General features: G+C 47.1%; 1 protein-coding gene, 2 long non-coding RNA genes and 1 other non-coding gene across 4 annotated transcripts; 3 read left to right on the forward strand and 1 right to left on the reverse strand.

Moving 5' to 3' along the window:
- Positions 1–20,103: 20,103 nt before the first annotated feature.
- On the forward strand, positions 20,104–25,066 carry LOC119849963 (potassium voltage-gated channel subfamily A member 6-like). The gene has a single exon (XM_038387428.2). It carries the CDS (start codon positions 20,218–20,220, stop codon positions 21,760–21,762), a length of 1,545 nt encoding a protein of 514 aa, XP_038243356.1. The 5' UTR covers positions 20,104–20,217; the 3' UTR covers positions 21,763–25,066.
- An 18-nt stretch (positions 25,067–25,084) lies between these two features.
- LOC122460250 lies at positions 25,085–58,855 on the forward strand. The gene is made up of 3 exons (XR_006281445.1): positions 25,085–26,011; positions 55,895–56,054; positions 57,164–58,855. It is a non-coding gene; the product is annotated as an uncharacterized LOC122460250 (long non-coding RNA).
- On the reverse strand, positions 25,157–28,535 carry LOC122460253. The gene is made up of 2 exons (XR_006281451.1): positions 27,351–28,535; positions 25,157–26,116 (listed from the first exon to the last, which is right to left on the reverse strand). It is a non-coding gene; the product is annotated as an uncharacterized LOC122460253 (long non-coding RNA).
- A 1,314-nt stretch (positions 58,856–60,169) lies between the features above and the next one.
- Positions 60,170–60,244, forward strand: TRNAI-AAU. Its single transcript has one exon. It is a non-coding gene; the product is annotated as a tRNA-Ile (tRNA).
- Positions 60,245–71,828: the final 11,584 nt, after the last annotated feature.

Genomic DNA, 71,828 nt, shown 5'->3' on the forward strand with positions numbered 1-71,828 from the left:
AATGATGAGAGGCCAGGATAGACTGCAGTTTGCCCCAGTGAAGGGGGGCTAGGTGATGACTGGCAGTAGCCACTGAGGCAAGGTGAGCGTAGAGGTTTGGGGATGCCCTTGGGAGGGGAGACCCAGAGTGTGCTGGGGTACTGCTGGGGCAGAACCCTGAGGTAAAGGGGCACTGGGGTCTGGGAGGGACATCAGCCACCAGGAGGTGCTCTGGAGCTGGAGTTGAGCTAATTCCCAAGATGACCAACAGGAGGCGCCACACCAGTGAGTCTTGGCACTGCTACACAAGGGCACCGAATTAAGGTTGTCTCTGCAAACTTTCATTCCCATCCTCTCCCTGACCCTCTTGTATGTATACATTCTGATTCAGTCTTTAAGTACATGGTCACATACTATCTTTCTATATGACCCCTGCCTCATTCAGTGCACAGGTTAGACAATGCTCTGGGAATTAATCAGGGGTGAAGAAGGCTGTTGTCTGCGACATATGGTAGAGCAGCTACTACACCCTCCATAGTTAACATTGCAGCTGACTTTCTGTGTAAAGTGTACTGTGACGATGGACTGCATCGTAAAGCACACTGTTGTGGAGAAACTATTCTCTGCATATTCTAACTATTTTGAAATTAAAATCGGAGTCTTGATGTTGCAGTAACAGTTTTTGCATATAAGCATTTTTGCTTAAAAAAAACAAAACAAAAAACAGCTCCCCTTTGTTTTTGTAATCGTTTTATATACCAACAGACCAGCGAACAGAAGGCTATAGCTGTGGCACACCAATTCAACATTTCCAGCAAACTTGCAAGGTAGACCAGTCTTCCATTACTTCTACAAACATGTAACAACATTTCAGGGGGGGAAGAAAGAAATATCCTACTGCTAGTAAACCATACTGCATTTGATCTGTTAACTTAAGGCTGTAGGACTTAAAATATCTGTCTAGTAATTGCTACAATATCTCATCAAATGGAGGGAACAACATGATTCCCTTCCATTTCTCGCAATATAGATTCATTCAAATTCACATCTTGAAAGATTTCAAGAGATCAAAATATCGGTTTAAGGCTAAGTGTTATGAACATTCTTTGCTCTGTGAAGCTCATAGCTGTGCTTGAACCCTGATGTTTGGAGGATGGTCAGAGGATTGAGGGGTGCTGAAAGACCTATGCGTTATGAAAGGACCTAATTTTCAGAGGTGGCTGCGCAGCAATTCCTGAAATTCAGGACCATTTAAGGTGTTTCTATTCTATATAGGTTCTCATACCATGCTCCTCCTCATAGTAGTAGTGCATTAAGCATGACTTCATATCTGCCATGTTTGTTCTCTCATCCTTCCCCACTACCTCCCAAGGAAGAAGCATGCAGAGTGTCTTGTTTTGGTAGGAATTTTGTTAAACAGACCTTTTGCTATCTTCTTATACTAGAGAAAGCAAGATCAAAGAAATGCATCTTGCATTTGTATCAGAAAGTGGTGAGATTTATAATGGTCCGCAGCTCCTGGGGGAGTTTATTCCACAGTCTGCAGACCACCCCTGCAGAAAGTTCTGTCTCCCATGCAGATAAGCTTTGCTCTTATTGTTGGGAGTTCCATTGTGCCAGAGGAGAGCACCTGTCAACCGTAGGTTTTATCTCAGAGCTTTAAGCAATTTTTCAGATATCTTGAGCCCAGCTCATGGAGCGCTTTGAAGATAAGGACCCACACCGTGAACTAGATTCAAAATTCCATGGGAAGCCAGTTAGAAAGCAGAGGACAGGTGTGCTGTGTTCATGGTAGCCTGTGCTGCTGACAAAATGTGTTCCAATGTTTTGTACTGGTTGGTATTTCCTAAGTGCTGAACGCTTTGTGTTCAGATGTATGGCATTGCTGCAGTCCAGCTAAGAGGTGATGAAATCATGAATAACTGAGGCCAGATCTTTGTTTGCCAGAATGGAATGGAGTTTCCTCACCAACTGGAGATGGTAGAAAGTATTATTTGTGGCTGGTGCTATGTGGGAGCTCAACATCAGTGAGGAATCCAAGAGTATTCCTAGACTACAGACTGAATTAACCAATTGCAGATGTGAACTTTGCAGTCACGGTGCAGTCATCTTTGATTGAAAACTCCTCAGAAATACTTTTCTTTGCCCACCACCATCACCTCTATCTTGCTCAAGTTTAGCTTTAGCCAGCCGTTTTGCATCCATGACCTCATCCCATCACAGCGCTGGGCCATCTTAATTGTAGTGGCATGGTCATATGTGGTGGTGGATAGGTAGAGCTGTATATCATCTGCATACTGCTGGCACTTCAGTCCATGTCTTCTGGCCAGTTCACCTAGTGATTGGATGTAGATATTGAAAAGGCCCAGAGAGAGAATTGATCCTTATGGAAACCCACAAATGAGGGGTCGAGCGGTGGAGGTGCAGTTTCCAATTGCTACTATTTGGGTGCATCTGTCCAGGAAGGACTCAAACCATTAAACATAAGAACGGCCATACTGAGTCAGACCAATGGTCCATCTAGCCCAGTATCCTGTCTTCTGACAGTGGCCAATGCTTCAGAGGAAATGAACAGTACAAGGCAATTATCAAGTGATCCATCCCTTGTCATCCATTCCTAGCTTTTGGCAGTCAGAGGCTTAGGGACACCCAGAGAGTGGGTTTGCATACCTGATCATCTTGGCTAAAAGCCAATTGAGGGATCTATCCTCCATGAACTTATGTAATGCTTTTTTGAACCTAGTATTAGTTTTGGACTTCACAACATCCCCTGGCAATGAGTTCCACAGGTTGACTATGCGTTGCGTGAAGAAATACTTTCTTTTGTTTGTTTTTAAACCTGCTGCCTATTAATTTCATTGGATGACCCCTGGTTCTTGTGTTATTTGAAGGAGTATGTAACACTTCCCTATTCACTTTCTCCTCACCATTCATGACTTTATAGACCTCTATCATCCCTCCTCCCCCAATCATCTCTTCTAAACTGAACAGTCCCAGTCTTAATCTTTCCTCATACAGAAGCTGTTCCATACCCTTAATCATTTTTGTTGCCCTTCTTTATACCTTTTCCAATTCTAATTAATCTTTTTTTGGAATGGAGTGATCAGAAATATTGGCAGAATTCATGGTGTGGGCATACCATGGATTTATAGAATGGCAGTATGACATTCATTTTTATCTCTTTCCTAATGATTCGTAACATTCGGCTAGACTTTTGGACTGAGTGGATGTTTTCAGAGAACTATCTACGATTCCAAGATCTTTCTTGAGTGGTAACAGGTAATTTTGACCCCATCATTTTATGTCTATTTGGGATTCTGTTTTCCAATGTGCATTACTTTGAATTTCATCTGTCATTTTCTTGTCCAGTCACCCAGTTTTGTGAGATCCCTTTGTAACTTTTTGCAGTTAGCTTTGGACTTAACTGTCCTGAGTAATTTATTATCGTCTGCAAATTTTGCCACCACACTGTTTACAACGTTTTTCCACATTACTTATGAATATGTTAAATAGCACTGGTCCCACTACTGATCCTTGGGGGACCCCACTATTTGCCTCTCTCCACTGTGAAAACTGACCATTTATTCCTACCCTTTGTTTCCTGTCTTTTAACTAGGTACTGATCCATGAGAGGACCTTCTCTCTTATCCCATAGCTGCTTGCTGAAGAGCCTTTGGTGAGGGATCTTGTCAAAGCTTTCTGAAAGTCTAAGTACATTATATCCACTGGATCACCCTTGTCCACGTTTGTTGACCCCCCTCAGAGAATTCTAATAGATTGAGACATGATTTCCCTTTACAAAAACTATGACTCTTCCCCAACAAATCGCGTTCATCTCTGTGTCTGATAATTCTGTTCTTTACTATAGCTCCAACCAATTTGCCTGGAACTGAGGTTAGGCTAACTGACCTGTAATTGCCAGGATCACCTCTGGAACCTTTTTTATAAAAATTGGTGTCACATTAGCTATCCTAGTCGTCAGGTGTATAGAAGCTTATTTAGATGTTAGGTTACATACCACAATTAGTAGTTCTGCAATTTCACATGAAAGACTCGTGAAAAGAATTCATTTAGCTTCTCTGCAATGGTCTTGTCTTCCTTGAGTGCTCTTTTAACACCTCAATTGTCCAGTGGCCCCGCTGATTGTTCAGCAGGCTTCCTGCTTCTGATGTACTTCAAAAATTTGTTTGCTGTTAGGTTTTGTGGGGTTTTTTTTTTAGTTGCTCTTCAAATTGTTTTTTGGCCTGCCTAACTTATACTTTGACTTTCCAGGGTTTATAGTTCCTTCTATTTTCCTCAGTAGGATTCGATTTCCATTTATTAAAGGAAGCCTGTTTACCTCTAACTGCCTATTTTATTCTGTTTAGCCATGGTGGCATTGTTTTGGTCCTCTTACTATTTTTTTTTTTAAATTGGGATATAAATGTAACCCTTCTGCCCATCAGCACTGGCAGCAACAAGGGCCAGGTTCAGTATCTAGGGATTCCATTCCAATAACACAATGCAAAACCGCTCAAGCCCCCACGCAGTGACCTGGGACAAATATATACCACCCCTGCTGGGCGCCTCCACGAGGCAATACTTCCCCTCTCGCAAGCACATAGTCTGAGTGTAGCAAAAAGCCTTTTAATAACAGAGAGAAACAATGTGTCATTATGTTGGGGAAACACCACCAACAGGATTCATAACACAACCCATGAGCAAAAACCCACCCCAAGCAAATTGGGGAGTGTCGTTTCCCTTTTGGTTCTAGAGTCCAGCAACCCATAATCACCCAAAGTCCCAAAAATCCAACAACCCAAAAGTCTCTGTCCCTGGTCAGGGCAGCCCCAGAGTTTGAAAGTTTATCTGCAGAGTTTTACCTCCCAACCTCGGTGGAGATGGGCAGGAGGGGTTAAGGGGCACCTTACGTGGTCCAAAGCTGATTGCTCCACTCTGCCAGCTGCCCCCATGAGCTGCTCCAGGCATCCAACAAACTGCTCCGCTCCACCAGCCGCTCTGCTTTGCTCACCGTCCCGCAAACTGCTCCGCCATATATCTTCAGGCTCCCCCACTACTCATCACTCTCACTCTTTTCAGCTCTTAGTAAGTTTAGCTCCTTTGTGATTACAGCTTTAGTAAGGGAGCTGCAGTGCTGGTGCACCATTAGCCCGAAGTGAATTCAGCTCAGCAGCCTGTAACTAGACTCCTAATGGAATCAAAATTAGCTCCGATATTCCACAGTGGAGAGAGGAGGATTTGCAATTAGCATGTAAGGCCCTCACCAGGGGGCCCATGCCACCAAGTATTAATACCTGTCCCTAGCCTCTCTCCATTCACTGGGTTTTGGAACCCATGACCCTTGCCTAGCAAGTGCTGCTTAGTTGATGGTGAGTCCCTCCATCATAACAAAAGACAAACTGGACTTTGTATTAATGATCCCTTATGCCAAATATCACATTATATTAGGCTACTCCCAACCTCAGAGGGTCAGTCACTTAGCCCAGGTCAATGGATACTCTTGATCTCACACCAAAGACAATGCTGGCAGCCAGTTTCTCTAGTAAATTAACTAAAGGTTTATTAGCTAAGGGAAAAAATGATTTATTGAGAGGTTAAAGCAGGTAAAATACATTAACAAGTGAGATAAAGATCGTAAGTCCAAAATAATAGCAGAGGTGTAGTGATTTGCTAGTTTTCCATAAGTCTTTTCAGGGTTACACAAAATAACTTCGGGGATCTCTGTCCACTTGTTCAGTATTCCAGCGTTTTAGAATTCAAAACAGTTCAGTGAGACGGGATTGAACCCTGGATTCATTCTTATAGCTGTCTTCCCTAGAAAACAATCTGGCAAGTGTCTCTATTACAGCATGGGTTTTTCCTCTCTTGACTAAACGCAGACTGGGTCTGTGGATTTCCCATTGTCGAACACAATGACCCCATGCTTTGAGGTTACTGTGCTTCTTCATTTACAGTTCCAAGGCTCCAATCCCATTTGGTGGGCAATCCAATTACAGAGATATACACAATACATTTAGTTACAGCAATCCAAACAATCTTTCGTTAGTTTTCATGCAGTTTACACATCAAGTAATTTCTCATTAACATACACTTTTTGATCTAGGATTAATTAAGTATAGGGATATACATAATGTAAGGCAATAGCAACCAACAGATAAATTTAGTGTAAATGTAATTACTGAAGCATATGCCATGTAAATGTAATGTGATAACATCCTCCTTTGTTCTTTTCTAACAAGTGAATTGTCCTATACCCACTGGACCACTTAACATTTCTTTGCCATTCAAACACAAGAGTATTGGCCTATGGCTTTAATTTGAGCTGGTCAATCAGCATCACACTGAGCTGGCCAGTCTGAGTTGCAATAGTTTTTAAGGAATTCATTATATTTCATCCAGTCAGAATCAGCCTTTGTTCTCTGCCATCAGTGCTCAAATTTAGGATGACCAGACATCCCATTTTTAAAGGGACGGTCCTGTATTTGACCTGCAGGTGTCCTGACTTTTTCATAAAAACAGGCAAATTGTCCCGTATTTTCTGTCTCCACACCCATCAGTACTGGCGGGTCCTGCTGCTGGCTGCCCACCAGCAGTGATTTGGGGGAGGGGGTCCAGTGGGAGACAATGGGGGTGGATGTGCAAAGCTGGTGGCGGGACAAAGATGCAGAGCCCAGAGCCAGCTGCTCCCCCTGCTGGTCCATCAGCACAGCCCCCACTGTGTGCTGGCTCTCAGTCAGCAGGGCCCTGCCCCGTTTCTGGCTGGCACTGGCTGTGCATTGCAAGCTGCGGAGGCCAGTGTGTACGAGCAGACACCAGGCAGCGGCCGGTTACATGTCACCTCTCCTGCCCACCCATCGGCCCTTTACGTGCTCCCCCTCTTGCTGTCCTCTCCCTGCTTTGCCCCTTTGCCCCCACCCCGAGCCCCACTGCTCCTCCATATCCCCTCCAGCAAGGCACGTCCCGCTCCCAGCACTGTGCGGAGAACCAGCCCCTAGTCGGAGCGCTCAGCTCACCAACAGCTGTCTGGCAGGCTTCTTCCCTTCCCCACTGCCTCTGACTGGGCCCGCACCCCAGGAAAGTCCAAGACCCCCTGGCCTGGGGCCCTGGTCAGGAGTAGCCAAGCCCTGCATGTGCCAAAGCCCCGCACAGTGCTGGCATGAGGAAGCCTATCCGCCTCTCAGTTAAGCTCTGGAGTGGCGGGGAAGGAAAGTGATTTTCAGCCTGTTTGCACCCCAAACCTGTAGGCTCCACAGCAGTTATTCACTCATCCCCACCCATCCTCCTCACCCCCCAGCCTAGGTCCTTTGCCCAGGAAACATGGGGCTGCTCTGTCCCCTAGGCACCCACCCCTGCTGCACCACCTCTCTGACATTGTTCACTGAAGCCTCTTGTCAGGGTTCCCTCCCCACTCTGAACTCTAGGGTACAGATGTGGGGACCTGCATGAAAGAACCCCTAAGCTTATTTTTACCAGCTTAGGTTAAAAACTTCCCCAAGGCACAAATCCTTCCTTGTCCTTGGATAGGTACTGCTGCCACCATCAAGTGAGTTAAACAAAAATTCAGGAAAAGGACCACTTGGAGTTCCTGTTTCCCTAAAATATGCCTCCAAGCCCTTCACCCCCTTTCCTGGGGAGGCTTGAGAATAATCTATCAACCAGATAGGTAAACAAGGTGAGCACAAACCAGCCCCTTGGTTTTTTAGGACCCTAAAAAACAATCAGGTTCTTAACAACAGAATTTTATTATAAAATTCAAAAAGAAGCACCTCTGTAAAATCAGGATGGAAGGTAATTTTACAGGGTAATCAGATTCAAAACACAGGGTATTCCCCTCTAGAGCAAAACTTTAAAGTTACAAAAAACAGGGATAAACCTCCTTCTTAGCTCAGGGAAAATTCACAAGCCAAAGCAAAAGATACTCTAATGCATTTCCTTGCTATTACTTACTATTTCTGTAAGTTTAGATGTATCATTCAGTAGGAGCTAGATTACTTGCTTGTCCCCCAAGAGAACACACACACAAAGCCAAAGCAAAACCCTTCCCTCCCCCCCAGATTTGAAATTATCTTCTCCCCTTATTGGTCCTTTTGGTCAGGTGCCAACCAGGTTATCTGAGCTTCTTAACCCTTTAGAGGTAAAGGAGGTATTTTATGCTACCCTTAGCTGTATGTTTGACACCCCTGGAGTCAGATTCCCAGGGCCCTGGTGCACAATGCATCCTTAGGGCTTAACCCCTTCCTGCCCACGCTGTAGGGGACAGGAGGCAGCTAGGTTATGTCGGTGACCAGCAGCAGCCTGGAGGTACTAGCTGCTTTTCAACACTGTGTAGGCAGGAATGGGCAAGCTGCCTGCACGGTGAAAGGGGGCAAAGAGATGAGCTCTGCAAAAACAGGGGCCAGGTCACCCCTTCCCCCCTCCTTCTCCCCTGTGGCTGGAAGCAGCTCCTGTCCTTTTCTTCCCACACAGTGCCGAAAGGCTGCTGCTGTCCACATTCTGATGTGAACCCTGGCAGAAATCTGGAATCTGAGGGATGGGAGCATGTGACCCTCTGTGCCCCTCATATGTTGCCTCAGGAAGACACAGTGCCAGATACCAAATGAGGCGGGTCTGTCCCAGGGGCCCAGTCAGGCATGCTGTGCAGAGAGCACCGGGCAGGGCGAGTCAGGTTGGTTGGTCAACCCCCTGTGTGAGACAGGAGTACAGGTGTGTGCGTGACCTCTTCCTGGATCTGGAGGGTGGGTAGGGTGTATGTGTGTGTGTGCGTTACCCCTCCCTGTGTGAACCCTAAAGCCTTAAAGATAAGAAGGTAAATTAAAAGAATCCAACTATGCACTATTTCTTTTTGAGAGGGGTCAGTCGACTTGACGTTAATTTGAACGTCTGTACTGCATAGTTCTGACTGATTGCTGTTGAACTTTCTTGAATACGAGTAATTTTACCAAGTGTCCCATATTCAGCATAGGGAAATTTGGTCACCCTACTCAAATTTCCATCCCGTTTCTCTTCATCCAGCATCAAAAATCTGAGAAGATCTGTGTGGGCAAGGGGAAGGAAGGGGCTGTTTGGGGACCAGCATGTCAATGGTCCAGGCCATTATAGGGCCTCAACTCCTTATCCTGTGAGTGGGGTGCTGTTGTCCTTTAGCAGGCTTTGGAGTTTATTAATATCCATGAGCCTTCATGGTCAAATCAGGATAATTGATCTTGCTGCCTGAGGTCTTACACTGCTTTAATGAGGTAATAGTCTGTCCAAGACAGTGGCTGGTTGTAATTCCTCTGTCTTGATACTAGGCAGAAGAAATGGTTCAGGGTATGACCAGCTATGTAGGTTGGACCAGACGTTTCAAGTTGGGCATCCAAAGTCACTAGTCACATTTGAAACTCTTGGCTTTGGGAGCCATTGTTGGGGACTGAACTGGAGCCATAGTGTTTGGTTCACAGTGACAATGTTGAAACTCTGGTACATGAAAGCTTCACAATTTTCTGAGGACAACTTGGATTAGATGGAGCCATGGACTCTGTCAGCATCTCAAAGGGGAATCTGGACAGAGATTTTCAGTTTAATGACCACTCAGGGCATATCTGTATTAGGAAAATTTTGACCTGTAATTTTTCTCTGATACAGCTCCATCAGTGGTAGCAATGGTGGAAGATATAATGTGGACAAGGTGCAAGCATCTTTATATAGGGTCATCAAATATCTGTGGTCTATTTTTACCTTACACCATCCACTGTTTCTAGCACTGGTGGAGCTGCACTGATTGAGAATTTTATATATGATTTACACACACACACACACACATACACACCAGTTCAGAGAGCTCCAGACAGAACCAGAATTGGAACCAAGGGCTAATTCTTCACTGTCTACATTGTGTATGGTTATTTAGATGTATGGAAAAGGCAGGTCAGAATTGTTGTATATTATACCCACTTTGCCCAGAAGTAAAAAGAAAATGGGAAATGTGGCCGCTAGTTTTTAGTGCCACTTCAGGCTGGTGCTCTGGTGACTGGAGGCTGTTTACTAGTGTCCGGGCTGGATCCTGTAGCTGTTTTGGGGGGGAAAAACTGGTGTTATGGCTGAAAGCATGAGCTAATTTTTACTTCTCATCTCAGTTTAGCACTCCCATCTGTGGATTTATGATTGCTGGGAAGTGGGGCAGGGTTAAGTTGGCTGTAACTGAGTTCTGTGTGTAAATTGAAGTGACTGACCCTTTTCTAACCTGGCCATTTTCCCAGCTAGCAAACTTTTCGGTGGCTATTACTGCTTTTAGGCCATCTGGATTCATTTTACATGTGAAATATTTTGGCTCCTTGTGGGTGTATTTCACCTTGGTGCAGAATAAAAGCTAAAGCCTATATGCACTTAAGCCCTGCATTAAGACTTGAAGCAGGGCTTATAGTTAGTGCACAATGTATTAAAGATATGGCAGACATGAGTGCTGGTAAGATTCTTCTTTTCATTACCTGGCTCCAGTCACCTGATGCAGGACAGGATTACAAAAGATCATAGGGCAAGGAGCTGTATCCACTGACTACTGTTAGTTGTGGGTGCTTTGCCTTAGGGTGAAATTCACCCCATGTGTGCATGCATAGTTGCCAGCAGCCCCGGTTTGGCGGGGGGCACTTCTGAGAGCTTGTAGTCCTGCCTCTTGGTCTGTGTAACCTTTTAAAAAACTAAACAGCTGTTTTCCTGGCTGCTCAGTAGCTCCCTCTTCTGTCCCCTGCCAACTTCTTCTCTCAGCTTTAAGCTCCAGCCCTTGCTAAGATGAGCCCAGCTCCAGAAGCAGTTGCAGAGGTATGGGGGACTTGCTATATGGGGAGACAGCTATCTGCAGTTTAGCCCTGGTCTACACTAGGCGTTGAGGTCAAATTTAGCAGCGTTGAATCGATTTAACCCTGCACCCGTCCACATGACGAAGCCCTTTTTTTCTACTTAAAGGGCTCTTAAAATTGATTTCCTTACTCCACTCCTGACAAGGGGTTAGCGCTGAAATCGGTTTTGCTGGGTTGAATTTGGGGTACTGTGGACGCAATTAGACGGTATTGGCCTCCGGGAGCTATACCAGAGTGCTCCATTGTGACCGCTCTGGACAGCACTCTCAACTCAGATGCACTGACCAGGTAGACAGAAAAAGGCCTGCGAACTTTTGAATTTCAATTTCCTGTTTGGCCAGTGTGGCAAGCTGCAGGTGACCATGCAGAGCTCATCAGCAGAGGTGACCATGATGGAGTCCCAGAATCGCAAAAGAGCTCCAGCATGGACCGAACGGGAGGTACAGGATCTGATCGCTGTATGGGGAGAGGAATCCGTGCTATCAGAACTACGTTCCAAAATGCCAAAACATTTGTGAAAATTTCCCAGGGCATGAAGGACAGAGGCCATAACAGGGACCTGAAGCAGTGCCACGTGAAACTTAAGGAGCTGAGGCAAGCCTACCAGAAAACCAGAAAGGCGAATGGCCACTCCGGGTCAGAGCCCCAAACATACCGCTTCTATGATGAGCTGCATGCCATATTAGGGGGTTCAGCCACCACTACCCCAACCGTGTTGTTCGACTCCTTCAGTGGAGATGAAGGCAACACAGAAGCAGGTTTTGGGGATGAGGAAGACGATGATGATGAGGTTGTAGATAGCTCACAGCAAACAAGCAGAGAAATCGGTTTTCCCGACAGCCAGGAACTGTTTCTCACCCTGGACCTGGGCCAGTACCCCCCGAACCCACTCAAGGCTGCCTCCCGGACCCGCCAGGCGGAGAAGGGACCTCTGGTGAGTGTACCTTTTAAAATACTATATAAGGTTTAAAAGCCAGCATGTTTAATGATTAATTTGCCCTTGCATTCGTGGCTTTCCTGGATATACTCCCAAAGCCTTTGTAAAAGGTTTCTGGGGAGGGCAGCCTTATTCCATCCACCATGGTAGGACACTTTATCACTCCAGGCCAGTAGCACATACTCGGGAATCATTGTAGAACAAAGCATTGCAGTGTATGTTTGCTGGCGTTCAAACAACATCCGTTCTTTATCTCTCTGTGTTATCCTCAGGAGAGTGATATCATTCATGGTCACCTGGTTGAAATAGGGTGCTTTTCTTAAGGGGACATTCAGAGGTGGCCGTTCCTGCTGGGCTGTTTGCCTATGGCTGAACAGAAATGTTCCCCACTGTTAGCCACGCGGTGGGGGGAGGCAAAATGCGACCTTGTAACGAAAGCACATGTGCTATGTATGTAATGTTAACAGCAAGGTTTACCGTGAAAGAGTGTACCCATTGTTCTATAAAATGTGTCTTTTCAAATACCACTGTCCCTTTTTTTTTCTCCACCAGCTGCATGTGTTTCAAGGATCACAGCATCTTCTCCTTCCCAGAGGCTAGCGAAGATTAGAAGGCAAAAAAAAAACACTTGCAATGAAATGTTCTCTGAGCTCATGCTGTCCTCCCACACTGACAGAGCACAGACGAATGCATGGAGGTAGACAATGTCAGAGTGCAGGAAAGCACAAAATGACCGGGAGGAGAGGTGGCAGGCTGAAGAGAGTAAGTGGCGGGCTGAAGAGAGGGCTGAAGCTGAAAGGTGGCGGCAGCGTGATGAGAGGAGGCAGGATTCAATGCTGAGGCTGCTGGAGGATCAAACTAATATGCTCCAGTGTATGGCTGAGCTGCAGAAAAGGCAGTAGGAGCACAGAACACTGCTACAGCCCCTGTGTAACCAACCGCCCTCCTCCCCAAGTTCCATAGCCTCCTCACCCAGACGCCCAAGAACGCGGTGGGGGGGCCTCTGGCCACCCAGCCACTCCACTACAGAGAATTACCCAAGTAACAGAAGGCTGGCATTCAATAAGTTTTAAACTTTAAAGTGCTGTGTGGCCTTGTCCTTCCCTCCTCCACCACCCCTCCTGGGCTACCCTAGTAATTATCCCCCTATTTGTGTGATGAATTAATAAAGAATGCATGAATGTGAAGCAACAATGACTTTATTGCCTCTGCAAGCGGTGATCGAAGGGAGGTGGGGAGGGTGGTTAGCTTACAGGGAAGTAGAGTGAACCAAGGAGCGGGGGGTTTAATCAAGGAGAAACAAACAGAACTTTCACACCGTAGCCTGGTCAGTCATGAAACTGGTTTTCAAAGCTTCTCTGATGCGCACCGCACCCTCCTGTGCTCTCCTAACCGCCCTGGTGTCTGGCTGTGTGTAACCAGCAGCCAGGCGATTTGCCTCAACCTCCCACCCCACCATAAACGTCTCCCCCTTACTCTCACAGATATTGTGGAGCGCACAGCAAGGAGTAATAACAGTGGGAATATTGGTTTCACTGAGGTCTAACCAAGTCAGTAAACTGTGCCAGCACGCGTTTAAACGTCCAAATGCACATTCTACCACCATTCTGCACTTGCTCAGCCTGTAGTTGAACAGCTCCTGACTACCCTCCAAGCTGCCTATGTATGGCTTCATGAGCCATGGCATTAAGGGGTAGGCTGGGTCCCCAAGGATAACTATAGGCATTTCAACATCCCCAATGGTTATTTTCTGGTCTGGGAAGAAAGTCCCTTCCTGCAGCTTTTGAAACAGACCAGAGTTCCTGAAGATGCGAGCGTCATGTACCTTTCCCAGCCATCCCACGTTGATGTTGGTGAAACATCCCTTGTGATCCACCAGTGCTTGCAGCACTATTGAAAAGTATCCCTTGCGGTTTATATACTCGCTGGCTTGGTGCTCTGGTGCCACGATAGGGATATGGATTCTGTTTATGGCCCCACCACAGTTAGGGAATCCCATTGCAGCAAAGCCATCCACTATGACCTGCACATTTCCCAAGGTCACTACCCTTGATATCAGGAGACCTTTGATTGCGTTGGCTACTTGCATCACAGCAGCCCCCATAGTAGATTTACCCACTCCAAATTGATTTCCGACTCACCAGTAGCTGTCTGGCATTGCAAGCTTCCACAGGGCTATTGACACTCGCTTCTCAACTGTGAGGGCTGCTCTCATCTTGGTATTCTTGCACCTCAGGGCAGGGGAAAGCAAGTCACAAAGTTCCATGAAAGTGTCCTTACGCATGTGAAAGTTTTGCAGCCACTGGGAATCGTCCCAGATCCGCAACACTATGCGGTCCCACCAGTCTGTGCTTGTTTCCCGGGCCCAGAATCGGCGTTCCACCGCATGAGCCTGCCCCATTAGCACCATGATGCCCATATTGGCAGGGCCCGTGCTTTGAGAGAAGTCTGTGTCCATGTCCTCATCACTCTCGTAACCAGGCTAATGTCGCCTACTCGCCCGGTTTTGCTTTGCCAGGTTCTGGTGCTGCATATACTGCTGGATAATGCGTGTGATGTTTAATGTGCTCCTAATTGCCAAAGTGATCCGAGCGGGCTCCATGCTTGCCGTGGTATGGCATCTGCACAGAAAAAAGGCACGGAACGATTGTCTGCTGTTGTCCTGACAGAGGGAGGGGCATCTAACGACATGGCTTACAGGGTTGGCTTACAGGGAATTAAAATCAACAAAGGAGGTGGCTTTGCGAGAAACTGAATATCCGCCTCAAGGATAGAACTCAAAACCTCAAGGATAGAACTCAAAGCTGGGTTTAGCAGGCCATTGATTTCACAGTGGGAGGGAGGGAGGAGAAAATGAATACAAAACAAATCTGGTCTATTTCTTGTTTTGAGTCACTTCATCTATCTTTATACATCATGCTGGCAGCAGACTGTGCAGTACGACCTCTAGCCATCGTCACCTCCTGGGTGCTCAGCAGAAGACGGTGCAGTATGACTACTGGCCATCATCTTCTGCTGGCTGCAGATTAAAAGACAGTGCACTGCCGGTAGGACTCAATCGCCATGAGACGAAACAAGGGAAATGACCTGGCTGAGTCACTCCCATGTTGGCCCAGGCACCCGGTTAAAAGAGCTCCCAGGACTATGTCGACAACATAGTCATACTGCACTGTCTGCTGCCAAAAGGCAATAAACTGCTGCTGTGTAGCAATGCAGTACCATCTCCGCCAGCACCCAGGAGACATATGGTGATGGTTAGTTGAGTGGGCTCCATGCTTGCCGTGGTATGGTATCTGCACAGGTAACTCACGAAAAAAGGCGCAAAATGATTGTCTGCCCTTGCTTTTACAGAGGGAGGGAGGGAACGGGGGCCTGATGATATGTACTCAGAACCACTTGTGACAATGTTTTAGCCCCATCAGGCACTGGGATTTCTACCCAGAATTCAAATGGGTGTGGAGACTGCGGGAACTGTGGGATAGCTACCCACAGTGCAAAGCTCCGGAAGTCGACGATTGCCTCTGTACTGAGGACGCACTCCGCCGACTACATATACTTAGAGCATTTGTGTGGGGACACACACACTCGACTGTATAAAAACGCTTTCTACAAAACAGACTTCTATAAATTTGACCTAATTTTTTAGTGTAGACATACCCTTAAAGCCAATAGGGGCCAGAGGAGAGGGCTGCTCAGCAGCTGGAAGAGATACCTTAATATGGACACAGAAGCAATCCTAGGACAGAAAGGGAAAGCAGGAAGAAAACAACCCAGGAAGGATGAGAAGAGGGAAGTTACAGAGGGGGAAAACAGGGAAGCCATAGGGGGATAGGAGGACAAAGAATGAAAAGAGGAACTCATAAGAGCAATAGGCTTTCAGAGGACAACTTATTCAGGACACAGTTTTCCAAAGTAGCCTCTGATTTTGGGAATCCCAGTTCTTGGGTGCTCAGGTTGCGACACCATGGGCCTGATTTTTTCAGAATGTGATGAGCACCTATAACTCCAGCTGCTGTCAATAGGAGCTGTGGTGCTCAGTGCCTCTGATAATCAAGACCTAGGTGTCTCAACCTGAGCACCCAAAAACAGGCACCCAGAAACAGAGGCCACTTTGGTGAAGTTTGGTCTAAATAAGCAACTTAAAGGTTTTAGACTGAGAGTCTGGAAGCTGCCTAAGAGATCTGGATATCCAGTTCCTGTGACAATTAATGGGAATCAGGTTTCCAAATCCATTCTTACTGTGAAAATTTCAATCTTAATGCACATTCTGGAAAAATTTAGTTATTTGTTCTCTCGTAGCTGGAGACCCAGCTTCAAGCCCCTGCTCCACTGCAGACTTCCTGTGTGATATTGAGCAAGTCAGTTAGTCTCTCTGCTTCAGTTGCCCATCAATGAAATGGGAATAATAGCATTGTCCTGCTTCACTGGGGAGTTGTGAAGATAAATACGTTAAAGTTTGTGAGTTGCTCAGATACCACATTAATGTGTGCCATGTAAGTATCTGAGACAGATGGGGGTGGGGGGGATCATCCCAAATTCACCAGAAGTGCACATCTAATTGTGTGGCAGGCCCCTAATCTTCCAATTTAGTTTTTGCACATTAGAAATTTTGGTACAAGAGTATGTTGACATATAAAGCAAATTCCTTTTGAGCAAATCTTCTTTTCCTCCAAGTTTTCCCTTCAATTAACTGGCAGCCTAGAATATGTTTATGAACAAAACAATTGTGTAAATTCTTAGTATTTTAACAATTCTCTAAGCTACACTCTTGCAACAGCTAGCTGTTGTTCATCTCTGCATTATGTATAAGCTAATTATTCCCCCTTTTAACAACAGGATTAAAAATGAGTTTGGTGCTGGCAAAAGCTACCACCTTCACAACCCTAGAGGCTGATCTCTTTTTATCCACAGGAAGCAAGGGCAACAGATTTCAAACTTCTTCATGCTTCTCCTTTCAATATGTCTCTGATCTAGAGCAACTGGAGTTGTGAAACTATATTTCAGTCTCTATCTTCATTATTTAGACTGTCTAGGGCCAGTTCTCCTTTTACTTAATGTTCCTTTATGCCACTCTCATAGTGAAGAAGCCTCCTCAAAATACTCCCATGGAAGAGTGCTCCCTCAATGGCACAGAGTCCCACTTCCAGCCTCCAGTGAAGGGGAGCAGTCAGATGTGAGCTGGGGATTGAAACTGGGAGGGAGGGAGAATTGCTAGAGCAGTATGCTGGCTATTCTCCCTTTGCCCAAGACCACAGAAGGCCAGGGAAGGTAGAGCTTAAGTTAGAGCAAGCTGAATGCTGCTCTAATTGAGACCAGGGCCAAGTTTGCCTCAAAATATAGGGTGTTCAAAGCCAGTTTTGCTCCCTCTCTCCAACCATTCTTGTGTCAAGCATAGGAGTGGAGTGATTAAGAATCGGGGCCCCTTTTGAGACTACCGAGTTGTCTCAAGGGTGAGTGAGATACCTCTCTACTAGAACTGTACTGCGCTCCATTAGCCCATTCCACACAGACTGTTGAACCCCTGCCTGGTACTAGTGACTTTTGATCCCTACTGACCTGAGTCTGAGTCAACCCACCAGCCTTAGAGGTGAAAGGCCTGTGTATCCAGTTGCAAACTGCAGGAGCCTGCCCATCCTTCCCAAAAGAATTTTTTTTAAAAAAAATCCTGAATGGGTAATGACATGAATGAATAAATCATAATAATGAGGATTCAAGTAACCATATGAATGAATAATTCATCATAAGATTTGAAAAATGAATCATGGTAAAAAGCAATTTACTATCACAAGATAAATGATTTTTTTAAAAAGGATCTATTTTGGGGGGTCATGTGATGCATAAATTGCCTAATTATGCATGATGTAAACAGGAACCACAACCCCTAGTGCACAGAAAACAAGAGGAGGGAAAAAGAACTATGAAAAGTTAAAATAATTTAATAGCTGATTCTCATCTCCTTCCTGAAGACAGAACCAAGAAGAGCAGCAAACAACTGGTCAGAAATGTTCCAGGCATTAACAACCAAGAATTTTGCCAGGTAACTAGACTGGAAAGGGAGAGAGTTCAGGGAATGCTTTGTTTCTACACTGTATGCAGTTTAGGGATGGTGTGAGCTGAGGAGGTGGCTGGAAGCCAACAAAGACATCAGATGCTACAACAATAAAAAGCTAGATAATAATACTTAGCACTGGTAAAGCAGGCTTCATCAAATGGTTCTTTGCAAGGAGGGGAAGGAGCATTAGCCCCCTTTTACAGAGGGAGAAACTGAGCCACAGTGAGATTAAGCGATAGCAGGAGCTGGTAATAGATGTTAAGACCAGAAAAGGACTCGCAAAAAGAAAAGGAGGACTTGTGGCACCTTAGAGACTAACAAATTTATTAGAGCATAAGCTTTCGTGAGCTACAGCCCACTTCATTGGATGCATAGAATGGAACATATAGTAAGAAGATATATATATACACATATGGCAACTTCCACCTTCTCTGTATGTATATTCACAGGTTTCAGAGTAGCAGCCGTGTTAGTCTGTATTCGCAAAAAGAAAAGGAGTACTTGTGGCACCTTAGAGACTAACAAATTTATTAGAGCATAAGCTTTTGTGAGCTACAGCTCACTTCATGCATCCGATGCATCCGATGAAGTGAGCTGTAGCTCACAAAAGCTTATGCTCTAATAAATTTGTTAGTCTCTAAGGTGCCACAAGTACTCCTTTTCTTTTTTCTGTATGTATATATATCTCTATCTTCTTACTATATGTTCCATTCTATGCATCCGATGAAGTAGGCTGTAGCCCACGAAAGCTTATGCTGTAATAAATTTGTTAGTCTCTAAGGTGCCACAAGTCCTCCTTTTCTTTTTGCGAATACAGACTAACAGGGCTGCTACTCTGAAACCAGAAAAGGACTGTTAGTGTTAGAGGGAGAAACTGAGCCACAGTGAGATTAAGCGATAGCAGGAGCTGGTAATAGATGTTAAGACCAGAAAAGGACTGTTAGTGTTAGATCACCTGGTGTGCTCTCCTGTAGTACACAGGGCACAACATTTCACTCGGTTACCCCGACTGAGCCCAGGTCTCCTGGCTCCCCGTAGATTACCCGGGTAATTTCCACTCACAAAGCCGGTGTGCTAAAGGGGAACACACTTTGTTCTTTTAAGATATGTGATCAGCTCATACATCTAAAGTGAGGCCGTGGAGGCAGGTTAGAAGCAGCCTGTGACTTGCTCAAGGTCAGCCAGTCACGAGCAAAAAAGGGAAGCACGCTCCTGCTCTCCTGGAGCCGCGCTCCCGGCTCTGAGCACTGGGTCCCGCCGCCTTGTTTTCTATCGTTCGCCGGGGCTTAGGTTAACGCCACGGTTTCGTTCCGCGGAGGGGTGCAGAGCAAGCCCCTGAGTGGGAGCACCTGGCTCCACAGCAGTTCGCGCGGGGGAAGCTCATGCATCCGGCCGCTGGGCTGGGAGGGCTGTAGCGAGCTACGCCTTCCCGCTGGTGCGGAGGGGAGGGCGGACACCGCTTGCCCCCGCCGCAGCGTCTACTCTTGCGGCGTCCTGGGCGGCGGCCGGCGCCAGTCGAGCTGAGCGGGGAGGGCGCGGAGAGGCCGGAGCTCGAGGAGCTGCGGCAGCGGCGAGGGGCCGGCGGGCGGGCGGACCCCCCCCCCCCCGGCGAGGAGAAGCGGGGCGCAGCCCGCGCTGCAGAGAGCGGGAGCCAGGGCCCGGCACCCGCAGAGGCTGAGCCGGGGCGCGGAGGGGAGGCGGCGTCAGACTGAGCGGCCCCGGTCGCCCGACAGACCCTAGATCCCCCGCCCCGGAGAAGAGAGAAACTGGCAAGCGGGGGCGACAGACACACCCCGGCTCCCGAAGGCGAGGGAAGGCCAGCCAGCGAGCCGGCCTCCGGCAGGTGAAACAGGGGCAGCCGGACAGACCGCTAGCTCCAGCCCCCAGCTGGGGAAGGGCAGACAGACCCAGAGCCCGGGGGAGGGGAGGGGAGGGGAGGACAGACAGACCCAGACCCCGGGGGGGGGGGGAGGGGAGGGGAGGACAGACAGACCCGACCCCAGCAGCAGCGGGTGGAGGGACAGACAGACCCAGACCCCGAGGGGGAGGACAGACAGACCCAGACCCCGGGGGGGGGGAGGGGAGGGGAGGACAGACAGACCCCAGACCCCGGGGGGGGAGGGGAGGGGAGGACAGACAGACCCCAGACCCCGGGGGGGGAGGGGAGGACAGACAGACCCAGACCCCGGGGGGGGAGGGGAGGGGAGGACAGACAGACCCAGACCCCGGGGGGGGGGAGGGGAGGGGAGGACAGACAGACCCAGACCCCGGGGGGGGGGGAGGGGAGGGGAGGACAGACAGACCCGACCCCAGCAGCAGCGGGTGGAGGGAGCGCGCAGCTTGCGCTGGGCAGAGCAGCGGACCCAGGGCTGCCCCGCCGGGCCCGGCTCCCCTGGGCGGGCAGTGCGGCTGGCATGAGGGCGGAGGAGCCCCTGTCTCTCGCGGGGGCCGGGGGCGGCTGCGGAGAGGCGGAGGCGGCCGGGGAGGAGCGGAGCGGCGGCGGCCGTTGCTGCAGCAGCGAGCGCCTGGTGATCAACATCTCCGGGCTGCGCTTCGAGACCCAGCTGCGGACCCTGTCGCTCTTCCCGGACACGCTGCTGGGGGACCCGAGCCGCCGGGTGCGCTTCTTCGACCCGCTGCGCAACGAGTACTTCTTCGACCGGAACCGGCCCAGCTTCGACGCCATCCTCTATTACTACCAGTCCGGGGGCCGGCTCCGCAGGCCGGTCCATGTGCCCCTGGACATCTTCATGGAGGAGATCCGCTTCTACCAGCTGGGCGAGGAGGCCATCGAGACCTTCCGGGAGGACGAGGGCTTCATCCAGGAGGAGGAGAAGCCCCTGCCTCGGCAGCACTTCCAGCGCCAGGTGTGGCTCCTTTTCGAGTACCCGGAGAGCTCTGGGCCGGCCCGGGGCATCGCCATCGTCTCGGTGCTGGTGATCCTCATCTCCATCGTCATCTTCTGCCTGGAGACCCTGCCCGAGTTCCGCCAGGAGAGCAAGGGTGCACCGCCGGGCTTTGCGCACCGGGAGGACGGGCAGTTCTTGCTTCCTGAGCAGCCAAATGGCACCCCGTCCCCGATGCACCCCTCTCCCAGGACAAGCCCCTTCTTCACCGACCCCTTCTTCCTCATCGAGACCCTGTGCATCATCTGGTTCTCCTTCGAGCTGCTGGTGCGCTTCTTCGCCTGCCCCAGCAAGCCCGAGTTCTCCAGGAACATCATGAACATCATCGACATCGTGGCCATCATCCCCTACTTCATCACCCTGGGCACCGAGCTGGCTCAGGAGCAGCAGGAGCCCGGGGCCCCCAGCACCGCCAGCAACAACAACGGGGGCCAGCAGCAAGCCATGTCCCTGGCCATCCTCAGGGTCATCCGCCTGGTCAGGGTCTTCAGGATCTTCAAGCTCTCCAGACACTCCAAGGGGCTGCAGATCCTGGGGAAGACCCTCCAGGCGAGCATGAGGGAGCTTGGTCTCCTCATCTTTTTCCTTTTCATTGGTGTAATTCTCTTCTCTAGCGCCGTGTATTTTGCTGAGACTGATGACCCAGAATCTTTGTTCACCAGTATCCCAGATGCTTTCTGGTGGGCAGTAGTGACCATGACCACTGTGGGCTATGGGGACATGTACCCTATGACAATCGGGGGCAAGATCGTGGGCTCCTTGTGTGCCATCGCTGGCGTGCTGACCATAGCCCTGCCCGTACCTGTCATCGTGTCCAACTTCAACTACTTCTACCACCGAGAAACTGAGCAGGAGGAGCCGTGCCAGTACACCCATGTCACCTGTGGCCAGCAGCAATCTCCTTTCTCGGAGCCTAAAAAGAGGGACAGTAATCAGTCCCTCAGTAAATTAGAATTTCTGGAGGCAGAAGATTTAGAATCTATGAAATATCCCAACTTCATTCCAACCAGCAACCAGGGCTATAGAGGGAAGAAAATGCTGACAGAAGTGTGATCAGCTTCTCTAACAGGGTGCGGAATAAGACTGGACTTCTACAGTTCTTCGACCCTCACCCCATTCTCCTGGTTCCCAAATGCATAGCCACAAGCTGCTGCACATTCTCCCTCCCAGTAGTAGCTGCATATGTTCAAGACAAAACACCAGGCTGCGAATTGTGATGCCGAAAACAAATTGCTTGTGATTTGGACACTCCTGTCCTTGATTGCTATGTCTCATTAGCTTGTGCAATTGGACATTCTTTTGCCTTACTCTATAGACCCAAGGGAGCCAACCTGTTGTCCCCTTCTCCTTCCATTTTATTTTTGGCATGGGGCAGAGCTTTATTCCAGTTGTAACTCTGAAGACTAATTATTCTACTACATCGACAAAAGAAATTGCTACAAGATCAGGCAGGGAATAGGTCAAATGGGCTAGTAACAGCTCTCTCAAGCTGTGCCGTTGAATTCCTGTGCTGGTACAGTGACCTTGCTTGGGGGCTCAGTCTTGCCTGCCTCTGCGGTTGCCTCGGGAGACTGGAAATGTTGGGTCCAGCATTGAACTGTGTTCTGCAGATGTAGGGAAGGTCAACGAGTGCCCTATCTCTGACACTTTCCCCTGGGTTTGCCCTGCAGTGTACATGTAAGGGCCTGTTTGTTGTTAGATTTTCAGATCTAAAAGCACTTTAATTTTTAACTAATTGCGATGATAGAAGTTGTGACCAATATTCGCCATCTGTGGCATGGCAGAAACAGGTTTTTTTTTTTTAATTTATAGTAATTATTTTCTTATTCTTTATGTTTGAACAAATTTCACCTTTGTTTCCATCAGTGCCCTAGTGTTAGTTAGCATTTATCATAGCAACACCATCTTTGTGCCTGTAAATGACTTCCTATGCAAGGCACCTTTGTCTTCCGACATGTACCACATAAGTGTTTTAATGAAATGTACTTTATGCTACAAGTATCCATTTAGAACCATAGGAGCAGTTGACTTCACTGGGGTGTGTAGTTCTGAATTTAAGGGTTTGTATAGATTAGGGAAATTTGCAGTAGTGTAGTTACACTGCTGCAGACCCCTGCTGTAGACACACTGGATCAGTGCAAAATGGGGCTTACATTGGTATAACCAACCCACCGGGGTCAATCACACCAGTATAGTTGTGTCATTAGGGGTATGCATTGCCACCAGTGCAAATTTCCCTAATCTATCTAGATAAACCCTAAAGGCATAACTGGGATCAAAAGACCTAAAGGCCTAATTTTGGAAAGATTCTGCTGTCTTAACAAGAAATACCCAAAATGTAAGTTTAGATGGAAGGTGCACCAAGATCGTTCACATACTCCAGGTTCTTATGAGAGCACCATTTGTCAGCAGTGCAAAAGGCACACTCCAGTCTGAAGCATTATGCTTATCAGTGAGCACGTTTTACATCTCAAGGTGCATCTACTGTATCCCAGATCATCTCACTATTTAAAATAACTCTGCCTTTTTTCTGATTTTTTAAAAAAAAATTGCTCAACACCTTTCCTTGTTGGAGAGCAAGTGGGGAGGAAAGGAAAATTGATGCTTAAGCCTTGACAGACTTTATCCTGGTCTTTCCTCATTTAAGCCCTGATCCTGCACTGAGAACTGTGTGGGCAAACCTCAACGCTTTTGTGCTCACCCTGAGTCCCACTGACTTCAAAGGGGCTCTGTATTGGGTGCAGTGATCTCTCTGCACAGTTCTTAGTGGAGGATCAAAGCATTAGGCCTTGATCCTTCTCCTACTGAAGTCAGTAGCAAAAGTAACGTGGATTTCCATGGTGCAAGATCAGGTCCTTAGGCCTGATTGTGAGATGTGATGAGTACTATCAAATCCCATTGAAACTGGTGGTAGCTGATAGTTCAGCACAAAGCTATTTTGTTTGGTTGTATTTCAGGAAGGCTGTTTTACATAATGAATTATTATGATTTTTTTTCTACGGCAGAGACTGTTTGTGCTCAGACTCTTTGTGGTACCAGCAGGTGTGCAGTAGCTCTGCTGAATGGCCTTTTTGAGAGACACCGCTCGAGGTATCCGGGCACTGCTGTCTCTCAGCACAATGCCTGTGCTATTTTGGGGTTGTTTTTATGTATGTTTATACTAGCTGCTAAAAGTTTCCCTAAACTGAGATATAAAAAACTCAGATTAAACAAAAGTTCAGGAGGAGAGACAAGACATACTGTTATCTGCTTCAGAAGCTTAAATTCCTTAAATTCCATTTCTTCCGATGAAGTGAGCTGTAGCTCACGAAAGCTTATGCTCTAATAAATTTGTTAGTCTCTAAGGTGCCACAAGTACTCCTTTTCTTTTTGCGAATACAGACTAACACGGCTGCTACTCTGAAACATTTCTTCCCTGTGTCCTGACACCGGCATCACTGATTGGCAGAAACCCTTGTCTTCTAAGACATTTAGATTCAGACCAAATTGCTGGCAGGACAATCGTCATAACCTAACTCCAGCATGAAGGTGTGGTCCAAGTGTCCTAGAATTGTTTGCTTAAGGGATGCTCTCAACTTAAATGTGGGACTTTTGTGATGTGTGTAGGTTTTATGGTCAATAAAATATCTCTACAAAACAAAGAAACATGCTAGTGAAAGCAGTCTGCTGCAAACAAACAACTCCCTACAGTGTTTGCCAAACTTTTCAACACTGAGAAGAACCTGCAGATGAAACTGTCTATAAAAAATAAGTGAAATTGACTTTATGGATTTCCTTTTCCATAACTGAGAGAAAGGCAAAAAGGAAACAAGGGTCCAAATATGCAAACTTGGGTGCCTAAAATTAGGCACCCAAAATCAGTATTTTAAGCACTTTAGTGAATGTGGGCTGATTTTTCAGGGTTGTTGAGCATTTGCAATTATTGTGGGTGCTCAGCACTTCTCAGCAGAGGGCCACTTTTATTTAGGAATTATGGGTGGGAGTTAAGAAAATCCCCGAGTGATTTAGGTGCACACATCCCATTGGCTTTCAATAGAACTTGTGCTCTCACATCACTTAGAGTGGGATTTTTGAAAACACCTAAGTTCCTGACTTTAGGCATTCATTTGGGATATAAGAGGCTGTTTTGCTATCTATCTAGCTATTTTCCTTCTTAAGTCAGAGCACATCTTTGTGAAGCATTTGTGGAAACTAGGAATCTCCAGGGACTTGTTTCCATAACAACCTTGCAGACTGTTTCTCTGTACCTTGTGACTTTGGCTACAAGCAAAAACACTGGCTAAATATTCCAAGTTCCCAGACACAAACATCCCATTATTACAGCTGTTTGGAAAAGGCTATAGTGTGGGGGGTGAGGGTAGGGGTGATGGGAGGGGGGAAGGGTTGGGTTCCCTGTGCTTGCCAAAGAAGTCTGCTCCCCACCCAAACACATCAAGCTCAAGACTGATGCATGTTGCAAATATTTGAAGGCAACATTTGAAAGCAGACAATACAGGAAATTGGAAGACACTCAGTCTGTATATCTTTGCAAACAGAGAAGTCAGTAGCCATGGAAGGGCATCCTGAGGCTGTCAGTCAAATGGCTGGAGGGACAAAAGGCCTGTGAATTTGAAATCTACTGGATGCCCCATGACAGGAACCCTGAAATCTAAAGCCATGAATTAAATAAGCGTCACAAATATTTCAATTCTCAGCAGAAAAAGAATCTTGCTGTTGAAGAGACTATTAATTCTTTCCAGGCCGTTTTGCTGAAGAGAATACTGTAGCCTTGGCTATTTCCCTAAGGGATATTTTGAACAAAATCAAGCCAAGGCAGAGTGTCTGAAGGAGGGGTGGAAGAATTCTAATGACAAATTTTTTTTGATCTCCTTTTGCCCTGCAGCAGTTTGGAAACACACAAAGGATTGTTTTGTAATGTTCCAAAGACATTGCACTCTTGGGAGCTAATGCCCAGACACCCCCCTTTTATGAAAATTTTATTTCTTTCGTATTGAAAGTGTTGCAACTCAGGCTTTTCAAGCGTTTTCCCCTGTGCCCTGCTCTTTGAGTGTACAGCTGGAGAGAAGACTTGCTGCTGCTGTGGTGGTGAAAGTGAATTGACTGGAAGCTTCTGCCAGGCCCATCAGTTTAATGTAGAAAGATTCCTGTGGCAACAAAGAAGAGTGAGTCAAAGGAAATTCGGTGCAGCAAGAAGCAGGGCAGGGGGAAAGTGTCTCTCCAGTGTGCTGGACAGAACACAGAGTCCTCCCCAAAAGGAAAGGTGCAGAGACAGCTACCTCACCAGCTGTTGCAGAAGAAGTCGGTAAGATTTTTCCCTTTCCATCTATGAAATTAACCCCTGATTTCCTTGCAGTTAAAGAGAAGGATTTTCCAATTAAGATTTGAAGCCTGCTGGGAGAATCTTATCCTAGGTGAAGAGAGAGAGAGAGAGAGAGAGGTTATAGATTACAAAAATAAACTATGGGACAGATCCTCAGCTGGTGTAAATTGTCATAACTCCATTGACTTCAGTGCAGTTACACTGATTTGCACCTGAATCTGTCCCTATCTTTTTAATCAAGGAAAAAATAATCTTTGTTAAAATGAAGGGTTCCCCCTACCCCAAACCTATAATATAAATGCTCTGTTTACATCAGGGAAATAATCTGTGGTTTGCAACAGGTGTCAGCCACAGGTTTCCCACAGGCCCGCTTCTCAGTTACACTTATGTAAATCTGAAGCAATTCCATTGCATTCAGTGGAATCTCACCAGATTTAAACTGGTATGAATAAGAACAGAATTATTAATACAATGCCAGAAATGTGCCTGACAGTTTACAGCCAAATTAAAGACAGTGGAACAGCTTCTGATCTCAGTTACATCAGTGTAAATCCAGAGAAACTCTGTTTACACTACTGTAGCTGTGATCAGATTCTGATCTCTGTCCTTTCTCCTAAGAGTTTACAGTCTAAGGTCTATATCTAGGAAACACTCATGTATGTGTTTGACTTTACACATGTGAGAAATCCCCTGGAAGTCAAAGTTAAGCATGGAAGCAGGTGTTTGCAGGATCATGGCTTAAGGTCCTGATCCTGTGACATAATGAACACCTCCCAGAAGGTGCTATGTACCCTCATCTACCACCAAAGTCAATGTGAGATGAGGCCATTTCCAGGAGGAGCTCAGCCCTGTGAAGGATTAGGCACTAAATTAAATTGACACAACTAAGGAAAGTAACAAACATGGGAGAGGTCATGGGGAAGGTATACAATGGCTCCAGCAGTAAGATCATGCCCTTGCTTTTGTGATCCAGGCACACATCTTGACAATTAGTTATGTAAGGCTTGGCTGTACTTTGAATTTTGCTTGTTTGTTTCAAAGGCCATACTGGGGTTTGTTAGGTGGGCAGAAGGGCCTGGATGTTTTAGGTCAGTCTTTCACAATTTTGTGAACAAATAACCATGATGTTAACTGTGGGTTTAGAATTGCTATGACACAAGCATTTTGCTGGTTCCTGCAGGTTAAAGGGAATGTCCACATCTTCTCTAGTATGAGTTAGAGAAAGGGAAGAAATAGATTTAGCTTTGCTAAATGTGCCTTTTTGGGGGGTGATTTCTGAGGAGAGATTTGGGTACACGTTTCCATGAACAACTTAGCTTACTTAAGCAGCCAGAGGCAATGGTGTCTAGTGGTTAGAAATAGGACTGAGGGCAAGAGGAGATCTCTGCTCTTGTCCCAACTGCCACTGAATTGTAGCATTACCTTGAGCAAGTCACTTCACCAATTTTCTCCAGTTTCCTCATCTGTTAAATGGGCATAAAGTCCTGCATGAAGTCAGCTAAAAAGTACTGGAGATGCACAAAACACTAATTATTATTATGGCCCACATGCATTTCAAGATTCTGCTCTCACCCCAGTTTTGTACATGTGTAATTTCACTGATTTAAATGAAATTACTCATGATTTAACTGGGTATGAGAGGAGAATCAGGCCCAATATCTCTTTAAGCTTAGCTGTTATTTCCTGTGCATAAACTTATGCAGAGTTCTAAACACAAGTATTTAGAATACAGCTCCTCAGCTGGTGTGAATCAGCACAGCAGCTATGCTGATTTTCACCAGCTGAGGCTCTGGTTCTTAGAGTACAGCTTGGCTAATTCTCTTACACTGTCAGGAGAGAAATGAAATGGCATTTTACAAGAAAATTGCTACATCAGTGTCTCCTCTTGCTGCTTTTCAATGTGTCTGTTGTTTTCAATTAGCATGATGGCATCCATTTTCAGGAAACAGAGACTGGGCCAGATGCTGCACTCACTTTACACTGATACAGTTTTGGAATAATTCCTCTGAATGTTAGTGAAATTACTCCAGATTTACACCAGTGTAACTGAAAGCAGAATCTGACCCAGGATCTTTTCCTCTGAACAAATGCTGTTGTGCTTTTTGAACGGAGCAGCTTTCCAACACTTCACCTGCGGCATAGGGGTGCCTCACACCAGTCAAACTTAGGGCCATGTTATACTCTGAACTCAGCTACACCCTGACCCCTTCTATTGAAATCATAGCTCATGGTTTAACTGAGGGCAGAATTTCATCGGTTCTGGGCAATGCAGAATTATCAGGTGCCCTGGTCTTATTTTTTTCAGGATGGAATAATAATAGCCAATCCTGATCCTCCAGATTGCCTTAAAATCTTTTCCATTGCCATTTTCACTAGCTTCAATCTCTCCTGCTCTGCTCAGTTTGCATTTCCTGAGACAGCAGTACCCCTCTGAGGCATCACGTTACCCATATTCTCAAATTCATTATTGAGAACACAACCCAACATGGAGAATTTCCGTACAAAATGTCTGATCATGCCATCAATTCTGGGCAAAACTCCTATTGACTTCAACTGGTGTTTTGTGGGCAGAAATGAGGTCAGAATCTGGAGCAAAGGGAATATGACCCCAAGCTTAGCACAATTGGTTGGGTAGCAGGGAAAGTGGGTCACTGATCTGATACCCCAACACGGGATGTCGGGGACCAGACCAGCTAGGACCAGCTGCTGGCCTGCTCCCTCACTAACTTCGCTACTAGGCAACCAGGCTCTGCCTCTGGTTTACGATTCTGGTCGACTCTCCAGTTCTGGCATTTGGCTTCTGTCACTCTGGCACTGACCCTCAGCTCATTTCCTGGACTCTGCCCGCCCTGGATCCAACTCTAACCAGTAGGTCAAACTCTTGTTTCCCCCCTAGGCATGACTGCCCAAGGCCCGATTGGCTACAGTGGAGAATGATTGTAACTATACTGTGTCAAATTAACTCCTCGTGTAACTCCACTGACTTCAGGAAGAATTTGGAGTATCGAAGCATTGCTCAGTGTGTTGCATCTCTGCTTTAGTTTGAGTCACAGTAAGAAGCAGCTCTGAGTTTTTGGTGTTTGATCCCTTGAGGGACATACATATATGCCATAGAAATTAGATGTGGGAAAAGGCCTATTAATTTCCACCTGGTCCATCAGTCTGAAAGAGCCAATGCAGGACTGTTCCCTACATTTAACCAAGCAAACACAGAACCCCTTTGTTACTCTCTAAGGGCACATTCCTGCTCCCACTGACTTCATTCGTGCAGGATAATCTTATTGTTAAGCCTAAGATTTAATTATGGGTATTTTTAGTAAAAGTCATGGTCAGGTCATGGGCAGTAAACAAAAATTCATGGCCCGTGACCAGTCAGTGACTTGTACTATAAACCCTTGACTAAATTTTGGGTGTCCTGGAGGGGGGACTTTGGGGCACCTCTGAGGCTGGGAGCAGCCCTGGGGCACCACTGGTGCTCTGAGGTGGAAAGTGGCCCGGGGCACAGCTGTTGTTCGGGGGCGGGGGGCACGCGCAGCCGGGGACCACTGCTGGTGCTCTGGGGGTATGTGGCCCGAGACAGCCACTGGTGCTCGGTGCGGGAGGGGAGGCGGATGGCCTGAGACTGCCGCTGGTGCTCCGGGAAGGGGGTGGGAGGGCTGCTCAAGACTGTTGCTGCTGCTGGAGGTGTGGGGGGGAACACAGGGTGGCCCTAGAGTGCCCCAGCAGTGGCCAGTGCGGCTGGCCCGGGAGTCAGTTGTGCTGGCCACTGCAGAAGTCACGGATGTCCCAGAAAGTTACGGAACCCGTGACCTCTGTGGCAGACTCGCAGCCTTAGTTGTTGTCCTTTCCATTGCTCTTTCCTTCTCTTACCTTACCTCAGGGTTGTTGTTTCCTCTGGTTTGTTTTTATCTTCATGTATTGTCCAGTCTTGCAACCCTTACTACCAGGTGTAGTTTCTACTAATTTGAGCAATCCCATTGGATTTAAGGGATGCATCATCTTGTATGTCTTTCTAAAAGAGATGTTCCAGCTCAACCAGATATACATGGGCTTGATGCAGAAATTAATGGTGATAGGTGAAATTCTGTGGCTTCTATGTGTTAAGCAAGAGGTCCGACTAGATGATCATAATGGTTCCCCCTGAGCTTAAAATCTGTGAATCTATATTCTCTCCCAAACACCCTTCTGTGGCACAGAGAGGATGCAGCCATGACTTCTGCTTTCTGCCCTCCCCACCTCCTTTGGGACAATGTGATCCTGTAGGCAGGTAACAAAGCAATCCCCTAAGCTCAGAGAGCACCCTTCTGCCCATCACTAAGGTAGACTATGTGAACTGTGGGAGGCTCCTTTCTCCTGACCTTACCCCAGCTCTATGTACCCATGTAAGAGCTGGGAGGAATTTAGTCCTTTGTCTGTAAAAAGATATGCTCCTTGCAGCTCATTTGCACTCCCTGTTTGATCCTGCGGTGAAGCCATCGCCTTGTGTTTGGGTCTGGAGTGGCTTGGCGAGAACTTGTTACATTTTTAAATTTCGCGAATGAGAAACTTTTTGTGAAACTTAAACAAATCCTTTTCAGGCTGATCACATCAATATACATCCCAATTCAGGGAAGCCCTTAAGCACATGCTGAAGTTTAAGCCCATGCTTAAGTTCCACTGGAGTTAACAGGATTTAAGCACATAAATCTAATTGAGTTCAATGGGATTGAAGCATGTGCTTAAAGTTGAGCAGGTGCTTAAGAGTGGTCCTGAATGGGGGCCATAAGCAGCACTTACAGTTCTTATAGTTCTATAGCACTTATAGGATAGTTCTGCTATAACAATTGTTTAGACAGCCAAGGAATGTGGTTCTTCCAAACATATACTACGAAAATGGTATTGAATTTATTTCTGGTCCTGTTCTTGCTCCCATTGACATCAGTGGAAGCAGGAGAAAATGTGGGTGTAATTCTTAATTTTTATTTGTATCTCAAGAGCACATAGGAACCCCAAACATGGACAAAAATCCCATTGTGCTAGGCACTCTCCAAACACAGAACAAAAATATGTTTTGAATTTTATTGAAACAAAACATTTCAATTGATCTGAAACATTTTTTTTAATTTCATTTTTGTAAAAAAGTTTGGTTTCTGCATCCCAGTTTGGGACCATTCACCACCCCTCCCCCCATCTTGAAATTTTGTACAGGCTGGAAAATCCATTTTTCAACCAGCTCTAGTTATAACTGTTGATTGGCCATGACAACAACCAGAGTAGCCCCTGGATGTCTCCGTCTTCCTCACATATCACCATGACATTCTAATGGTCTGAGATGGATGAAGTGATAGGGGAGGTGGCTGGATGTGGGTGGTGAAGGACACACTCTGAGTATGACTATAGAGAATTTGTACATTCTGATGCTGTCTCATTCTTGGCCACAGCCCCTGTAAAATCCATACTGAGTAAGAAGGCTAGTTAATTAATCCAGACTGCTTTGCAGTGCAGTGTGCCTTGATGAAATACATAATGCCCATGAATTCTGTAGGCTCCCTGTCTTCACTCAGCAGGTGATCTTTCAGCATTTTGCTCGTAATGTGTGTTAACAAGAAGGTTTTTTTGAAAAATACAGTCCTAATGATTTCCTGGTTGTTACAGGGGAAAGGATCGTGCATCTAGTAGGAAAGGTGGCATTTGTAGTGGTATTCAGTCTCCCACTACTGTTTATCTCCAGTAAAAAGGATGGTCCAGTGGTTAGAATGATAGGCTGGGCTATAGGATACCCACGTTTGATTTCTGGTCCCCCACAAACACAGCGTGTGACCTTGCGTAAGTCAGGGCTGATTGCTTAGAAGGAGTTAGGAGCCTAACTTCCGTTGAAATCAGTGGAAGTGTCAGTGTAAGTCAGGAGCCTAACTCCTTTTGAATGTTCAACCCTAAGTGATTCTGTGCCTCGGTTCCCCATCTGTGCAGTGGGGATAACAGCACTGCCCCACCGCAGTGGGGTGTTCTGAAGGTAAATACAATAATGATTGTGAAACCCTCAGATAGTAAGGGGGTCCATATGAGTTCCTTAGATAGATATGTCCTGGTTCAGAGCTGGTTCAGAGCAGGAGGTTCAAAAAGGCCCCAAAGGTACCCACCTACCTGGGTATTGTAGCAGAGAAGTAGTTATTCTTCCCTGCATATTGACCATGTTTGCTGATGGTTGGAGTGTAGAAAATGTCTGAGTTGGTGGTGACCATCAGGAAGATGCATCAGTATCCTAACAGCGTGGTTCCCCCGCAGTCTAAGAGACTATAGGTAACTAATAAGAAGGATGGTCTTACAGTTAAGATATTGGACTAGGAGTTCTGGCTTCAGTTTCTGGCTCTAGCTTGGGAAAGTTCCTGAATCTCTGTGCCTCAGTTCCCCATCTGTAAAACGGGGGGGGGGGGGGGAATCCTTCCTTTCTCTCATCTGTTGTCTTTTTTTCTATTTAAGCAATAAGTTCCTTGGGTCAGGGACTGTCGCTTACCAATATCTGTACAATCCCAAGCAAAATGGTTGGAGCCTCTAGGTACTACACTGCTACAAATCATTAATATGTGGGGAGGAAGGCTGTGAGAATCAGAGCTGTTGTGTAACTAAATGTCCAGCCCAGGTTCTGGTAACTGCTGGCTTTGTGTTGGCTAGGGGCCTGTTCCTTAGATGTTCTGAAGTCAATGGGAGTCTGTCTCACAGGATCAGCCCCAACGGATGTAGACTGCAGCCTACTTTCTTGTGACCTCCCATTCATTGTGCAAACTCTCCTGTGATTAAGGGCTAGTGAACAAAGCCCAGAGCTGACTAATTGCTGGGGTAAATTGAAAGCTGGAAGGACGTACAATGAAGGTAAGCAAAAGATTGTTGATTTTTTTTCACAGCTTGTCTGGAAGAGGTAAATCAAAATCCATGAAGGGTTTTTCACTCTGGGATAAAGACTTCAAAGTGAGAAGGAATACAACCATACAAGACAAGACCATAGCTTACCAGTTATTTCCATCACAGATTTGTATCTGCTCTTCAAGCACTAATGTGACTCAGATGCCTGCATCACACCAGTACTGAGCACTTCAAATCTGGCGGGATTATTTTTTCATGTGTTTTTAATGGCATCATTAAAAAACCTAGTGTCTGATCCTCCATCATGTTCTGCTGGTGTTCATGCCTTTATACTCTCTTCAGGAGTACAAGCTACAGTACAGACAATTATGGCTCCTTGTACCTTATATTTAACCACATATTAGTGATTCAGCAACAAATATACATGAAAGGGATAAACTGCAACAGATGACAGATTCCTTGCTATGATGATATACCAAGATCTATGGGCCTGATTCAGCTAAATCTTTTTGTTTGTTTGGAGGGGTGGCAGGGTGGTATTACACAGTTTTGTGCCAGACGTGATATGTCAAGCATAAGTTCAAAAAGACTTATGCACACAGTTGTCTGGTTTTAGAGGACAGATCCTCATCTGATGTACATCAGCATAGCTCCACTGACACCAGAGGAATTATGCTGATGTACTCTGGCCAATGGCCATTTGCCTACTGAAGTTCCCAGTTGGAAATGTTTTGATTAAATGTTCTTTCGTTGGAAAATACTGATTTGTCAAAACCAAAATGTTTTGCAGTAATATACTGGTTAAATGAAATTTTCATCAAGAAATTTTCTCAGCTCCAAGATGGAATTTCTGGTCAACAAGAGAGAGACCCATCCCAGGATAGTCAATACCCCAGTGGTTAGGGCACTCTTTCTGGTCCACTCAAAATTTAGTTAGTTATACAAAGTGGAACAGTTCTTATAGGTGAGACTGAGTCTATAGCCCAGTTGTTAGGCCTCACCTCACCTCAGACATGGGACACCTAGGTTCAGGTGTGTCAAGCAGCATGGCTGACATCTGTCACGTGTTGTTTGTTCTCTCACATCTCTGCAGAAGGAGAAGCGTATGAAGTGGAGTGTCTTGCTTTGGTTGTGAGTGGGTTTTTGTTTTGTTTATATACCCATTGCAATGTGTTTATGGTAAAGAAGGTAAGGGCTACATTTAGCCCAACAATACAGCATATACCTGACTCTCAGGCACTGTTTATGGATTAGTTTGTTGAGCTTTGTAAAGTGCATTGGAAATTTAGAGTGAGGTTTTCAAAGCACTCAGTGTTGGCCTAACCCTGATCCCTTTGAAGTCAATGGTAAAACTCCTGTTGACTACAGTGCAAGCAGAATTAGGTTAATGCTGAGCACTTCTGAAAATCCCCTTTTACATGCTAAGTTTTCTTAGCAGTTTACACAAAACAAACAGCAAGAAGGAAAGAAGGCCTCTGTGCTTCAACACCATCCACCTCTTAGTGGCCCCACCATTTCATAGTTGGTGTCAGGAATCAGGGCCTGCAGCAGAGCTAATATCCAGACAGTCTCATCACTAAAGCTGGCCTGCAGCAGACTGTCTGATTGGCCATGCCACCTGATCGGCTGGAGGGGCAAGCACGCTGGTTCTTAAGCCATAGGCAGCAGCAGCTCGCTCGCTGCTCAGTGCTCATGCCCAGCACTGTGTTTGCTCCTTCATTACCTGGTTCCTGCTGCTCCTGACTCTGGCTCTGTCCCTGGTCTTTGGTTCCTGATGCCAGCTCTGGCCACTAGGCCTGATGCCTGCTCCAACCAGCATACTAGACCACCTTCATCCCAGTCAGCTGAGAGATTGAGCAGCCCTTAAAATTAGGGCCCAGGGTTCAGCGCTAGCATGGACCATACTAAGGCCCCAGTTGAAGTAATGGATGACATCCAGAACCTGCAGGTGCAAGTAACTGCCCTGCCATCGCAAAATGCAGCCTTGCAGATGCAGGTTGCTCTGCTGGCTCCTCCTACTCCACCTTCCCCAGAGCCAAAGATTCTTCTGCCTGACACATTTGACAGAGATGGGGGCAAGTTTTGTCAGCTCCTGTTCCTCCTATGCCCTCAATCATTCCCTGTGGACCCGGCCTGTCTGGTGCTTAGCTTGTTTGTTGCCTGGGGAGGCCTTGGCTTTCCCCACTCCTGGAATAGTCCAGCCTCCTCTTGCGACAATTAGTTTGAATGAATTCCTCTATGTCCATCACCTTTGATGACCCCAGCCAGGTGTGGAACGCTGAGACAGCCCTTCAGGCCTTACTGCCAGGATGCCGGCCCCGGTGCCAAATACACTGCTGAATTTCATTGTTTTGGCTTCTGACACCAGATGGAATGAGGCGGCACAGCAACAGTTCTACTGAGGGTTAAACGAGGGTATAAAGGATGAGCTTGCGAGCATGGAGCCTCTGTCCATTTTGAACAATCTGATTGACCTGTGTATCAGAACTGATGATCGCCTCATGGATTGTCATCATGAGTGTACCTTGATTTTTCCGGATGTCGTCATTTACCCTGTTCATGACACCCCTAACGCGCAGGTCTTCCCTGGCATTAGAGCTCTTGCAAGCCAACCAGGTTCATCTGTACCTCTCTGACTCGGAGAAATACTGATGCCTGGAGTTAGGGTTATGCTTATATTGTGGGGAAACCCGTCATCTTGCCTTGACATGTCAAGTGAACATGAGGGCAGAAATGAAGTGGGAGATGCCAGGTCCATAGCCTGTAGGAGTGATTCTGGGCAGAGCTGGTAATCTCCCCCATCTGGGAGTTCCCAGCACCTATAGATCACAGTCATCAAAGAAGGACCCCTGAGTGAGCTACCAGTGGAACTCTAAATACCTCTATTGATTCAACTACTGGTAAGATTCACCTAAAGGCCCTAGTTGACTCTGGGGCCTCAGCTAACTTTATGGACTTGAACTTTGCTAAGACCTATGCAGTTCCCACCACATGCAAGGACTTTCCAGATCTGGTCGACGCTGTTGATGGGTCTCTTCTCTTCTTGGGAGCAGTAACCCACCAGACCTTGCCAGTTATGATTATTACCCTCGAGGGCACCAGGAAACCCTCCAATTTGGATTAATCTTGGCCCTTCATGCTCCTGTCATCTTAGGTATGCTCTCTCTCACCACATTCACTGGCAGGAGGGGACCCTACACTTTAACTCCTGGTATTGCCAGGTATCCTGCCTCCCAGGATCTGGTTCACTCTGAGGTTCACACCATCCACTGGAAGACCAGGACCCTCGGTATTCCTCGCAGCTCTGTGTGCTTTGTCCAAGATCCCCCACAAATACCGTGACTTCATTGATATATTTGACAAAGTGAAGATGGACATCCTGCCCCAGTATCCGACTTACAATTGCCTGATTGATCTCCAGATTGAAACCGAGATCCCATTCCATCAGATATATGCCCTCTCCGAACCTGAATTTCAGACTCTACACCTGTACTTGCAAGGGAACCTTCAGAAGGGTTTCATCCACGTCCCCAGCAGGCCCTCTCATCTTTTTGTCAAGAAGGACAACTCTTTGTGGCCATATATTGACTATCAAGCCCTGAACAAGATGACTGTACAAAGCTGCTCCCTGGTTCCCTTAATAAGTGAGCTCTTAAACTGCCCACCTACACCCTGTGTTTTCACAAAGTTAGATCTGTGCATAGCCTATAAGCTGGTCTGCTTGCATGAGAGAGACAAGTAGAAGACTACCTTTCATATTCAATAAGGCCATCTAGTTATGCCATGCAGTCTCGGTAATGCTCCAGCAACCTTTCAACATGTTATGAATGGTATATTCAGTGATATCCTGGACCACTTGGTTATTATTACCTTAATGACATTCTGATTTTCTCTGAAGACTCAGCTCTTCACGATCAGCATGTGTGTAGCATTCTTGAAAGACTATGCCAGAATCATCTATATATCAAAATAGAGAAATGCAAGTTTGCCCAGGACACTCCTGAATTTCTTGGATATGTCATCTCACCCAAGGGACTGACTATGGATTCCCACAAAATGGCCATCATGGATTGTGTGGGACCAAAGGATGTCTCTGGAATCCAACACTTCTTGACTTTGTTGTTGTTTATAGAGTATTTACTCCAGGATTCTCTGCTTTGGCCAGTTCTCTCAGCCAACTTTGCTGTGAAAAGGAGTTTGTTTTTCATGGTTCCCAGAAGAACAGGCTGCTTTGATAATCTGAAACAGATTCATCACAACTCCCACCTTGATCCACCCAGACCCCACCAGACTGTTTATGGTAGAGGTGGAGACTTCAAATTTTGTCCCAACCCACTGCTCCCGATCACCTTCATCTGCATGCTTTTTACTTGTAAAAAGCTCACTCTTGCTGAGATGAATTATGATATTTTGGACAGGGAACTGTGGCCATCAAAGCACCCTTTGAAGAATGATGCCGTCTTTTGGAGAGTGTTAGGTTCTCAGCCCCAAGTTCTGCCTTTAAAATGACCAGGTACCTGAACCAGTGGCAGCCATGCAAGTCCCTCTTCATGAGATTAGAGTTTGTGGTCATCTATTGGCTGGCTATAAGGAACAGGAAGGGGGATGCATTGCCGTGTAGGATGAGTACTACAATCCTGATGAGGAGACTATGTCCATGATTCTTAAGCCTGAGACTTCATTTCTGGCACCATAGCTTCCAACCTGTTATCCTCCATCTGCTCTCAGTTACCTAGCGATCCAAACCTATCAAGCCTTAGATCTCAGTCAGGACCAGACTTCCACAGTCTTCACATTCTAGGATGGGATCCTATACTACAAGGGACACATCTATGTGCCCGAAGAGGCTGCTTGGATTTGAGTCCTACAGTTCTGCACAATGCTGCCCTAGCAGGCCATTTCAGTCATTCCGAGACCTAGTTTCCAGGAGTGAGATGGGAGGGCTTCAAAATCTGCAGCACAAACCAGATCTGAATTTTAAGGCTTGGGTCCATCTGTACCATGTAGTTGTAGTTAAATGAATTATTTTAATCTTCTAAAATAGAATGTAAGTGATATGGTAATTAGCTAATTAGTAAGATCATTAATTAGATTAATTGTTTATACAACATTTAGAACATAAAAAGCCCTTTATAAATTATAAGTATTCTTAATTAGTTTGAAATCTACCAGCTGCAATTTCTTAGCAATACGAAGACGCAGTCACTCCATACACTCCAGGGTAACTGCCATCTTAACACTTTTTAGCTAGACTTGTCTACATCCTACCATGCTTATTCAAGCAAAATGCTTTTAAAAATTGGTGTTTTTCCCCCAGGAATGCAGACAGCAGAATCAGGACTTATGTAGGTAAAAGTAAACAGGGAGAATATGCAGAATTCAGTTGAATGGTAATTTAACAAAGGAGAAAAAGTGACACAACTGAAATACTGAGGAATTTCTCTGATGCTGACAGAGTGCATCTCATCCCAGTATGGGCAGAAGACACAGGGTGTGGCATAATGCCATCTTGTGGACCACATAGATATCTAGTGAGTGAGAGAAAGGGGAAAAAGGGGCAGTGTAAGCCCTCTCTGAACAAGACATTGCATCCAGTCACATCCATTTAATTGCTGATGGTAACAAATAAAATCTCTTACTGAAACCAAAGATTCCTTGCTTCCTCAAGAGTACTACACAGGGTTCCCATGAAGGTCAGAGGGAGCCACACAATCACAGTTGAGGACAGAATGTGGCCACCTAGGGAAGTTAAATTCAGCAATGCACATGGAATAGTAAAGTCTTCCCCACAGATTGTTATTTACCCAATCTGACAAAACCTACCATCCCTTCTTTGGGTAAGACTGCAGTTGAGCATTTTGTGCTGTAATATCATGTCCACAGATTCCCCATTCTGATTAATTTCACTATGCCTATGCCAGCCACCAATGGAAAAGTGGTAATGGGATTTAGAGCTTCATAATCTCATTTGAGACGAGTTAATAATCCAAAAATTGCATCTCATTAAAGGTTGCATCACTCTTTCTAATCTGAAAATTACAGGAGTCATTCATGGATTGATATCTTTCTAGCTATCTGATGTATTATATCTGATCAGAAAGCTAGATCTGATCCATCTATCTGATCACTTCTCTTTCATTCTCTCACACCATAGCAGACTAGCTGTCACATTTGCACCTTTTTATGTTATATGGAAGAATTAAAGTTTACCATGAAGACTTTTGTTTTCAGCACAGTTCATGTAACTTCTCTTCATCTTTCCAGTATTCTTCAGCTATGAATATTTATTCAGGCCCTGATCCACAAATGTACTCAGGTGCCTAAGTCTCGAGTTAGGCACTTATGTCCCAGTTTTAGTCTCCTCTGTGAGAACAGAACTCCTGCTGGACACCTGTCTCCTGCCTAAGTCCCAGAATGATTCATGAACTGGGGGAAGATGGCATTCATCCATCTAAGTCATGTCTGGGGCCTGATCTGATAGGCATGGTCAGGGATTGCCTACCGCATCAGGTTCCATTCAGAATCCATCCGGCCAGAGGTGAAGGAGGCAGTGGTGGTGCCCACCTTATAACTTTTATCCCAGTAATAAGAGCATTCTCCTGAGAGGTGGTAGAACCCTGTTCAAATTCCTTCTCCCCATCTGGTAGATTGGGGGAATTATAAGTGGGCCTCCCACATCCTAGGCAAGTGCTCTAACCACTGGGCTACAAGTTATAAAATGTGCAGCACCACCTACTCCTCTGGCCATTTTTGGGTGGAACGAGGCAGGCACCTAACTCATTCCTGCAAGACACCTTAGGTGCCTGAGCCACCTTATTCCAAGAAAGGGATTCTCCTTCCTGGCTAACTAAGCAAAAATAGGTTCCTCCCTGCAGCCCAGACTTAGATGTTTATCTCTGTGAGGGGGCGGGGCTTTGGACACATCACTGTCATCAGCATCTCCCTAACTAGCTAGCTGGTTCCTTGCCTAGCATGCTGGCTTTTGTGGATCTCATTCTAAGGTGCCTGTTTCCCCCCACTGATTGTATAGGGAGCCTAGGTGCCCCACTCAGGCTTTGTGGATCACAGTTTTGTTCCGGTGATTTTTCTAGGTGCTTAAAAGTCAGGCACTGTGATGCTGAGTGTTGCAACGTAAATTCCTTTGTGTATCCATGCCTCAGTGCATTAAATTTCATCACTCCCAAGTGATTTCATATCTGTAGACTTACCCCTTAGCTGAACTATTTGAAAGTGACTGAACATAACATCTTTCTGAGCAACTCATGGCTTTTCTTGCGGTCAGGAAGAAGTAGCTCCTTTCAGCTATAAGAACATTTTACATTTTTAAGGTTGCTTTTTTGTAAATGTAGAATATGCTTGATTTTTTTAGTGTTATTCCAAAGAACACTGTAGTCTAAGCGTCAGATTAAGGGGTCCTTGCTCATGTGGAACAGCATCTTCCTCCATCTAGAGCCTCCCTGACTTCAGTGAGACTTCTTGAGGAGTAAGGATCCACTCAAGCCCATGTCTTCATTTACAAGGTTTGGTTGATGTAGATTACATCTGTCTATGACTGCCACAATTAGTAAATCAGTTGTGCACAGGCATCCATGGCTGCATGTGTTGGCATTGCACGTACTCACCAGAAGTGCTTGTGTCAATGCAAAGTGCAGCGTGCCATGCACCACCATCTGGTGCACTGGCTTCTGGGAAACTTTCACAGCGCATCGTGGGGTAGAAATGAGTTGCTCAGGGATGACTGGGAGTAAGGGGTCAAGTTCCCATCATGAAACTCTCTCCACCCCATGATGCCATCCATATCCCATAATTTTTGTGCCTTTTTTAAAATCCCACAAACTCACATGGCACTTTCCTCTGTCCACCATCTCTGACAGAAATGTAGTGCCCAGAGATCAGCACTATTGTTATGAATATTGCAAATACTGGATGCACAATCCTCTGGTATTTGAAAAACTGCAACAACAGGGGACATGACAGCTTCTTTGAGGGCAGATTGCTGAAGTATGTAATGAAAAACAATTAAAGGTTGTTGGTGGCATTCAAAGGATGGCTGCAGACAGTGGAATGCCACTTCTGGGCCTGAAAAACAAGCACTGACTGGTGAGATTGCATCGTATTGCAGATTTGGGATGATGAGTAGCAGCTGTGGAACTTTTGGATGCGAAAGGCCATGTTTCTGGATCTGTGTGCCAAGCTCACCCCAGTTCTCCAGCTCTGGGACACCAGAATGAGAGCTGTACTGACAGTAGAGAAGTGAGTGGCAATCACACTATGGAAGTTTGCAATGCTGGACTGCACTGGTCAGTGGAAAATCATTTTGGAGCTGGAAAATCCACAGTGGGGCATGTTGCCAGGCAAGTGTGTAGGGCCATTAATCATATCCTACTACACTAGACTGTGACTCTTGGCAATGTATAGGACATAGTGGTTGGATTTGCTGCTGGGGTTCTTGAACTGAGGTGGGGCAATAGACACGCATCCCTGTTGTGGCACCAGCCTATCTTGCCACAGAGTAAATCAATAGAATGGCTACTTTTCTATGGTTATGTAAGTGTTGGTGGATCACTGGAGATGCTTCACTGACATCAGTGTGGGCTGGTCAGGGAAAGTGCATGATGCTCTCTTCTTTCAAGAGGGAAATTCTTTCCTGAACAGTGGATTACCATTGGCAATACTGAAATGCCAGTAGTGATTCTGGAGGACCCAGCCTACCATTGCTTCCCAGGCTCATGAGGCCATATACCAGCCATCTTAACAGCACTAAGGAAAGCATCAACTACCAGCTTAGCAGGTATAGAATGACATTTGAATGTGCTTTTGGTACATGGACAGGACATTGGCAATGTTTATTCACAAAACAGGATCTCAGAAAAATAGCTGCCTGTTGTGTCCTGGATAATGTCTGTGAGGTAAAGGGGGAAAAGGCAGGATTTTTATGTTTGCTAATTCCAAAAGCTATGTTTAGATTTGCAGCGTATTATAAGATATATGCCTCTTGATATAGGTGAGCAAAAATGTTAAGGTAACTGCGCACATGCTGGATATAATACAAATATGAATATGGTGTGGCCTACCAATACACATGACATCAAACCCTTCACATGACATGGAATCCTTGGACCAGTTTGGCTACAGTTCAGAATTCATCTCCCATTCATTTTTTGAAATGTCTGCCAAAATTTTCAAAAGTGGCCAGTGGCCTTGGAGGCGCAATCTGAGACACTTTTTAAAGGAGCTCCCTTAAAGGCTCTCAAGTTAGGTACCCAAAAAACTCAGGCATCCCAAAGCATGGGCCATTTTTAAGAATCTTGGCCTAATTTTTTGTTTCATTAAACGTTATTTATAAAAGAGTGGCTAGGAGATCAGCCATAACACTCACAAACAGCATATTCATTTTTTCCTTTGCCTTATGTTTCAGCAGTAGCTTTCTTACTAGACAGGCCTTTTTAGATCTTTTACTTCTTATGGAATCACAGAGTGTTAGAGATTAAAAAAATACTTTTAGTTGGTACAGTCTGTCATTCATTCTCCCCGGCCCCATCCAAATATATTCCATTGCATTGTCGGGTGTATCATTCCACTGCAACATTTAAAAATCCAAGATCATAGGCCGGTGTTAATCAGCATAACTCCGTAGCTACACGGATTTGCACCAGCTGAGGATCTAGCCCCTTGTTTATAATGGTGCTTTAAAAGTGACTTTAGTAGAGGTACACTGATTTACACCAGTTGAAGACCTGATGGCAGGGTTCCTGCTCTCTTGTTAGAGAATGCAAGTAATTTCCCCCACTGAAATAAGTGAGAGTTTATTCATATTCTACTGTGTTAGAACAGGGCCTTAGGTATTTAAACCTAGCAGACAAATCAGAGAACGTACACGGTGGCAATTTGCCATGTGAAATGCACATTTATCATGAAGCAATGATAACCCTACCTGTACTCTGCTCACTAATCCATCTCTGTCTGGACTATGTCTAACACATGCTTCTCAATTTGTCAAGGCCCAAATGTGGGACACAATGGGTGACAAAGACGCAGGAATGAAGGACCCTTCCTCCCCCCCCAACTATTCATGTGATAAGCTTAACATGCTGTGGGATTGATTCCTTCAGTGTAAATGACTCTCGAACCTGAGCTTCACAAGTCTTTATTTCTGATGTAAATAGTTTTCAAGAATGAAAGTGAGGTGACATCAAATTTATAGGGATGTAGGTAACTTTGGGACCAAAATGAGTGATAATCCTTGAAATGAAAGACAGTTGAAAGGTATATTCTAAACTTCTGAGCAACTTTCGTACCATTGCCGCTTGCTTTAAAACAACCAGCCACAAAAATGTTTCATTCCCCCCCTAGATATAAAATTTGCCCCAAAGTCACACTTGTCTGAGCTGTGCCATGAGCAGTAGTCTGTCCAGGACTAGTGACAGGTTTAAGCTCTTGGGAACCATTAGGGCCACAAAAGGAAGGATGGTCCAGTGGTTAGGGTTCAAACCTGGGATTTGGAAGATCTGGGTCAGTTCCCCACTCTGCCACAGACTGTGTGAGCTTCGGCTCATCACCTACTGAAAACTACGGAGGGGGAATTTGGAAAAGCATTTGGTGCTCACTCTATAGAGGTCACTTCCCCACATTTGGTCAGTCACAGTTAATATCAATGGCTTGCCATTAAAATTAATAATGTTGTGCTAGAAAAGTAAAAAAATCACTGAAAATTATTGGTCACCTATAACCAAAAGAATCAGAGTGTTTTAGGGGCTGATTCTCATCCGGATGTAGTTCCATTGCACCACATCCTGGAGCTACGTCAGTTTACACCAGCTGAGGATCTGGCCTGCTGACTTCAGTGCAGTTACCCTTGATTTACACTAGTGTAAATGAGAGGGAAAGCAGGCACTCTGTTTTTTTGTGTGCAACTGCTAGGCATGCTTATATTATACTGGATAGCAGGGTATACCCTGATAAGTCATATGTTTTCCTGAAGCTCCCTTTGGTTCTAGAAAAGTTAGAACAGGCTGCTCTCATTTCATCAGAAGGGTCTTGTGAGGCTTTTAGAAAGACACGCTGGGTTAAGAACCAATATTTCAATAATGCAGCAAATAATAAAACAATAATTCTACAAGGGACTTCAGAAATAGGGCACCACTTTTTAACAGTGATTGGAATTAACCATTGGAACAATTTTTGGTGGATTCTCCATCCCTGGCAATTTTTAAATCAAGATTGGATTTTTCCTGAAAGATGTTCTGTAGTCAAAACAGGAATCAATTCAGGGAAGTTCTGTGGCCTGTGTTATGCAGACTAGATGATCACAGTGGTTCCTTTAAGCTCTGAATCTATAAATATGTCTAACTTAAAGGGCTACTTAAAGTCAGGCATGTACTTAAGTACCATACCAAATGCGGCCCAGGATTATTAAATATGAAAGAATTAGAAAACAGATTTGTTTTCCTATGTTTATGCATTTTGGGGGCTGTGTTCAGATTGGATGATAGTAGACTGGTCTGTTTCACTTTCGGCCAGGTGTGAGCTCAGTCCTGCAGTCATGCTGTATGAAAAACTCTGATCAAAGTCAAGAAGAGACCCCTTTGAGCTCTTTGGTTTGAAAACAGTTAAATGAAATGTTTACAGGACTAAACCAAAAAAAGAACCAAACAAAAGCTGTTTTCATTGCGTTTTTATGTGTAATTAATGCAAACATTCCTATTAATATTTGCACATCTGAATTTTGGCCCTACAGATGAAAAACACTCCTGCAATCTGCTCCTTGCAAGTGAACCTTTATGCTGTTGTGGAATCTCATTGAAGTAAGTGGGGCTCCATATAGGTGCATGGGAGTCACCCTCATAGATCAGATTGCAGGGCTAGGCCCATAATTGTTTATTATATTTTACTATTTAAAAAAATATTTGGGGGGTTATAAATATATAGTATTGAAAAGGAGATGCCAGGTAGCAAATATGTAGGATCTGATCCTCCTCTAACTTACATTACTTTTACACTGGTGGGTCTCTATTGATTTCAGTAGAAGTATTCCTGATTTGCACCATTTTAAAAGTGAGAGCAGCATCAGGCTCATGATCAAACTATAACCTCCTACTACTTACTGAATAGTGAAATGCAGTCACCAATCATTCAGTCCACTTACTGTGAGTCTTCTGGGTTTTTTGTCTTCTCCCCGCTGAAATAAACTGAAACCTGTGAAATGCCTGATAGCAGTTCTTTGACTTGCCAAACTTTGGGAAATCACTTGTATCCCGTGATTATCTCCTGAATTGTAGGAACATACAAAAGTCACTGTTGGTATCTCTAGTCTCAGTTTACTCTCTGAGATTCCTAGGCCAGATTTCCCCTTCCCACTGAAAAAGCTGCAGGAAGGAACCTATGGGAAGGAAAACTCAGTGAGGGAACCTTATGGAAATTGTCCCATATTGTTTCCTGGGAGTGATCAGAAGTTCAGCCCACAAGATCAGAGATCCGTGCCAGTTGGGTAAACTGAAAGCCAGAGAAGGGAGTGAGTTAGATCTTCTGGAGGGGTAAATTCACATAGCTCCATTACATTGTTTTTCAGTAGCTGAGGATCTGGCTCAATGTGTAGCACACACAACCATATTTGATTGGGCAATGACATTTTTCTAGAGAGTTTTTTGAAGTGTAAATACATTTTAAAATTGTTACATCAATAATTTAAAAAATGTAGCCTCTAATTTCCATCCCCTCCATCTCTCCCAGCATGGGCTTGTTAGCCAGTTTTCTCTCACCTCTGAATTCTCCTGCACTCCCTTCTCTATTGTTGATTATGTCAGTGTTGGAACCATCTTCCTGGACAAGGAGGATTCACCTCACACTCTCCATAGCTCACTGTTGCTGTTCCTTTACTGGCCAGATGGATCACCTTGAGCAATACTGGTCGAGGGAGCTTGAGGGTCTGGAACTGGGTGTTTTGCACAGTAGGCTACTCCAAACTGCTTATAATTGGTGGACAATATGGAAGTAGGACAATCTTATTGAAAAATATGTAAAAATAAAAAAATGTGCAAATTATCTACAAACTGAATCTCCAATCCAGTAAAGCTCTTAAGCACGTGCTTAACTTCAAGCATGTGAGCAGTCCCATTGGCTTAATAGGACTACTGATGTGTTTAAGTATTGGCCTAAGAGTTTTGCTGGATCAGGGTTGGGGTATTCATAATCTTGCAGGATTGAGCCCCAAGTCTATTAATTTAACATCACAGTTGAGCAGTCATGGACCATACATAATACAAACCCGCTCCAATGTAAGGGATAGTTCAGTAAGATAAATTCTAGGTGCTAGACTAGTAGAAATCAAGTTACATACCATGTACTTGCAGTATGCAATAACAGCACCATTTGCTTTTTGCTTTATATGTGCCTTTTTTTGAGGCTCTTCAGATTGAAATCTCTGATCCAATCAAGAGGTCACAAAGTGGCAGGAATGCTGCTTTCATTCTGTTCACTTTGTGCTGTTCCTTTCTTTCATTTGTAACTAGTCCCTGGAAATAGTTTTGAAATCATGGAAATGGTTCTTTAAAATTTGTCTGTGGCACTGAGGCACATGACCTGTTCCGTAACCTGTGCAGTTAGAGGTGACTGCATCAGCATGCAAAAAATGTAGATGTCTGTGGGTGAAAAAGAACACTTAAGAGTCTCTTCAGTTGTACTGGGACCAAAGATATTTACTTGTCCCTTCTTCAAATTTATTCTTCTAAACATGTTTTCAGTTCTGATCAAAAGTACCACCAGCTCTGACTAGGGTCACCAGATGTCCTGATTTTATAGGGACAGTCACGATATTTGGGGCTTTGTCTTATATAGGCACCTATTACCCCCAGCCCCCGTCCTGATTTTTCACATTTGCTGTCTGGTTACCCTAGGTCTGGCAGATATTCCTGCTCAAAGCAGAATGCCTGTTGTCAAAAACAGAAGTTAATTTAGAAGGGATAGAAAATAGATTAAAAGTAAGTAAGTGCCTAAAAGCCCTGGGCCTGATTATATTTACTCTCAGTCTGTCAGTGCCCTCGAGTCCTTGAGGACTCTCTGTGAACTTTGGAGAATCCAAATCCTCTACAGGAACACAATGCTGGAAAGTATCCTGCCAAACTATGCATCACTAAAACATGCAGAATTCACCTTTCACAAGTGATCTGTGGTAAGTATCAGCAGATGTAAGGAAAGGTGGTGCTTGCCCTCAAACGTTGACAAATGCCAGTAGGTGTTCAGGTAAGGAATATAAGTAACACTTTCCAGTTAATGTGAGTACAGATCAGATAGATCCAATTGCAGAGTTACATTGGCTAAGCATTCATGATTCCACACTATACAAACATTTTTATAAGAAGCCTGTAAGTCAACACATCACAGCTGTGCAGTTGATTCATGAAAATAAAACATTTTCTTTGTTTGTTTGTTTTTAAACACTTACCATGTTTTTCTCGCTAGAAGGAGTGCTGGATGCTGCAAGGCTGTTGTGTCAGAATCCTTATCCTGCAGTGGGTTTTGTTGCAGCCTCTCAGTATATAGTGGGTGTGGTTTTACTGTATGCAGCATGAATGCAGCACTTAATGATGGGAACAGGCTTTTATTTTGTTGGTGTTTGTTTTTTTTTTAAAAAGGGTTGCTCTAGCACATTTCTTTTTCTTGGATTCCGGGAAACAGGAGCAAAATATGTGTGAAAAAATCCCTTACAATTTGTACTTAAATCTTGCTAATTTCTATGTGATGCACAAGAAAACCAACCAGAACAACACTCAAATTCTAGTAATGAAATCTGAGAACAGTGGCAGCTTGTAGGCTGTTCGTTGAAGAGGTATGACTGGGGCCTGAAATCCAACTAGACCATTGAAACAGACACCCCTTCACCGCCACAAGATTCTGATAACTACCCTTCTCTTAAGCCCTCCTTGAAGTGAAGAGCCCAGGGCTGGCAAATGCTTAAGGTCAGCCATAAGAAGAACAATAGTACAGGTGTTCTCTGGAAAACTGGCCAATCAGCCTTTCTCTCTCTCTTTTGGATCACTGTGCATTTATAAACTATGTTTTCATAACTCAGTTAAACGGTAACAAAAACCACCTATAAATTGTTTTAAAACTCTGATGAATAGCTGCGATATCTAGGGGATGTGTACAATGTACAGGCACTTCACATCCCTTCTGCAAGTTGTGTCACTTACTCTATGTGTAATCCATGCCCGTTATATATGTGGAGTCCAGTGCCTGTTTCAAAGGAATTGGGTTATAGTGGGCTTCAGTGAATTTGGAGAGTTCCACGGATATAACACCATTTATTGCACATTTTAAAAGCACGCTATTCAAATACTTTACAAAAGTAATTTAATTACATGCAGTCCATCTGGGAACTACTGGGAATCCCCTTTCATTGTTCAGCTGAGATGGAAGCTGTCATGGCTTTTCAAACCCAGGAGTCACAAAGGGTCATGATTGTGATTATACGGCAGGCTGGCCTACTCAGAAAATCCAAATAGCACTAAAGGGAGTAGAGTGGAAAACGAGCCTCTGGTCCATAGTGCTCTGTTCTTTGGGAATTGCAAACTCCTCGATGTAGCCGCGCAGCTAAAGGTTTGTGGCCAAGGCTGGTAGGAATGTCCTGTGTCAGTAGAGGTGGGTATGAGTGCAGTGGCAGGCTTACAATGGCGCACTGGCTCCATGGAACCAGGCCCATGCTCAGAAGGGGCCCTGGCCAGCTCCGCTTGCACTGCGCCCCGAGACCCCACTGGCTCCCCCCACCCACCATTTGCTCTTCTTGGCCTGCCTGCCAGCTGGCTGAGGTCTCCTCTCTGCCCCCTAGCCTCTCCGCCCCCTGCTCCTCTCTGCCCCCTGGCTAGACCCCAGTGCACCTCCGGCTCCCGGCAGTCTCTGCTTTCCACCAGCTGTGGGGCCGCACCTGTCTCCCCAGAGCTCAGCCACCTGGAACTGGTGCAGAAGCCTGGCCAGTCTCAGCCAGGGACAGGGGGGAGGAGGGGCAACAGTAGAGGGGACGGGGGCGGGTGGGGGGGCACTTGGCTGGGCACCTCCAGGCAAGTGCATCTTGAGGGATCCTGGCTGGGGTAGGCCCTGGCCTGGCTGATCGTGCCACTCCCGAGGGGCTGGAGCAGTTCCCGGCCCCGGGACCAGCCCTGGCTACGCTGCTGGCTCAGCCCGGCAGACACAGTTGCCTTCCAGCAGGGATGGTGAGTGGGTCTCCAGGGGGCCTAGGTGGGATGTTGGGCTGTGGGGAGGTGGGGAAGATGTGTGTATTGCGGCACTAGGCAGTGGGGGGTTCTATGTGGGTGCTGGGCAGTTGTGATGGGGCTGTGGGCAGGGGGGTGCTGGGCAAGGGTGGTGGTGTGCAGGGTGCTGTGCATTTGTGGGGGAGGTTTAGGGGAACACTGGGCATAGTAGGTCGGGGGGGGCTCTGGTCATAGGGAGTTGGGGGGTGTTGGGCAGGGGAGGCTGTGTGGTGTGGCATGGGCCTGCCCCCGAGGGGAAGGAACATGCTGGCAGCACAGGGCCAGGCCAGCCACTGTGCATCTGGCAACTACTAGTTTGTAAATAGTGCCCTCACACTGGGCTGGGCGTGGGGCCGCCCTTGCCGTGCCATGACCCATTGACTCTGGCGGGCCCCTCACTCTGGGGACTGACCTTCCTGTGCCATGCTCCATTGCCTCCATGGGGGCCCACAAGTATGTTTGGCGCCAGACCCACAGAATGTTAATCGGGCCCTGTGTGAGTGTGGGAAAGTGGGTAACAGGGTATATGGATTTATATGGGGAAGTTGAGTGCGGGGACAAATGGGAAAGGCAGTTCCCTTTGCCAAGGCAGGGCTTTGCACTCTTTGGGGCTTTTTATGCTTTTTAAAAAAAAATTATTAGGGCATTAGGGCTAGGATTTTCAAAGGAACCTAAAGGAATTAGGCCCATTGAACCTCACTAGGAGCTGGGCACCTAACTACAATAGGTCCCTTTAAAAATCCCACCCAACGGCTTTATGTGTTGGACATTTAAATGGACTGGCAATCCAGAAGCTTGGGAGCAGGGGTGGAGGAAAGGCCCACTTAAAGGCATAGCTCCCTGCTTGTAGCTTTCTCCAGTGGTTGCTGACTGAAGACATGGTCCTCAGAGGTGCTGAGGACCCTCAGCTCCCTTCGACTTCGATGGAAGCATCTGGCATGCAGTATCTCCAGGGATGGGGCCCAGAGAGATTTAGGGCGGTGGTGTCAAAAAAGCTTTTGAAGTCTCCCTGGCGTATACCGATAGAACAGATATCTTGCTCTTAGATGTTATTGCAAGGGAGCCTTATAAGTCAGGATTTTAGAGAAATGTGGTGGGCCAAATCCTCTGTTGGTGTAAATAAATATAGCTCCCCGCGGTCATTGGAACTACACTGACTTATACCAGCTAAGGATCTAGCCCAGTATAGTTGACAAGAGTCTAGATGTTTTAATTGCATTTATCTTTAAAGGGCAGGAATTTAGGCTAATGGTACACTGGAGGTATGGAAAATGAGGGGCATCTCAGATCTCGGCTCTGAAATCCAGCTCTCGCAGCAGGGAGTTCCACGTGTGTTGGGGAAGCAGGATATTGGAGTGAAGGGCTCCAATGAGGATGTGGGATTTGCCCAAGCTCTGTACAGTCACACTTGATCTATCCTTCTATATATTCTGAACTACGTGTCTCATCAAAACACAACCTCACACAAACGAGGGGCTGATTAATCCAGTTGCGGGCTATCTTTGAATTTCTCTGGTCTTTTTTCCACTGTTAAATGGGCTGGACATACAAATAAAACGATGCATTTTAAAGTATCATGGATGTCTCACTATCAAAAGATGGGTTGGGCTCCTGAAGTTAATAACATGCAGAGGAAACACTTGTGTAGTATCAACCTGGCAAGGTACTAACAAGTTTCAACAGGACTTTATTTTCCAAGTGGAAACCTCTTTACCAAGCTGCTGCTGCACCCTCTGTAGCTTTCTCCCAGCCTCTCAACTCCTCCCCTCTCTTTTCTGTTTCCTGTCCTTTCAGACTCCCACCAGCCAGTGCTCCCAATTCTAACAATTACAAGCAACATCTAAACACCACAACTTGCTCTGTCCTTGATACTGTGATGCAGCTTTCTTAGGAAAGTGCCAAGGTTTTTGCAAAGAAAAAACTTCCCACTGAGTGGCCAACTCCCGCATTGCTGCCATACTCCACAGAGTACCTTTCAGGGGAGGAGTTTAAAGCTCACTTGAGTATTTCCCTGCTCCTGGGGCTGTATGGCTACTTCCTTTGTACTGTGCTAGGGTAGCAGGATGGCTGCTTTAACTTATGGTAGGCTGCAGTAACCACATGGGGGCACCAGTGCAGTCGAGGAGCAGTATATTGCTGTCTTGTTCTGCTCGTGCCCACTTACCTGCAGGTGCTCACCCCTTCCCTCTGCCAGCCCCACCCTACACTAGAGTGTAACCCTATGGAACTTGAAAACCCTAGAGGGCTTTTCACCAAGGTTTGAAATAGTTCAGGAAGTATTTATCTGGCAATCACAGAAAGCATTTTTTCAGAAATAATGTTTTTTAAAGTGAAAAAAAAGTCACTGAATATTCAATTCAGGACTCCACCCCAATTCTGAGTTCTCTCTCTCAGGGGCTCAACTCAGGTGGGGTGGACAATGTGAGATACCTTTAAGCCACGTTTGCATCTGCCGGGTCCTGCTGGAGACCTGTCTGTCCCCTGGCACAACTTACAGCCACCTCAGGGACAGCTCTAAGTTATACCAGCTTCTGATATTCACCTCTGGGTTACTTCACTAGCCTAGGATAGCTGGAATGCACCATGCTCTCTCCCGCTCTGTGATGGGGTATAGAAACCCCAGACTGGACAATATGGGGTTAATGAGCTAATGTAGGCTCAGATGGCTATGCATCCTTGCACCTGTGAGCAGTGTCAGGTTTAGAGGGAGGAGCTTAAGAGAGAGACCCCCAGCTCAATGGGGGTAGACCAGGAGGGGAGCAGATCAGATTTTTAACCTTCTGCTCTTGAAGAGAGGACTGGCTGAAGGTGTCCCTTCCCCAGTTGACTGATGGCCCCTCCCTGAAGAAAGGGATGGCCAGATGCTCATGCACCTTATGAGAGACCCATTCCCCACTATTACCTGTAAACTCAATTCATTTCCATTAATTCTCCTTGTTTTTTGTTCGTTAACTACCGCGGGAGGGGAGAGACTTTAAAATGATCTGGTTGGATGGCCAAGTCAAAGGAAGAGGCAGACAACTGCAGGCCTGGAGCAATCATTGGCTAGAGCAGGGGTGGCCAACCTGTGACTCCGGAGCCACATGCGGCTCTTCAGAAGTTAATATGCAGCTCCTTGTATAGGCATTGACTCCGGGGCTGGAGCTACAGGCTCCAACTTTCCAATGTGCTCACTGCTCAACCCTGGCTCTGCCACAGGCCCTGCCCCCACTCCACCCCTCCCCCAAGCTTGCCATGCCCTCGCTATACCCCCAGAGTCTCCTGCATGCCATAAAACAGCTGATCGGGAGGTGCAGGGAGGGAAGGGGAGGTGCTGATTGGCGGGGCTGCCGGTGGGCGGGAGGTGCTGGGACCAGGGGGTGGGGAGGAGCTGATGGGGGGGCTGCTGACATATTACTGTGGCTCTTTGGCAATGTACATTGGTAAATTCTGGCTTGTTCTCAGGCTCAGGTTGGCTAACCCTGGGCTAGAGATATCTGACAAGGAGAGAGCTGCTATGCCATGCCTGGCCACAAAGAGGTGCTAGTGGTGAGTCAGCCCTTTCACACACACTCCTAATCCATCCTTTACTTGCCCCTGAACTGAGGGCTGCAAAGGGACATGATGCAAGATGTAGTCTCACGCTCCCAGGGTTTATTCCCAGGGGGCCATTCTGCCCTCTTTATGGCCTTTACATGCTGCTGGAATGCAGTGAAGAGGCCACAAAAGGGGAGCGACTAGGGGCTCATTTCCCGCACTAAATAGATTAGTTTATAACTTGTAAGAAATAAAGCAAAGGTGATTTTAGATGTGCTATGCTATAAGCAAGGTCAGATTTCCTGAAGCTGGACGCTTGACACAGTTGTCTTGCCAGGATTCCATCATCTGTGTGTTGATCCAGCATTCCTCTCTTCTCCCAATTCCCCCTCACTCCCCAAAGATTGTCTCTGCTCCAGGCTTCACACTTCATTCTCTTTGCATGAAATCTTGGCAATATCTCCCTTGCTTTAAGCCTGGCCTCTGCTTCTTTCTCACATTGCTGCTGGTTTACATGTCCCCTCCCTCTCTCTTACAAAGCCCCCATTCTTTCAGATGCAGAACTAGGCACTATTTCTACTTCAAACCACAAACCTTTCCCCCCACACCCATCATCTCCCCACCCCTTCCTTCTCTCTTACAGTCCGTGGGCCCGAATGGCTCTTCTTTTGCAAAAGATCATGCAAGGCAAAAAAATCACCCTCAAAAGTGCACACATGGCAAGCTGCATAAGCAATATGTGATCAACACCCCAAATGCCTTCTGCAGAGTTAGGAAGGAATAGAGTTCAACCAATGGTCACAAATTCATAGCACTGATTACATCCCTTCTGCAAACACCACATCAGTGCTGGTGAAATGCTGGATTTAGGCGCAAAAACAGGCTGATTACCAGGGAGCAACTTTCACTGGCCGATATAGTCTAGGCAGAGCTGGTCAAGAAACATATGGTTTTGTGTTTTTTCTTTCCTCTGCCAAAACTTTGGATAAAAAAGGGTTTTTTTGTTTTCATCCAATTTTGCAAGGGGGGTGTTTGTCAAACAACTGAAAACCAAAAAGTTTTAGGTTTGTGGGCTTTTAAAAAATGAAAATCCAACATTTAAAAAAAAAACCCTTTTCTGTCTTCCTGGACATTTCCATTTTGTTGAAAATAATTTTTCATCAAACTGAAGTTCTGACAGAAAATTTTCAGCCTTCTCTCGTTGGTAAAAACAATCCCCCCAACAACAGGGGCACTGGCCAAGTACTGTAGTCTCAGTGTTAACCACAGGGTATTTGCCCCACAGATACTGTCACAAAACTAGATATATAGGTGAGTACATACAGGAAATCTTTCAAATTGGTATCAAAGCCAATCAAGCTACAGGCACAGCCCTACCCTGCCACTGTAGTTATTAACACTTGTACTATAAACAGCCCCCAATACTTTACCCTACAAGCACAATCCCCTCACATGCACACTCATGCCTGCAACCATCCTCTCACAACACCCACAAGTCCTACCCACATCACCACACACACTTCCCCATCTCTGTTCACACATCCTGACACATACTAACTAAGCACACGCAATCACACATTTGTGGAGACAACTGCGGATATGGAAATTGATACATAGACTGTGAGGAGCAGCCCTGATGCAACTCAGTCATGTCAGATGAGAATATGTGTCCCTGCACATGGGTTGACCATACCTTGAGCATATGATGCTAGGGATATTTTTTACTGAAAAAAAAATTTTTTTTTTGCATCTGCTCCAAGATCAACCATGGTGAACTATGCACCACTCAAGCCACTGACATCAGTGTGGACTTAGGATGCTATGTCCTCCACAATCTCTTTTCTGTGATGCAATTTATGGCTGTACACATGTATGACCTGACTTTTCCGAAGTGCTCGCCCTTCAAACCTCCAGTTGAATCTAATTGGAGCTGCAGGGGCTCAGCGCCTTTGAAGATCAGGCCTAAAATGGGAACATAGTGTTCACGCAGCGCTGAAAGGTCTGGTGTATGGAAATGGAATGGTTGGTGTGACAGGCCAATGTCCTACATTCTAACTGACTGCTACCCCTGTCCAGAAATAGTAAGTTCTTCTGGGTCTTTCAGTTGAGGTCTAAGTGAGACATACAATGGAGCAGTGATAGGTGCCCTGTCTACAGAGCATGTTGACTCCATTGGGATTGATTCTCCTTTCACGCTGGCTAGCACTGGTGTAATTCTAGATTTGTGTGAGTTAGTTCTGGTGCTCCCTAGGGAAAGTCAGAGTAAAATCAAGTCCCATGTCTCCAGGGAAAGCAATTGCGGAAAGGTAGGTGCAAGTGCAAGGGCCAGTGTGAACAGCAGCAGACTAGGAAAGGGAAAAGGAACTTTGGATCATTTCCAACAGCAGCCCAGCTTCCAACTGTTCCGAGCCACACCTATGCTCAACCCCAAGTCAGGGGTTGAGTTATTAGGGATTTAGCAGTGAATCGTCTTGAAGAAGGAAATCAAATAGCGATATCTTACAATACCACATGCACAGAAAGGGGGAGAGACAAAGGGGCCAGGCTGCAAAGAGGAGGAAATGGAAGGAGACCTGTGCAGCTATAAATGCCATTGGTAGTTGTGACCACTCTGCTGAAGTACGAGCTGGTTTGTGAAGAAAAAAGGTTTGTCCATCTCTTACAAGCAACTTGTGAGAGACCAGTTCCATGCCAAGCACTTACATCTCAAAAGGGGGCCATTGTCATGAAGCATCCTGTCATAATGGGAGTCCTCTGTGGCCTGGAAACACTGTCTGGTAAGTAAAGAGTTGTCACCAGTGCTGTTCCTTTCCGTTCAGTGTGTGGCCATGTGCAGATAGCGACACATGTAATGCAGCTCTCTACCTCCCTAATACTGTTGTCAAGCTGCAATGTCTGCCCTGCACGCTGCCACTTATTTTGTTTCTGGCCACTAGTTACATGGGGCTGCTATGATTAACGTGACTTGTTCATCTGGTGCACTCTGACCTCACTTTCCTAGTGGTATGGTATGGCCTTAGATTCATCCATACTGTATTAACTCCCTTAGGTTGTGTATCCATAATCCACTGCTGCATGATGGGAATGTAGGGGAACAGCAAGATATTGGCATATTTCCTGCAATCTGGCCTGCAGCACAGTGTCTATATGTGGTAATTTGTCCCCTGAAGCTCCTGGAATCCTATTATGCCCAGTACTCCTATAATTTCTTCTGAAGCATGCCACCACTTTCTCACATTGCATTTAATTTGTGTTTCTCATCTAGGTGGTACTTATGCTGTGACTGGTCTATGAGCTACATCCAGCAGTTGTCTCATGTCCATTTCAACACAGTCTTCTGGATGCCAGAGAAGACATCACCAGAACTATGAAAGCCTCCTCTTGCAAGTGACACCATCCAGTGCTGATGGCAGAGAAGGAATCAGGTGGTACAACTTGTATTGAGATAGTTGTTAGAAACATGCCTAGGAGCAAGTATGAAAATGTTTCACCTTTATCCTCCTGCATATGGCTCTCATGCTCGGAGTTCTCAGTCGGTTAATACAATAGTGTGTCCAGACATGGTAGAGTTCCATTGTTAGATCTGCTTTTAATAGTAGGTAGTAATCTGGGAGTAGAATAATGAACCCACTTGGAATGATTCTTACAAAAGAAGTGCCATGTCTTCATGTGCCTTGAGGGATGCCCTACTATGGATGCTACTTCTCACACCTTGCCTTCAGGTCATGCCAGCAAAAAGTCAGGGTCAATAGCCCTGAAAGCAATAACCTGAGTGCTATTCCATGATAGCGTTAGTGCAGGGGTTCTCAATCTGGGGGTTGGGACCACTCAGGCGGTCGTGAGGTTATTACATGGGGGGTTGCAAGCTGTCAGCCTCCACCCCAAACCCCGCTTTGCCTCCAGCATTTATAATGGTTTTAAATATATTAAAAAGTGTTTTTAATTTATAAGGAGGGGGGTCGCACTCAGAGGCCTGCTATGTTAAAAGGGTCACCAGTAAAAAAGTTCGAGAGCCACTATGTTAGTGGGTGTCATTATCCATACAGGCCAATATGGGATCTGATCTCCTCGGTAGCATTACAGGGACACATGCTTTACAGGAGGGATCAGACCTACAACACTTGTGCTGGGTGAAGATAAGGTTTGGGGTAACATTTTTGATGGCAGAAATGGTGCTGGCACCATTGATGATGTCTCCTTGGAATTGTATCAGACCGACGGCACATCTCGCTCCACCAAGGAGTGCCAGAACCCTGGCAGCAACACTAGGTCTGATGATCAGGGAGAGGATGAAGCAATCTGGCTGTGATGGGGGCACATGGCACCCTGCTAACAGCAGCGTTGTGACTGTAGAGTCTAACTTCTGGGAGAAAAACCTAATAAATAGGGCCCAGTAAGCTGAGAGACATGACCAGGAAGGTGATCATGCTGCTGTGGGTGACTTTCATGTGTTGAATGCATATAGCTTGACTGATACCTGGCAACACAAACAGCAACTGAAGGAGAACCTTACAAGTGTGCATGTCTCCTTAAGAGCTCACCAAGAAGAGCTGCTGTCAAGTCTGCTAGCATTTGAAGACCCAGATCTCAAGAAGATTAACATTCCACAGTTCATGGGAGATATCACTGACTCATTTTGCCATAGTGCTGTTGCACAAGCTGCACTAGTACCACTGAATGTTACTCCATGGAGGGCATTGCCATGCCTTCTCGTTTAGACATGGCCAAAGTAGGCACCACTGGTCTGGAAACACTCTGTGTCTGATAAAGCCACAGAACTGAGGCAGGAGATCAGGGAAAAGGCCAGGCCAGGCTCTCCTGGTGGATTTTCCAGCACTTAACGGATGAGTGGAGCTGCTATTGCTCTCCTAATGTTGTTGAACCTCCTCCTCCACCAGAGAGGTTAAGTGACTTGAATGAGCTGCACTCAGGCATGCTGCATAAAAACAGTTGGGGATGAATGGTGCAGACACTTGTGCAACTCAGTGTATGACCACATAGGCGTGGGATGGCATCACTGTTCTTAAAGTAATTCATGCATCATTCTCATCCTTTGAATTCCATTCTCCTGCAGAAATGTGTCTGCTGCACTGCTTGTGTAGAATTGTCCTATTTGTGCTGTGTGTGTGTGTGGCCAGTGGGCTACAATGGCACCTCTGTGTAAACAGCAGCTGAATTAACCTCATTTCCCCTGAAGTATGGTAGTGGGTAGTGAGTGTGCCCGTTTCCTTCTGCTTCAGCATGTGTCTGGAAACTTGGGTCCATAATCCTTGATGTTCTCCGCCTGATTTTTGCTGCTCTGTTGGTGCAAAACAGCTGTAAAACAAGGTTAAGTGGCCAGCTGAGCGAGTTTTGTGACACCAGAGTGGCGCAAAGCAGTTAGGGCATACTTGTGAATCTGGCCCATGGTTTCATTGGTGTCCAGAAGAAGAAAAAAACTATTGCATGGGACCAACTTCCTTTTGCAATCGCCGGGTCAGGTGGTCCTGGCATTGAGCGTAACAGCTACATTGTGATTCTGTCCATGGGGCCCATGTATCTGTCTGCCCATGTTTGTAGAGTTCTCATGCACCAAGGTTAGCTTTGTGGTTGTGACAGCATCTGCGGAACATGACCAATGAGCTGGTTTAGAACAAGCCCCTCTGACACTGCAGCTGGGACTAGATGCAGTGTTTGGATCTGGATTCCGATTGGGATTAGGTTTAGGGTAAAGTTCAGGGTTTGGGTTTGAGGCAGATTTGGATTTGCAACACTGAAATCTCATGAACTGTCCTTGCAGTATTTCACCCCAAATGGTAGAAATGTTGCAATAAGAGCTGATTTAAGCCAACAGAAATTTTGCTTGTGTCAGAACTGCAGGATTAAGGCTGCTATTTGCAAGCTTTTATAACCCTCCACTGCCCCCATAAATCTTGCTGGACGTTGCAAATTAAACTCATCACATTCCATCTCCAAGTAAATCAGTGTCCACTAAACTTTGTAAACATTTCTACATTTCTTTCAGCATAGCCTAATAGCTTAAAAATATTCAACATTTGAATGGTATATTTTTAATAATACTCTGTGACCAGATGTATTAATTCATAAAGGGCATGAGATAGCAACTCTTACATGGAGTAATTCCATTGACCAAGAAACATATCTAAATACTCATGCTTCCTTTTATTCCTCAGACATAAGTGGCTTGTTTTAGATGATTTTTATTAATAAATAATAGATCAGCCTTGCAATACTCTACTTACCCACTGACCCTGGGCAAATTTTGAGGAGTGGATAAAATACTCTGGTCCAAATACACAGCTATTTATGGTATTTATACGGCCATTATTACCATAGTATCTGGGTATCTCACCATCTTTAATGCATTTACTCTCACACACCCCTTTAGAGTAGAGAAGATCTATTAGCTCCATTGTGTAAATGGAGAACTGAAGCACAGAGTGACAAAGGGACAGATTTTTTAAAAAAGATATTTAGACAAGTGAAGATGCAGATAGGCACTTAGTGGGATTTTCAAAAGCACTGTAGGTGCCTCACTCCCACAATAGGAATCAGTCACCTAGGTGCTTTTGAAAATCCTACCAAGTGCCTATGTACTTCTTTAAGTGCTTAAATACCTTTAAAAATCTGCCCCTACGTGACTTGCCCAAGATCACACTGTGATCACATCTGTGGCAGTGCAGGAATTGGTTATGGATCTTCTAGCCCTAACTCAGGGCTAACACCCTAACCACTGGGCCATCTTTCGTTCTGTCTTTGATTTCAATGGAGCAGTTTATACCGGTTGAGGATCTATCCCTTTATATGCATGAGACTATCACTAATGTGACATCCTCAGAACCCATGAGAATGGTAATCAAGGACAGTTACGTACAGATCTCTCAGACCATAGCATAGAAATATCCCTTATGGAACAGTTCTGTAGAATTGAATAGAGGAAGATCACCTTTCTGCAGAATGTTTAAACCAACCTTTAGAATTCTACAGCAGGGATAAATTCCCTATTACTTTTGATAGGGTGGTTTTAAAATTCTGTATTTGGATTCATTATTTTTCCTCAAGCTTTTGCCAAAATTTCAGCCTTAGGATCAGACCAAGCATGATAAAATTTTAATCCAAAAAGCAAAATATAGGCAACTAAAAAATGGATTTAGGTTGGAATGCCTATCTCAACCTTAATTACTATGGCCCAGATCCACAAAGGGATTTAGACACCTACACCCCAGATTTTAGGCACCGTTATGATCCATAAAACTGCTGTTTGGCTGCCGCCTAACCCTATTGGCACCAAGTGAATTTAGGAACTTAAATTTTCACTGTAAAAGTTCTCTAGGTGTCTTAAGTTCCTGCCTCTGGGCATGTGCACTGCTGCCTCACTGTAGGCCTCTGGAAGCCTGTCTCATACCTAAACTCCAGTGAAATTCACAAAATGGAAGAAGATATGTCTTCCTCTCTTGGGAAAAGACAGAAAATATCATGTTGCCTCTATATAAATCCATGGTATGTCCACATCTTGAATACCAGATGCAGTATTTGTGTGGGCTGGCTAGCTCAGCTGGTTAGAGCGTGGTGCTAATAACACCAAGGTCATGGTTTCAAGCTCTCATGCTGGCCACTCCGTGTGCTGGATGGAGAGTGTGGCTTCTGCCCTTTGGGGGGAGGGATAGCTCAGTGGTTTGAGCATTGGCCTGCTAAACTCAGGGTTGTGAGTTCAATCCTTGAAGGGGCCATTTAGGGATCTGGGGCAAAAATTGGGGATTGGTCCTGCTTTGAGAAGGGGTTGGACTAGATGACCTCCTGAGGTCCCTTCCAACCCTAACATTCTATGTAGTTGCCCTAATCTCAAAAAAGATATATTGGAATTGGAAAAGGTTCAGAAAAGGGCAACAAAAATTATTAGGGAGATGGAACAGCTTCCATATGAGCAGGGATTAATAAAACTGGGACTTTTCAGCTTGAAAAAGAGATGGCTAAGGGGAGATATGATTGAGGTCTATAAAATCATGACTGGAGTGAGAAAGTAAATAAGGAAGTGTTATTTACTCCTTCTCATAACACAAGAAGTAGAGGTCACCAAATGAAATGAATAGGCAGCAGATTTAAAACAAATAAAAGGAAGTATTTTTTCACACAATGTACAGTCAACCTGTGGAACTCTTTGCCAGAGGATTTGTGAAGGCCAAGATTATAACAGGGTTCAAAAAAAAGCTAGATAAGTTCATGAAGGATAGATCCATCAATGGCTATTAGCCAGAATAGGCAGGGATGGTGTCCGTAGCCTGTATTTGCCATAAGTTGGGAATGGGGGACAGGGGATGGATCGCTTGATGATTACCTACATTGGCACCGACTCCATGGGTGCTTCAGGGTGGGGGTGGGGGCTTGGAGGAAGGGGTAGAGTGTGGGCAGGGCCTGAAGCTGAGCGGGGGTTGAGCACACCATGGAAAGGAGGAAGCTGGTGCCTGAGATCACCTGTCCTGGGCTAAATGGAACTTTAGTCTGACGCAGTATGGCCATTTTTATATTATGTTCTTATGTTCCTATGTTCTGCCTAACTCATCTGCGGCCTGATCCAAGAAACGTGCTCTGAACACATCAGCCAAATCAGGCCACATTCAAAATCTGACTGCCGGAGGAGGCTACTTAAATCGACACAGGCAAAAGAGCATGTGAGAATGGCTCTGTAGCCTAGTGGTTATGGTATCAATGTGGAACACCCAGAGTTCAATCCCCCTGCTCCATTGACTGTACTGTAGATTGTGCTGGCTTTTGTGAATTGCATTCTAAGGCACAAGTCTCTCCCCATGCATTGTATAGAGAATTTAGGTGTCTAACTCAGGCTTTTTGGATCTCAGTGTTGTTTCTTTGACTTTCCTAGGTGCCTGAAAGTTAGGCCCTGTGACACTCAGTATCACATGCCACATGTAGATCCATCCAGCCCGAGTGAAAGCCTTTACTTGGGTTTTAGCTTATAGCCTAAAAATGGGGCTTAGGTGCCCAAGTACAATTATGGATCCAGCCCCACCGACTCTGCTATGAGGGCACAGGCTAAACCTTTTGAGTGCTGATAGTTCTTCACAATCCACCCCTACTCGTGTGCCCAAAAGGACCAATAAGTTCTCCCACAGCGCACAGGGAAAGAATCACAGCGGCTCAGCTCACTGTGGCATATAGAAACATGGGATACGACAGCAGAAGTCCAGGTGACTCATGTGGGGGAAGCACAAGTCAGGACCCGATAATTCAGGCAGTGCTTTGCAGTGTGGCTGCTCACATCTAGGCTAGGCTAACCCGGCTGCTGATAACCATGTTAACTCTGCAGTGAAGACATGCCCTTAGTTCCCCATTTTACTCACGGGGATACTGTCTCCTTACCTCAAAAAGGTTGTTGTGAGGCCATTACTACAATTATGAGGGACGTAGATCTACCTTAGACAGAAATACCAGGTGCAATGTTGAAAGAGTTTACATTTGTTTATTGTTGAATAAGTTATTTTTATTTGGACTATGATGGTGCTTATTATAATGAATTTCTCTAGCAGAAAATTGCTGATCCCATTAGGAAGTACAGTCATTAACTCGGAGAGTCATCAAATTAGAAGAACTGAAATCAAGGCTAGAGCATGCTGTAGTCTGTTTCTGAAAAGGCTGTGCCTGACTGTGATCTCAAACCAGTCTAAACCAGAAGTCCTTGGAGTAAAGTGTAAATCAGGAATAAGTCAATGGGCCAGATACTCTGCCAATGTAAAAAGGCAAAGCTCCTCAAACTCAATGCATCTGCACTCTTTTACACCAGCACAGAGTTTACTTCAGTGGAGTAGCAGCAGTGTAAGTGAGAACAGATTCAGACAAACTGTGCCACATGCTCAGCTGGTGTGTTTTGGCATAACTCCCCTGAAATCAAAGGGACTATACCAGTTTATAGAGGGCCTTGTCCATTCTGTGTAACAGTTATTGTGCACACTCATTCTTCACAAGTGTCTAATGCTGGTATTTATGCTAAGGATGAGCTGAAGGACAAAATTCAGATTTAGCCAAGGATCAAGCATGTTTGAAACTGAGTTCTTGGGTTTTAGCTTTTTATAGAGATCTGAATCTGAACTTCACCTGTGTTCAAGTGTGTTTAAACATGGCCTAAAACAAAAGCCTAGATCTAATTCTTCAAATTCAAGATAATCACTCTCAAGGAAATAACCACTCTTGTAAAATTAACTTGAATGGACCCAATGTCCTGTGTTGGCCTGGATTTTGTCTATTAATGTGCGGGGGGCGGGGGGTAGGATATACTCTCAAGTGAAAGGAGGAGCGCTATTTATAATTGCATTTGTGACTGCGCCAGCGCTATGTCCATTAACGCTCAAATCCAAACAATGTAATTGAAATGATAGCTTTTGGAGATACCATCGGATTACTGGAGTCTCGTGGCAGCATTTGCTCCTTCCTTTAAAAGCACAGAAGTTGCATGCTATCAGCCAGAACAGGATGAACCAGCTCTGCTGGAGTGGCTGCCTCTGAATTAAGCAGGCAAACTTCCAGATATCAGTTTCCCTCACATTACTAGACTCTAATAACCCAGGCTCTCTCCTGTCTATAGACTTGTGTGCTCTTAGGAGAATTATTTCTTTGTTCACAAAGGGTCTGGGCATCAATCAGAATATCACCTTTTCAAATCATTTGGCAAAGGTCAAAGAGTCACTAATGTAATGACTTCCACTCAACCCACATTCACCTTTCAAAAACTCCAGAGGTTACAGGTGACCCTGGAAGCATGTCCCCAAAGTCAGCGGTCTCAGACTCCATCAGCCCAGCAGTGGATGTAAACTCTGGCATCAAGGGCTCTCCACTGATAATACCCAGTGCCTACAGTTCAGTTGAAAGTATTGGCAACAGGAGGGCCCCTACTAATCTTGGTTGTTGAGACGATGTGTAAAGAGTGACTCTGTGACAGGCAGGACCTACATCCTGAAGGAATTTATCGATCAGAATGAATGCTTTGATTTGCACTTGAAAATGAACTAGGAGCCAGTGACATCTATGGAGAATAGGACTATGCATTCCACATACCAAGGAAGGGTTATATTGTGGCACATAGCCACAGCACTGAGCTTGGGGAGGAGCAGACACACCTCACTCTAGGGGACAACCAAAGGCAAAGGCACAGTCCTTTCCCAAATTTCTTTATGCAGCATGGTCTTCAGTCAGCTACATCTTGGCCATCTCCTGCAGCTGCTTCTTTCCTATCCCCTGATGGGCAATTTGTACTCCTAAGGGTGAACATTGCGAGACTTTCTGTGCTTCTCTGTGTGCCAGTACTGCAACTAAACCTGGCCATCACATGAGGCATGCAAGGTGGGGATGAAGCCTGCTTGCACCATCCTTCCTATTGCACCCACATAATATGGCCAGTCACTTGTTGTGCTAGCTGATGTTGTCAAGGCTATCCCCTTGTCCAGCCATGCAGTTATCCAGGCTAGAGGTAGCAAAGGGCAAGTTCTTCTTTTGATTACACCAATGGTAATCCAGGAAAACCCCAATGAAGTCAGCTGAGTTACTCCAGATTTACACTAGGTGAAGTGAGAGCACAGTTGGGGCCCTACTCTGCAATTTACACAGGAGCCAAATAAATAATCCCGAATGATATTGTGACAGGCCAGGTGAGAGACTGATAGTCATACTAAGGCCTTTTAGAGCCCAATTAATGCAAACAACTCCCCTTGAAGTACATTGAATGGCGTGTTTACAACTGACAAAGTGATCAGGCCCTAAGCCCTGATCTACACCATAGATTTATGTCGGTGTAACTACATTGCTCAGGGGCATGGAAAATCCACACCCCTGAGCAACACAGTTATATAGACCAAACTCCCAGTGTAGACAGAGCTATAGTGACAGGAGGGCTTCTCCCATCAATATAGCTACCACCTCTTGGGGATTTCTCCTGTCAGCATAGGAGCCAACTCCGTGGGTGCACCAGGGCTGGAGCACCCATTGGAAAAAAAATAGTGGTTTCGGGAGAGGGCGGAGTGAGGGCAGGAAGAGGCGGGGTGAGGGCAGGGCCTTGGGGGAGGAGGCAGAGTGGGGGTGGGGCCTCGGGAAGAGCAGGGGTGGAGTACCCCTTGGGAAAAATAAAAGTCAGCACCTATGCCCGTTGGCATTTGTAATATCTTTACTAAGCACTGCAGTGGCACAGCTGCACCTGTGTAAGTGCAGACAAGCCCTAAGAGTTTAAATTAAGAGCTTCAAAAGAGGCTCCCATGGCCCAGTTTCTTAAAAGGGCTCACATGCACTGTACAGTTTCTAGTGCAGACAGCTCAGAGCACTTCCCTCTTATAGTGCATTGGGAGAATGCCCTAATTCACTGCAGCTGGTCTCAGCCTGGTTTCCCTCATGGAGAGGGCCTGACAGTTCCTGCACTACAAACTTTTGTCTGCTAGGGAGAGAGAAATAACCATCGCCCTGTTGATTTCTGGATACCTCCTCACAGAAACATTCATTGGGACCCAGCTATAGGTTAAAAAAAAATAGTAAGCTAATGTTTTGTGTATGGATTAAACAGGGATTCATCCTACTACCTGGAAGGAAAGGATAGTGAGACGCATCAGTGCCTCTGGACTTCTGGAAAAGCCTTCTGGAATTTAATGGGGATGAAACTAATAGAGGGCTAGAGAAATGTAATGGAGCCTTCTAAAATTTAATAGCGAATGAGACTCTTTGTAGATTTTAAAACCAGCCCAGCAGAATGTTAAGCACATATCCCTGCTGTAGAATTCTGTGGATTGGTTCGATCACTTTTCTTTAGAATGTGTATTCTTTACTAAACTCCACAGGCCTTTCCCGCATGGGATACCTCTGCGCTCAAGGTAACTGCTCAAGATCAGAACACTTTAGATGGGTCTGAGGCTGTCACTCTAGCAATATCCTTGTGAACATAAAGAGTCAGATCCTCAGCTGGTGTAAATTGATGTAGTTTCTCTAGCATCAATGGAGTTACATTGACTTACATCAGCTGAGGATCTGGCCCAAGAAGTGCTATTGTAATGAATTCAGAGAACCAGCCTGGATCTGCTATCAGCTATTTCAGGACTAACTTATCTTAGAAGCTACAATGAGGCTTGTATTGATCTCAGCTGCATTAGAACCATGGGTAATCTCATCAAAATATTAAAATGCATTCTCTCCAGCCAGCTAGTGGTGATGTTCCATCAGTAAAAGGCACTAGGCTGTGACCATGCAGGGGGAAGGAAGCTTATGAAACCACTTGGGCTTCCAAGAAAAATTGTGTCATACACAATGAGAGAAACACTCAATAAGTACCATCAATAAATACTGACCAAGCCTCTTCTCTACTAGTGAGATGGCTTTGTATCATAGCTGGGATGAAAGAGTGAGTCATAGGGTCAAATGCAGGGGGGATGTAGAGGATGTAAACTACATATTGTGACAAAGCTCTATCCTTGCCTCCATGGGTCCCATGTTTCCTGGTGGATTTCGCTAGTCTCAGAGGCTCATTGTGTCCCTCCACATAACCCTTTTCTCTCTAGAGACAAGGGTCACAATCTACTGAGCTATTTTCATCATAAGCCAGCAAGGGAGGTAAGGAGAAGTTATCCTTCCTTGCACAGTCTCTGTTGTCACCCAGTCTCAATGATTAATCAGGGGGAAAAGGGGGGAGCCCGGGCCCACCCTCTACTCCGGGCTCCAGCCCAGGGACCCTAATAGTATCAGCTATGGTAGCTGACCTTTTAGAAACATGACATGTACAATTCCCTGGGCTACTTCCCCGACAGCAGCCCTCACTTCCTCAAGCTCCACTTCACCCTTACTTTAGGGCCTCCTTCCTTTTGCCTGATATGGTGTGTACTACTCAGTCTCTCCAACAGCACAACTTCCTCCCACAGCTCCTGACATGCTCACCCACCTGACTAACTGGAAGGCTTTTAACTAGTTTTAGCCAGCCCCTGATTGGCTTCAGGTGTCCCAATCAACCTAGCCTTCTCCCTGCCTTCTGGAAAGTTCTTAATTGGCCCCATGTGTCTTAATTGACCTGGAGCAGCTGCCATTTCACTTATCCTGGTACCAGGGATTTGTTTAGCCTGGAGCGAATCTCTCTCTCTCTCTCTCTCCCACTGCTCTCCCATAGCCTTCTAGCTTGGAGGGAAGTGGGAAGCTGCTACTCCTGCTGCTGGGTCCTGAGCTCTCCCTGCTGCTCCAGCTGCTTCCCTGGCTGGGCCAGACACCCCACATTCTCTGCTACTTGGCTGCTGGACCCCCCACTCTTGGGTGCTACTACTGCTCCAACTGCAGCCCCGGGGGGGGGGGACCGCTCCAGCAGCCCGAGCTTCCCCTCCCCCGCCTACCCCTCCGTCACCCCCCCAAGTTTCTACCTCCGCTGCCGAACCATCTGCCACCACCCCCGCTGGGGCACCAGCAGCGACGGGCATTGGGGTGACCTCCACTGCTGCCACGTCTATCACCCCCTCAGATTTGGGGGGAGCCCCCCCAGCCGGCGGGAAGGGCCAGGGGAAGAAGAAGGGGAAGGGCCCCGCTAAAAAGACCAGGCCCTCCATGGCAGGGGCTGCCCCAAATGCCCCGGCCCCATCTCGGGCTGGGGTGCCCCTCCCCGTGTTCCCTCCACCAGCTCTGCGGGTGTCCCTCCCCCGGCCCCCAGAGCATACGCCCAGGTGGCGGCAGCCCCCCCCCCGCCGCTACGTCATTTCTCCAGCCCACCGCCTCCGCTACCATCTATAGCGGCCGGGGCCCCTTTCCCACCATGACCAGGAAGCACGGCGTCCGTTGCCTCCTGGTGCCCGCCTCACCCCAGGTGGAGACCTATGTGCGGGCGTTGGCGAGGGTGGTGGGGCCCACGGCCATTGTGGCGGCCTCCAAAATGTATGGCAAGGTCGTCTTCTTCTTAGCATCGGAGGCCGCTGCCCAGGAGGCGGTGGAGAAGGGCCTGGCGGTGGGGGGCGTGTTCGTCCCCTTAGAGCCGCTAGAGGACCTGGGCGTCTGCCTGGTCCTGACCTCCATCCCTCCCTTTCTCCCCAATGCCGCCCTGTTACCCGCCCTTTCTACCTTGGGAAGCCCATCTCTGTCGTCAGCCCTCTCCCGTTGGGCTGCAAAGACCCCGCCCTCCGTCACGTCCTCTCGTTCTGTCGGCAAGTGCAGCTTCAACTGCCGCCGGTGGCGCGTGATGGAGAGGCGCTGGAGGGGTCCTTCCTAGTTCCCTACCAGGGGGCCCATTACCGGGTGCATTACTCCATGGGGGAGGCCCGGTGCTACCTCTGCCGGGCGATGGGGCACGTCCGAAGGGACTGCCCCTTGGCCCGGCAAGGAGGGGCATCCGGGACCCCCGAGCCTGGGCAGGGCACCGGCCCCGTCATCGCCGGTGCCCCTGGCTGCCCGGCGCCCAAAACCACCCCTCCTCCTTTCCAGTCCACCATTGCTCCCGCTTGGGCCCAAGGGGCACCTCCCCAACTATGCCCAGACGAGCGGGAGAGCCCCGCCCCCGCTGTTTGCAATCTGGTGGGGCCTGTGGAGGAGGGTGTGCCTGGGACACCGCCGGGCACGGGAGAGGGCCCACCCCAAGGGGAATCTTCCCTCCCTTGTGCTGCCCCACCGTTACCCCCTCGAGTCACTGAACCATCGCCTCTGCCCCCTGACACAAGCCCTGCTAGCCAGCCCCCGGATGATGCCATGGAGGGCTGGGCCCTAGTCCAGGGGAAGTGGGGCAAGCAGAAGGCTCGAGCTCCGCTCCTCCCATCTGATGCGGAGGCCCCCCGGAAGACCAGGAAGGGGGGCACCGATGCCGAGCCTTCCGCTCTACCCACGGGTGTGTTCCATCCACCAGAGCCGGCTGGGGAAGACGTGGCAGCACTGGAAGGCAGTATCTCCCCTCCAAGGGAGTCCCTCCCCTCCAAGACCCCCGAGGCACCATCTGAAACCCCAGTGTGCCCCGAAGCAATCATTGTGTCAGGTGCCGGCGGGGAGAATCCCGGGGTAGCGGAAAACAATTTCCCGTCTATATATGAGGAGATCGAGGCCCTGGGTCTGACCTCGGTCACCCAGGGCGAGGACGATCCTATGCCAGGGGGCCTTGATCTGGGCGACCTCACTCCAGCCCCCTTTCCCCATGTTCCCTCCCCCTAACCGTTGCTTCCGCTCTCACCTCCGAGGAGCCCCTGGACTCCTCCATCAACCCGGCTGCAGAGGGCACCCCGCTAAGAGCCGCCGAGCCAGTTGAGGCGACGGCCAGTGCCACGCGGCTGGAACCTGAGCCACCAGGGGCATCCCTCGCTGGTGAGGAGCATTCGACCTCCTTCCCGGGAGAGGGCCCTACAGAAGAGAGTCCACCTCCTGATGCCGTGGCTGCCAAATCCACCAGAGAGCTTGCGCCTGGCATCACTGAAAGCCCTCTCCCCACACAGACTCTCACCTCTACCCCTGCCCCTGCCCATATCCCATCCACCTCCCGAGATGTTATTGCCACCCCTGGAACTGTCTTCTTCTCCTTTCCAACAGATGACTCCCAGGGAGCAGCCTTTGTGTTTACCCGTCCCGACCCACCAGGGGCTGCTATCCTCCCTCCGCCACCCCCTATCGCCCCAGCATTCAGGTCAACCCATCAGGAGCCCCGTCGGGGGTCCGCACCCTGTCTGCCCGTCTCGGTGGGCCACGGGCTGTACCTGGGGCCCCGTCGGGGAATAACCAGACCGTAACCCCAGCCCCCCATGCGCTGCAAGAGGAGTTGCGGGAGTTTCTAGAAGACGTGCGTGGCTCCCACAACAAAGTACAGCTTGCCCTCCAGCGATGGGGGGACTTTAATCAAATCCTCCGGGCCGCAAGGGCCCTCATGGGGGAGGGTAAAAGGACCGGGAGGCAGGGCGCCGCGGCCTACCAGTGGGTCCACCTCTTCCGTGACTCCTTACTCACATATGGGGTGGGTCACGGACTGCTGCATGGCCTGCCGGGAGCCACGAGCATCCCTGCTGGCAAGGATCCCCCCCAGCCCTCCTCACGGCACCCTTTACCATCGCAACATTGAACACCCGCGGCTGTAGGATGGGTCTCCCCAGGTCCTAGGTGCTCTACTTCCTTCGGGAGGGGAGGTACTCTGTGGTTTTCCTGCAGGAGACCCATACGGATCTGACCGCCGAAGACAGCTGGCGGCTGGATTGGGGGGACAGGGTCTACTTTAGCCACCTCACAGGTTGTACGGCTGGAATGGCGACCCTGTTCTCCCCCGACCTACGGCCCGAGGTGCTGGGGGTCGCCGAGGCTGTGCCGGGTCGCCTGCTGCACCTCTGGGTCTACATGGAGGGGCTCGTAGTCAACCTCGTCAGCATCTATGCCCCAGCAGCGAGCCCAGAGCAGCTGCAATTCTATCAGCAGGCATCCGCCTTCCTCAGCACCTTGGATCCTCAGGAGTGCCTGGTCCTGGGAGGGGACTTTAACATCACCCTTGAGGAGCGGGACCGCTCGGGGACCGAGCAGAGCCCGGCCGCCGTCGCCGTCCTCCAGGAGATAGTCAAACACCGCTCCCTGGTGGAGGTCCAGCGTGACCACCACCCAGATGACACTTCCACGTTCACCTTTGTCCGGGTGGAGGCCCATCGGTCGCGCCACTCCCGGTTGGACTGCATTTATTTATCACGCTTTCATCTTTCACGAGCCCACTCCTCCAGCATCCGGCCGGCCGCATTTTCTGACCATCACATAGCCACCGTGACAACCTCCCTCTGCGCGGAGAGGCCGGGGCCGGCCTATTGGCATTTTAACAACAGCTTGCTGGAGGATGCGGGCTTCGTGGCGTCCTTCTGGGAGTTCTGGCTGGCCTGGAGAGGGCATCGGCGTGCCTTTCCCTCGGTACGGCGGTGGTGGGACCTAGGGAAGGTGCGCTCCCGGCTCTTCTGCCGTGACTACACCCGGGGCGCTAGCCGACGGAGGGATGCAGCGATAGAGCAGTTGGAACAGGAGGTCTTAGAGCTGGAGAGGCGTCTGGCCGCCAGCCCCGAGGATCCACCCCTCTGCGGAGCGTGCCGGGAGAAGCGGGAGGAGCTCCGGACCCTAGAGGACCATCGGGCCCGGGGTGCCTTTGTTCGATCCCGCATCCATCTCCTTCGGGAGATGGATCGCGGCTCCTGCTTCTTCTATGCCCTGGAGAAAAAGAGGGGGTCTAAAAAACATGTCATCTGCCTACTAGCAGAAGATGGCACCCCCCTCATGAATCCACTGGAGATGTGCGGGAGGGCGAGAGCCTTCTACGCAAGCCTTTTCTCCCCGGATCCGACCGATCCTAACGTTGCAGAGTGCTCTGGGAGGAGCTCCCGACGGTCAGCACGGGCGACCGAGACCGGCTAGAGCTGCCTTTCACTCTGGCCGAGTTCTCGGAAGCCCTCCGTCGCATGCCCACCAATAAATCTCCGGGCATAGACGGGCTGACCATGGAGTTCTACCGCGTGTTCTGGGACATTCTGGGCCCAGACCTAGTCACTGTCTGGGCCGAGTCTTTGCAGAGCGGGGTCCTCCCTCTTTCGTGCAGGCGAGCCGTGCTCGCCTTATTGCCAAAGAAGGGGGACCTCTGCGATTTACGAAATTGACGTCCCGTCTCGCTCCTCAGCACGGACTACAAAGTCGTGGCCAAAGCCATCTCGCTGCGGCTAGGGTCCGTGCTGGCGGATGTGGTCCACCCAGACCAGACCTACACCGTCCTGGGCCGCAGCATCTTCGACAACCTATATCTGGTCCGGGACCTATTGGAACTTGGGTGTAGGGATGTTCTGTTGTTCGTCCTCCTGTCCTTAGATCAGGAGAAGGTGTTTGACAGGGTGGATCATGGGTATCTCCTGAGCACTCTGCAGGCATTTGGCTTTGGACCCAAGTTTGTGAGTTTTCTCCGGGTGCTGTACGCCTCCGCAGAGTGTTTGGTCAGGCTCAACTGGACCCTGACCGAACCGGTCAGCTTCGGGCGAGGAGTACGGCAGGGGTGCCCCCTCTCGGGCCAGCTGTACGCTCTGGCGATTGAGCCCTTCCTATGTCTCCTCCGAAGGAGGTTGACAGGGTTGGTGCTGCGGGAGCCGGAGCTGCGGCTGGTCCTGTCGGCGTATGCTGATGACGTGCTCCTCGTGGTCCAGGACCCGGGCGACTTGGCGCGGGTGGAGGCTTGCAAGGCCATCTACTCGGCAGCCTCCTCTGCGCGGGTC

Source organism: Dermochelys coriacea, chromosome 1 (genome assembly GCF_009764565.3).
Source record: "Dermochelys coriacea isolate rDerCor1 chromosome 1, rDerCor1.pri.v4, whole genome shotgun sequence".
NCBI lineage: Eukaryota > Metazoa > Chordata > Testudines > Dermochelyidae > Dermochelys > Dermochelys coriacea.

Excerpts from the sequence above, each read along its gene's own strand:
- LOC119849963 (XM_038387428.2), top strand. The coding sequence starts at position 20,218 with ATGAGGGCGGAGGAGCCCCTGTCTCTCGCGGGGGCCGGGGGCGGCTGC.